The sequence below is a fragment of the Halichoerus grypus genome, chromosome 4, assembly GCF_964656455.1.
Source record: "Halichoerus grypus chromosome 4, mHalGry1.hap1.1, whole genome shotgun sequence".
In the NCBI taxonomy this organism is placed as follows: Eukaryota; Metazoa; Chordata; class Mammalia; order Carnivora; family Phocidae; genus Halichoerus; species Halichoerus grypus.
Genome location: NC_135715.1, coordinates 144925373 through 144997461, shown reverse-complemented (window position 1 = coordinate 144997461; position 72089 = coordinate 144925373).

Below are 72089 nucleotides of genomic sequence, written 5' to 3'. Positions count from 1 at the left end.
ACGATTTAGTGTATCAGCAAATAAAGAACCTTATATCTGTCCCAGTGACAGGAGTGGCTCCTGATGCTGAATGCAATCGTTAGGTAAACAGACTTGAATGGGCAGCTCTGGGTGAATTACTGGGACAAGGAGAGGAAGGGCAGGATTTATGCCTAGCATGCACAGCTGGAAGTCGAGTAGGCACAAGGACTAATACATAACTGAAAACTGACTGCCTTATTCTGTTTCACTGAGACTGCCAACTGAGATACATTATTTGACACTGCTATGCAGAGCCAAATCATTCATCAAGCTGTTTAAAGCTCAGCATACCACCTGTCCATGGACCAGATTTATTTTAAAAAATAAAAGTTTCCTCAGTCCCATAACAAAAGTGAAGATACTTCCTTTAGAAAGAACAAAAGTTATGACATCCTTTGCCAACAGAAATATGCCACAGTACCTGCAAGAATAGATGACAAAAAGAGAAATTAAAGCATGTCATTCAGCTTGTCTGGGTGGTGGTACAAGACAACTAAAAAGGGGTCATCTAATATATCACAAAGTGAGAAAGTGTATTTTTTAGCAGTTCCAAATTTTAGAATACATTGTAAGATCTACAATTTCAGCATAACACTTTATACCTTCATTATAAATCTCCAAATTCTTGTTTCATATGGTTATTAGATCACAATAGAAGTAAAATAGAATTCATCTTCAAAATATTTTGTACCTATATATCTAAAGCCTTTTTGTAGCAGCAGCAATATTATCTTTCAACATTTTTATTCTTTTGAACTTTCTTAACCATTATGGAGTTCGGGGGACAGGGTTATTTTTACTTCTAGTGACAGACTCCACCATCCAGCTGAATTCAGGGGGGAGAAAAATGTGAACAGTTTTGTGAAAGTCTGTCAAACAAGATTTAAAAAAAAAAAATGGGGCTAATTTGGTTCACTCGAGCCTATTTTTCTTTTCTTGAAGTACCTCAATAAATATCTTTCACAAAAGTCACGGAAAGCTGGAGTTCTTGTGATAGCTGACAACTGGTCAGGTAAGAGCATTACTGGGAATCCTCAGACCAATTTTGGGAGAAGGCTGGACTACATGTAGTCACCAAGGAAGGCGGCTTCGATTTTAGTATTACGGACTGAAGACAATTAAAAATATTCAAATTATATAGACCTAGAAGTTAACATAACATTTATTATGGAAGAGGCGTTAAAATAATTAAACCTAAATATATCAACCTGGATAAATATCAGAAGCATAATGTTTAGGGGGGAAAATCAAGATATAGACTGACATGTAAAAGCATGATTACATTTATGTAAATCTTTAAAGACACAGAGCCTATTTTTATAGATTCAGTGTATAGAGTAAAAGTACAAATACTCAGATGAAACAGAGCCAGAAAAGGGTTTCACTTGGTATGGCTAGGGAAATTAAAATGTTAATTAAAATTTCCATGGTGCTATGAAGGAAGGGAAAGGAAGAGAAAGAGGAAGAGGAAGGGAAAAAGTGAGAGAAATTCAGGGAGTGGGTCCTGAGGGCCAAAACAGAGATTAGCTAATAAACCACAACCAAATAGAAGATCTTGTTCCTCCCTCAATCTTATGAATGCAAAGTAGTTGGAAATACAATCACTGAACTCAAAGTAGTGATGAATATTCATACTCCTTATGTATACTTGACTAAGCAACATTAACCTTTCTTTGTTGTAAATTGTATTACTCCTTGTTCACGTTGACAGACATAGGTTTACAAGTACTCAGATTCCCTAAACTCTGTACTAGTAATATCCATTTCTCATTCCTTTTGAGAAAATATACGGCTGTACTTCAGCTCAGAAAAGGAGACACTCTACCAGAATGGTTATAGCTAGGCAAAGTGGTTGACAGTGTTCATCCTTATCATTGGGAATCCAGTAAGTGGTGAATTAACTATTACAAATATCTACTGTACACAAGGCAGGGTAGGTGGTGTAGGACCACGAGAACAAATTTTTTAAAAATTTCCTGCTCATAAATAATTTCACATCCAATGAAGATTCTTCTTGACCACAATGGGACAAGACAAAAACAAGGACATTCCAACATCATGCCTCAAGAGATAAAACCAAAGATATTATGCAACCAGAGAACATCAAGCATGCTCCTCTCCTTGCTTAAGTGTGACTATTCCTCTAGTAATAATTGCACCCCTGCTTCTTTCCTCCAGTCTCCTACTAAAGATTTTTTATGTAAAATATAATCAATATATAAATCAATAAAGCATTAAAATCAGTCACTGAATTGCCCCTTCTTCCTGACAATATTCAATCCTTCCTGCAATTTTCCTGAACTTTCCCCTTCAAATCACCATCAGTTGTTACCATGGTGTGCGGTCTCCCTTGTTCAAGTTAACAAACCTAATTTTATTGGAGATAAAAAAGGTTTCTTCTTTCCTGGAGCAAATAATCTAGCAATACACAAACACAAACAGATAGAGACAGATACATACAAAGAGAGAGAAAGAGAAAGCAAACATACAAAGCAGAATAAAGGACTATCTTTACATCATGAAAAATTGTGCCAAAGTACACATCATACACCTGTGTGCAGAAAAAAGTTAACATAGCAGGCCTGAGGCTGCCATCTTTAGAAAAGCCTGCTCCCAAGGTAGGCTCTTGACTGGTGTCTAGAAACTTAGATTTTCTAACAGTTCCTAATAAGATTGTTTTTTGGGGCCTAGACCATTTGTACACACTGTGATGGATGGTGAAACACTACTTTCCTTCTGGGATTCTAGAATTTTGGTATATTCTAGGATTTTATCACTCTCTAATAAAAATCTGTCCCTGAGTCTCAAATGGGCTCCCTTGGGAAGAAACATCTAACACAAATGGCAGTCCTTTTTGTTGCTAGAGAGAGGGTGTTCTCTGTGTGACTCCTGATAGGAAAGAGAGAACATAGACAGTCAGCACAAGGATTCACCCAGATGAACTGATTTCTCATACTGATCTGCTTGTATATTTTTAAGGTATCACTGTGATAAATCTTAATCATGAGTACAACAATATGCTAAGTCCTGTAAGTCCTTCTAGAGAATCACCAAATTTGGGAATGGGCTTAGGGCCCAAGAAACAACTTAGATGAAAACCTTGAGTAAAAAGCTACAGTGATAAACAATCCAATCCACTACTCTCATAAATAGTAATGCAACTTTAAGTCTACCAATAAAACAGAATCACAGACATTTTGAAGAATATAAAGGGCATTATAGTAGGCTAAAGCCTTGGTTTCTTCTGTGTCTTTCATTTGTTTATCTGAAGACAGGGAATTAAGTGATAATGCCTACTGTGTAGTTATTTGTGACAATAGTCAAACATGAAAAAGCCAGTGAAGTTAATTCTTTCCTATAAGTGGATGTAGCAAAACATGTTAAACAATAATCTATACCTTCTGTCAGTTTTTGGAAGGACAAGGAAAAAAAATGAAGACAAGTGAAAAATTGAAATGAGTCATGAGATATAAGAAAACAACTGTTTAAAAGAAAATACTGACTAAAATAGTCCTTTCTCTTTTCCAGGTAGTATGTGCTTGGAAAAAGATTTTTTAATTCAGGAAGAGTCATAGATGAATGGTTAGGGAAAAGGAAAGAGAATATTAAAGAATAAAGATTTTATTTATTTATTTGACAGAGACAGAGATAGTGAGAGCAGGAACACAAGCAGTGGGAGTGGGAGAGGGAGAGCAGGCTTCCCGCCGAGGAGGGAGCCCGATGGGGACTCGATCCCAGGACCCTGGGATCATGACCTGAGCCGAAAGCAGACGCTTAACAACTGAGCCACCCAGGCGCCCCAGAATATTAAAGAATAAATCATATCATTTAAGAAGTAATACAGGAAATCTAATAGACTTGGGGTAAAACTAAAAGCTGACATACATATACTTCCCAAACCCTGTTCAGAAACCCTATTTCGGGGGGCTTGGGTGGCTCAGTCAGTTGAGCATTCGACTCTTGATTTCAGCTCAGGTTGTGATCTCAGGGTCATGGGATCCAGCCCCACTTCTGGCTCCAGGCTCAGCAGGTAGTCCACTTGGGATTCTCTCCATCTCCCTCTGCCCCTCCCCCTGCTCATGCTCTCACTCCCTTCTCTCTCTCTCCCTCTCTCTCTATCTCAAATAAATCTTAAAAAAACAAACAAACAAACCTATTTCTACACTATTTAAAATACCTTCTTGAGTTTCTTGGCATACTGTTAGCAATCCCACTAACTTTCATTTCTAACCAACATCCTCTGTACATTATTAAATGCTTTGTCTTTGTTTAAGTTTTACAAAAAAAAAAAAAAAAGCTTTATTTGAATTAAAAATTTTAAAACCCTCTTTTGAAGACAGTAGTAATTATAAGATAACCAACAAGATTGATGATTGATTTGTTTGTAAATATATTTGGATGTTGCACACTGGTTTATGGTAATAAGAAATGCATAAGAAGCTAGATTTCAGCAGTAAGAAAGTCCTATCACAGTGTCTCCTTATGTCTCCTTACCAGAGAGAAGGATCTCTGCTGCTCTGATACATTTCCCAAGTATCTTCCACAAAAATGTTATGCAAGAAAATAAAATTATAACTAGTTTTGGTATTGTCTTCCTGGGCAGAGACATCATTCCACAGACTCCATCTTGATAAATGGGTATTTTCAGCAAAAATAACCATACTTTATGCAATGACTGGAAGAGCAGTGGTTTCTACTCAGTTGGTCAGAGAGAAAGTGGCTGTGAGTCTTTTACAATTTAAGTATTACATCTGCAAGCTGAGATAATACAGCCCACTTCACCATGGTGATACAGTCATCAACACATTAAGTGATGATTACCTCTCAGACATGTTTATCTGTGAATTGACATCTGCTTCTTCAAAGACTACTGTTGAACATTTAATACGGAATATTATAGCCAATAAGACACAAAAGTTCTTTTCTTCTACAAGAATGACAACTCATTTAAACTTGAGGGAAGAATTACGATTGAACAGCATGTTGACATTTTTCTCAGAACCCAGAATGAATTCATAGTAATAGTTTCAGTATTACAGCTCTTCTTTTGTTATTCCCCTGTAATCATGATGGATTTCTAGTTTCAATCATCAGCGTTAGAAGAAACAATTCTTTAGATACCACTTAACGTAACATAGACCCAGACTCAATAAATACAAATTGGAATAAAAACCCATAAACATTAGTGCTCGTAAGTGTGATGAAATGGGATAATACCTTTCTTAGGAGAGTCTTAAAAGCAGCTCAAATGACTCATACTGACACTCCTGATTTGTCAAACCCCTCAGAATATAGTAGTATCCTAATTCTTCTTGCATGCTAGTATTATGATAATAAAATGGTCTAAACAGAAACATAAAATTAAATCATAAAGATGCAATGTTTATCATCATCACTATTACTTATTTGGTTGCCAGTCTTATATGTCTGTCTATGTAGTGACTAAGATGGTAAAAAAGCAAACAGAACAATGTGGCTGAAGGCGAGGTCACTGCTCTTACTCCACTCTACCATAAAACTGATCCAATGCACATGGTGGTTTAACATCAAAGAGTTTTTGGAGCAAGGCAAGTTATAAGTTCATTAACAAGTTATAGCTATCAAGTTCTCAGAGATATGCCATATGATAAACGGATTCATTGTGACAAAAATTTACCTTTTAGAGTTCTAGTTTATTTTGAGAATTTCAACTGATGTGGTTAATAATGTTATATATTATAACCCTCAAAGTAATTCATTCTTTAGTCTCAACTTGTATAACTAGGTCTTTTAATATCAAAACGATCTGTCCCTATTCTTAAGCTCTCAGCATTATCAGGATCCTTCTTGACCATGACATATGGTCTCTCTCTCATTGACAGCTGTCAGGCAAAAACACACATCCATCAGTGGACATTTATTTCAGTAGGAGAATTAGGCATTATAAGAACATTTTATTAAATTTTTAAGTTACAGTTGGCTACTTCCTGAGAAAACCTTTCTTCGGTAAAATAGAAAAACCAGCTTATTTCCCCAAAATAGCTTTAAATAAATGCACATATAAAAACATGTAATTTCCTATATTATTTGTTAGTTTATGAGGAAACCCAGACATTCATTTCATGAATTTATTAATAAGTATTGTGCTATGTGCTATAAAAAAGATTAAGATAAATAAAATATACTAAGTGACCTAAAGGAACTTTTAATCTAAGGAATAAAATTGGTTCACCAATAGCAATACAAGGTAAAAAAAAAAATATAGAAAAGGCTTTTTTGCTTGAGGGGTTCAGGAAAAATATTAGGATGAAGTAATAAAACAGAACTTCAAAATGTACCAAGGGTGTCATCAGGTAGCAGCATCATCAGACAAAGGGAACAATGTGCAAACAATGTGAGAAAATATAGATCAACCTTAGGGAATAATTATTAACACTATTGGACTTTATTACAGGGTTTGTGGAAAAGATCACTAGGAGATGAACTTGGAAAAAAACCCTTGTTTTCCAGAAGAAAGGATTTGGACATGTTACTGTAGGTAATGGCTATCCATTAAGAGTAAGACATAATTTGGATATTTAGGGATATACAGAGTTTGAGGTAATAGTGGGATTTCCAGAGAAATATGCTCTGTGATACAGGAAAAGTCACCCAGAACAACAAATAGACTGAACTGAGGGTAAAGATAACTATTTGAGAATTGCCTATAAAAGTGGCATATGTGTTATTATTTTGGATTTATATTTTCAAAGAACTTCGGAAATGTATGTACTCATCCAAGAGTATAAATAAATTAAGAAATTAAGATATCAAATTGTTTAGAGAAGACACTTACTCAGCTAAGGAAGAGAGGTTAGAATTTAGTGTTTTCCCAGAGCTACATTCTGGACCATATGCTAACTCTTCAGGCACTTGTCTGCTATAAGATCTATGCTCCCAAATTAATTTACATGAAAATGCTTTATTGAATTTGATTTGGGGAAGAAATGTGTGTTTTACGATTTATGTCAAACATCTGGCTTAAATTTTCAGGAATTCCCTTAATTGTAGCACATTATAAGGTACTTTACCCTGAAATTAATAGCTATTTCATGCCCTTGGAGGTTTGCTAAATTTTTCCCAAAATAGTTTTTGCTAAACACTCCTTATTACTCAATTACTCTTGACTCTACAGGTTACTCTTCACATATGTCTTCTATTTTGTGCTCATTCCATGGGATGAGAATGTGGCTCTTGCCTTTTAGTGAGGCAGTGATGTTAGGAATATTTTTTTTTCCTAATGCTGTTCTTCTCACAATATTGGTTAAGCTTTATTCTCTTGCCAACATTGAACTATTGATCAGCACTTGTCTTTGTTGTTGTTATTGTTAATATTTTCATCTCCATAGGACCTGCAGAGAGAGTTTAAGTATCTAGGGTAACACTGCTTGGTAAGAAGGTAACCCTGTATTTTTCAAACAAACATTAATAACATAAGTTCTTAATCCAAGCCTCCTATCAAACAGAGCCAATCACAGAGAGTTGTGTGGCTTGGTTGAGCATCCAACTCTTGATTTTTGTTCAGATCATGATCTCATTGTTCCAGAGATGGAACCCCATGTGGGGCTCCACTCAGCAGGGAGTCTGCTTGGAGGTTCTCTCCCTTTGCCCCTCCCCCACTCATGCACGCACACGCACTAATATAAATAAATCTTTAAACACACACACACACACACACACACACAGTGAGTTGTCTGATCTCCTCTGAAGCCTCCAGAGAGGTACTATGGAATTCCTCTGTTGGTCATGTCTTCTATATACATATTTTTTGTCCTATTAATTATAAGGAAAGATGTGCTAAAATTTCCCATGATAAATATGTATTTGTACACTTTTTAGTTCTGTCAATTTTGCCTCTACTGTATTTGAAGCTGTATTACTAGTTGCATACACATTTAGAATTGTTAAACATTCCTGAAGAATTGAGCCTTTTCTCATTATGAAATATCTGCCCTAATCTAGTCATCCTTCTGGCCTGAAAGCAGCCTCAAGGGCTGATCTCTTCTTACTGGGCTGGTTTTCTTTCTCTCCTGAATCTTGGCCCTACAGTGGTAGCTGTCAATGCCTTTAAGGTTTGTTTTTTTTTAATTCTTGTCCAGAAGCTCTACCTGTCCTTAACAGGATCTTTGGTTTACAACAACTCAGTCTACCACTTCTAGAAATGGAAACTGTTAAATATACTCAATCCCTTATTCTACCAAAGTTAAGAGACCACATTTAAAAAATCAGTCAACTTCAGTGCTTTGAGGAGAAAAAACAAATTGAATAGGGCTTTTAGACATCTTAGAGCTATAGGTAAACAAACTGAAGATTCCAAAATATAGTTTAAAAAAAAAAATCTAAGCACTACAATGCAATAAATTTCTTGAAATTTTGAGTATTATATGCCTAAAACTATTTTTAAACTATCAAAGATCTCAATTTCTTAGATTTTGGTTTAATGATATATTTTTAAGTATACTAGCCCTCTGAAAGAGAAAATGAGTCCTGGAAAATCAGTATACATGGTTAAAACTTTCAATCAATGCTTTCTGATTTATTACACTTCCTTTGAGGAGGGGATAGTGAATCATTTCTTAAATGAAGGTTATCTCATTGCAAATATCTAGATTTTTATTTTATCAGACACCTAAGAAAATAAACATAACTTCCCTTAACACATGTATTAAATATTAAAGTGGAGAAAAGAAATAGACTGCTACATACACTTGAGAAAACAATTCTCAGCCATCTCAGGAGTTAGCCTATGTTCCTACAAATTTTATTAAGTACTTACATGAATGCACAAGGTCAGAGAGGTAAAATGTAAGTTTCTGGGCCATTAAACCCTATACCTCCTCACTAGATCACAATTAGAGAAACACCTGTGCTAAACAGTGAGGCTGTGCCACTGTGAAATGGTGTGTTCAAATGCTTTATCATTTTCTATGACTACAATCTAGCCATAGAAGTCGAGCTTTTGACACAAACACTTTTCATCAACCAGAATATTACAATTGTTGGCCTTCCATTAATTTGAACACCTTAGACTACAAATAGATTACAGTTATCAGCATGAAGAATTTAACTTGGAAGTTCCATTATAGAACACAGAAACAGATCTAAACTACTTTTTTTAATATTAAAAATATTTTGTAGTAATAGAGCATAAAATACAAAAAGATTGTGTTACCTAAGAAATGTGCACATCAATGATTATACTTTCATGAGTACACAGTGTCACAGACATGAAAGGCTAATAAAAGACGATCTAATAAAACCAATCTACAGTCTAATAAAAGACAACCATTTTCTCACCTTAGTTCTGCCATCAGGAAAAATTTATCAGTACTTCTCTATACTTATATTTCCTCAGTGATAAAATCTTTTTAAATGACTTAGTTAAAAAATAAAAATTGAGAAATATGTGAAGTCTAACACAAAGGTCTAAGTTAACCTCAACTATAATAGTAAATTAGAAAAAACAGCAAAGGGATCACTACTTCTAATAAGACACCAAACCTGGCAATTTTATGTGTTCTATCAATACTACTAGTAATAGGCAAACAGCTACAAATCCAGACTTTTAGTAGAACTCCACAAAGGAACAGTGAGGCACTGCAATTCAAACATAGATATTAGTGTGCACACACACAGACAAAACATTAAGAATATAACTTCTAATGTTGGGGGTTCAAAAATTAGTATAGTAGTAATATTGTCCTTCATGAATAAAAATAGAGAAATATTATACACACGATTTCTCAAACACAGGAATGGAGTGATAAACTATGTTTATAGACTTCAAGCATGTAGCTTACTTAAATAAGGCCCACATAATTTTGAAATTGAAAGCCTGAGTGTTAAATACACAAAGTTCATTAAACATTGATGGGGGAGTGCATCACTACAACGGCAACACAGGTCATTCATGACTTTGCTCCCCTCACAAGAAGAACAGCTATTCAAAAACAAGTCACCACTGAGAGAATTCTAGAACATAGGGTGAGACTGAAGCACCCCCTGCACCAAAGAGACCAAGAGACTGCATTAGGAAGCTAAGAGAAATGGTTCTACATTAACACATTCCCAACTCACCTGTGCCATGAGGCTAGGGCAGCACCACACAGAAAGGTCTCCCCTGAACTTCCATTCCTCCAGTGGGAAAAGAGAATCCAGAGCATCTACTCCCAGCATTATGGGTTGCTCTGCAGGAGCCCCCACTCTAATATTGCACCACAGGGACTGCAAAGGAATCTGTAAGGTCCAGCCACTGGAAATCTGTGACAGAGAAGGGGGGAGGGGCTTGCAACAACCAGCACATGGATCTTGGCAGACCCAGTTCAGACCTGCAGTTACCAAGTCATAATCCCAACCAATGGTTTTGCTCCTCTGCACAACTATGCAAGGGGCACACTCAGACCAGGGATCTTGGCAGAATGTGGATCTGCCCAATACAGATCCTCAGATGAGGAATTTTGAGGGCCCAAAAGCCCAGTTTGCTCATGCCCATGCAAGGAGTTGAGTCACAGCTGCACCTGCCATGTAGAGTGTCTTCTGGCCCTATCTGACCAGAATGACTGGTGATAACTCCTGGAAGCAGTGCAACTCAGTGGTGTTAGAGCCAAAAGGAGAACAGGCAGAGCTGAACACAACCACAGCAAAGACAATTCCTGGCATGGGGTATTCCCATGCTATGCACAGGCAGGGGGACTAATTCATAGCCAAGGCTGAGGTTAATTCCCGGTCCCTCCCAATTGGAAGTCATTTTGGGAAATAGGGTAGCCCAGAGCAGCCCCTCCCTCTTCCCACCCAGGCAAGGGAGCTAAGACATAACCCCACCTGCCGTGGAGAGTGTCTTCCAACCCCATCTGACCAAAAGGCTGGCAACAACTCCTGGAAGCAGTGTGGCCCAGTGCACTTAAGCCAAGGAAGGCAGGCAGGCAAAATTGAGAATTGGCAGAACAAAGCCAGTGGCCTTATTTATTCCAAGAACTTGGAGTGTAGGTCAACTTGCATTAAGATAACAAAGAGCTTGGGGCACCTGAGTGGCTCAGTCCTTTGGGTCTGGGATTGAGTCTCGCATCTGGCTCCTTGCTCAGCAGGGAGCCTGCCTCCCCCCGCGCTTGTTCACCCTCATCCTCTCTCTCTAATAAATAAAATCTAAAAAAAAAAAAAAAAAAGACAACAAGGAGCTTTACTATCTTTAGAGCGCCTTCTCTCTCTGTGCCCAGGCAGGAAATCTGATTCAAAGCCCCATTTATCACTAAGCACAGACTTCAGGCTGTCCTACCAGGGAACCTAACCATAGCACATGGGAAGATGCATAGCCCATTCAACAGCCTTATGTATAGTGACACTTAAACAGAGCCCAGGCCACAGTTAACCTCACCTACAGAGTAAAACTAGTGCCCTAACCTGACCAGGGACTTCAAGGTATACTCAAGCCTGAACTATAAGAAAAAGACAACTTAAAAAAATTAGGAAATCAATACTTAAACAAAATGAGTAGTTTGACAAAGAAATAGAAACATACAAATAAACAAAAACAGAAATCCTGAAGTTGAAAAACATAGTAACTGAAGAATTCAATAGAAAATTTCAAAAATAAACTTGATCATGAGTTTAAAAAAACCATCAGCAACCTGGAGGATAAGACATTAAATATTATGCAGTCAGAGGAGCAAAAAGAAGAATTAAAGAATGAAAAAAGCCTATAGGAATTATGGAACATAATAAAAAAGAAATAATATTCACATTATGGAAACTCCAGAAGAAAAAGTGACAGTATATTTAAAGCAGTGATGGCTAAAAACTTCCCAAAGTTGGGGATAGAAATGGACATCCAAACCTATGAGTCCCAGAGCACCCCAAACAGGGCTACACTGAGACACATTATAATTGTAAAAAGGCAAAGAATTTTAAGAGAAAAAAGCAAAGTTACATAAAAGGAACCATCACTATATGCAAATTTCTCCAAAGAAACTTTTTAGTCCAGGAGATAACTGGAGGACATATTCAAAATACTGAAATAAAATCACTGGCAATTAAGAATCCTATACCCAGCAAAGCTGTACTTCAGATACAAAGGAAAGATAAAAACTCTTCCAAACAAAACCTAAAGGAGTTCATTACCACCAAATCTGCCTTACAAGAAATTCTAAATGGAATATTTTTAATGGAGGTAAAGGAAACCTAATTAACACCATAAAAACATAAAAAGGTATTTTAATCTTACTATCAATAGTAAATACATAGCCATAGTAGTTAGATTCTACAACATGGTAATAGTGGTACATAACTCACTCGCAACTCCAGTTTGAAAGTTAAAAAACAAATTAGTAAAAATAACCATAGCTACAATAATCTGTTATTAGTTAGACAATACAAAAAACATTTAAATAGAAATAACCTAAAATGTGAGGGGGAAGAAATAAAAGTATTAAGCCTATTGATTCTATTTAAGTTTTTATCAGTTTAAAATAGGGTATTATACGTTTGATATTTTATGTAAGCCTCATGATAACCCCCAGAGAAAATCCTGTAGTGATTACACAAAAGAACATGATAAGGAAGTCAAAGCATACTCATAAAGATATCAAAAAGACAGAGTAACAAAGAACAATAGATCTAGGGACGCCTGGGTGGCTCAGTTGGTTGAGTGTCTGCCTTCAGTTCAGGTCATGATCCCAGGGTCCTGGGATCAAGTTCCGCATCAGGCTCCTTGCTCGGTGGGGAGCCTGCTTCTCCCTCTGCCTGCTTCTCACTCTCTCGCTCTTGTTCTCTCTCTCTGACAAATAAATAAAATCTTTAAAAAAAAAAAAAAAAAAAGAACAATAGATCTACAAAATAACCAAAAAACAATTAATAGTAAGCCCTTACCTATCAATAATTACTTTAAATGTTAACAGATAAATTCTCCAATTAAAACATAGAATGGGTGAATGAGAAAAAAGATACAACAACAAGCTGCTTACAGGAGACTCACTTTAGCCTTAAAGACACACACTAAAAGTGAAGGGATGAAAAAAGACATGCCAAGCAAATGGTACCCCAAAAAACCAGGGGTAGTTATACTTAGACAAAATAGACTTTAAACTTAAAAAATGGTAAAAGGAGAGAAAGAAGGTTATTATCTAATAATAAAAAGGTCAAAACATCAATAAGATATAACAGTTGTAAATATTTATTCACTCAACTTTGGAACACTTAAATACATAAAGTAAAAACAGAGCTAAAAGGACAAATATAGAGTAATACAGTAATAGTTGAGGACTTTAATATCCCATTCTCTACACTGGATAGCTTACCCAGATAGAGAATCAATAAACAGCAGATTTGAACAATGCTATAGACCAAATGAACTTAACAGACATATACAGAACATGCTATTAAACAGCAGCAGAATATACATTCTTCTCAAGCACAAATGGAAAATTTCCTATGATACACTATATGTTAGGCCATAACACAAGTCTTAGTAAATTCAAGATGACTGAAATCACACCAAGTATCTTCTGTGACCACAATGGCATGAAACTAATAAGAAGAGGAAAACTGGAAAATTCATAAACACATGGAAATTAAACAACACTCTCTTGAACAACTAGTGTATGAAGAAGGAAATAAAGTTTCTTGAGACCCCCACCAAAAAAGAGAGCGAGAGCATACCAGAATTTATGGGACACAGGAAAAGCAGTTCCAAGAGGGAAATTCATAGCAATAAACACTTACATTAAGAAGCAAGATCCCAAACAACATAATTCTAGGCCTTAAGGAACTAGAAAAAGAACAAACTGAGCCCCAAGTTAGAAGGAAATAATAAATATTGGAGCAGAGATAAATGAAACAGAAAACAGAAAAATAGAAAAGGTTAACCAAACTAAGAGGTGGCTCTTTGAAAAGAAAAAATTAACAAACCCTTAGTTAGACTAACCAAAGAAAAAAACAGAAAAGACCCAAATCAACAAAATTATAATTAAAGACAGAGACATTATAGCTCATACCACAGATATTCAGATGATGATAGAAAACTACTATAAACAATATTCCAAAACACTGAAAAACTTAGAAGAATTGGAAAAATTCTTAGAACATGAGAGTTACCATGACTGAATCAGGAAAGAAGAGAAATTCTGAATAGACCAATTACTAGTAAGGAGATCGAATCACTAACCAAAAATCTCCCACATGACTTCTCTAGTGATTTTTACCAAACACTGAAATAAGAATTAACATCAATTGTTCTCAAACATTTCAAGGAAAAAAAACAAAAAAACAAAAACAAATTAAAGAGGAATTAATACTGCCAAACTCATTTTATGAGGTCAGCATTATCCTGATACCAAAACCAGGAAAGGAAACAAACAACAACAACAAAAAAACAAAAACTACAGGCCAATAACCCTGGTGAATACAGATGCAAAAATTCTCAATAAAATACTAGCAAACAGAATTCAGCAGCACATTCAAAGGATCATTCAATTTACCCCTGGGCTGCAGTGATGGCTTAACACATGCAAAATCAACATGATACATCACATTAACAAAATAAAAGAATTATAATTACCTCCATAGATGCAGAAAAACATTTGACAAAATTGAACCTCCATTCATGATAAATCATAGAAAATCCTTAAGACTCAATCAAAAAAATAACTGCTGTATCTAATAAATTCAGTAAAGTTACAGCACACAAAATGAACATACAAAAATCAATAGCATTTCCATACACTAACAAGAAATTTTCTGAAAAAGAAATCCCATTTACAATAAAATCAAAAACAAAATACTTAGGAATAAATTTAAGCAAATAAAAAAATCTCTACTCTGAAAACTATAAGATATTAATCAAAGAAATCAAGGAAGACACAAATAAATGGAAAGGTGTCCTGTGTTTATGGACTGGAAGAAATAATATTGTTAAAATGTCAACACTACCAAAAGACATTTATAGATTCAATGCAATTCCTATTAAGATTCCAATGGTATTTTTTTTTTTACAGAAGTAGAAAAAACCCTCCTAAGATGTATGTGGAACAATAAAAAACACCCAATAACTAGAGAAATCCAGAGAAAGAACAAAGTAGGATGCATCACACCTTCTAATTTTAAGCTATACTAATCAAAACAGTATGGTAGTGGCATAAACACAAATAGATCAATGGAAGGGAATTAAGAGCCTAGAAATAAGGCCAAGCATATATAGTCAACTACTACCTAACAAGGGAACCATGAACACTCAACAAAGAAAAGAGACTCTTCATAAATGGTGCTGGAGTAATTTGATATTCACATGTAAATGAATGAAGCTCAACACCTATCATATACCACTCACACAAATTAACTCAAAAATTGATCAAAGACTTAAATGTAAGACCTGAAATCATGAACTCCTAGAAGAAAACATAGGAATAAAGTTCCTTGACAATGGTCTTGGTAATGATTTTTTTGATATAACACCAAAAGCATAAGCAAAATAAATAAACAAATGGGATTACAATAAACTGAAAAGTTTTACACAGGAAAAGAAACCATCAGCAAAGTCAAGACAACCTAAGGAATAAGAAAACATATTCTCAAGTCATGTATTTGATAAGGGATTAATATCTAAAATATATAAAGAACTCATACCACTCAATAGCAAATAAATAAATAAATAAATAAATAAATAAATAACTAGCTAGCTAGCTAGCAAAGGACCTGAATAGGTATTTGTCCAAAGCAGACCTACAAAAGCCAAAGATGCTCAACATCACTAGTTATTAGGAAAATGCAAATTAAATCCACAATGAGTTATCACTTCACACCTGTTAAAAGAACAAGGGAACAAATGCTGGTGTAGATGTGAAGAAGAGGGAACCCTTTTGCACTGTTGATGGGACTGTAAATTGGTACAACCACTATGGAAAACAGTATAGAAGATATTCAAAATAAATATTATAATTTTTATATGATATAAATATATACAAATTTTTATAAAAAATTTTTATAATATAAATATATATGTATATAAAATAAAAAACACAAATATTCAAAATAAAACTACTTTATGAACCACCAATTCCACTTCTGGAAATGCATCTGAAATGAAAACACTAACTCAAAAAAGTATCTGCACACTCATGTTCATAGCAACATTATTTACAATAGCCAAGACAGGAAAACAACTTAAATGTCCATCAATGGATGCATGAATAAAGTTGTGATACACACACACACAAAAAAAAACAGGGAAATCATACCATTTGTGACAACATGGATGAAACCAGAACAGATTATGCTAAGTAAAATAAGTCAGACAAGGAAGGACAAATACTCTATGATTTCACTTATCTATGGAAACTTTAAAAAAAAAAAAAAAAAAAACTCTTGGAAAAGATCAGACTGGTGGTCACCAAAGGTAGAGGGTGGGGGTGGGGAAATGAAGGAAGCTGGTCAAAAGGTACAAACTTCCTGTTATTAAATAAGTACTGAAGATGTAATATAAAACATGATGACTATAGCACACACTGCTGTATGATACATAGGAAAATTGTTAAGAGATTTTATCTTGTGAGTTCTCACTGCAGAATTTTTTTTTTCTCTGTATGTGAAAATGGATGTTAGCTGATTATAGTAATCACTTCACAACATATGTAAATCAAACCATAATCCTGTATACCCTAAACTTATACAGTGATATATATTAATTATGTACCAGTAAAACTGGGGAAAAAAAAAAACACAAAGAGGAAGAGGCATCAGGGATATGTATGCACAGAGAAAAAGCCATATGAGGACATAGTGAGAAGGTGGCTGTTTGGAAGCCAAAGAAAGAGGCCTAAGATGAAACCAACCCTGCCGGCACACTGATCTTGGACTTCAGCCTCAAGGAACTATAAGAAAGTAAGTTTCTATTGCTTAAGTCAACATAAACAACAATAACAACAACAACAAAGTAAATAGTAACTATTGGCTGTCTTTAACTATTGTCAGAGGCAAGGGTGGGGTTTGGGGAGTGCCAAAGAAGCAGTTCAGAATAGGGCAAGAGACAGTAAGCATGAAAAAACAATGAGGCATCTGGTCAAATTTCCAAACAGTAACATTAAAAGCAAATCAATTATGTAGAGGAAGATTAATATTCTGCATCAATATTTTTCCCCACATAGTAAGACTGAGTAGACCAAAACAGCCAGAAATTAGTCTTTACCTTACTACTCACCTTTCCTTGACTCTTCCTCCTGTCTTACAGCATCATTTCCAAGATATCCAATGTCCATCATGAATGGATTTAATAAGAAATTCCAATGGTATACAAAGACAGGGTATAATTTTCCTCATTGATGCAAACCCACATTGTACCTTTTTACCCTATGCAACATGACATTCCTTTTCAACCAATTATTCTTTTGCATTTTCCTACTAAGTCATCAGTGTGGAAAAGCTAGTTCTAAAAAGGATATATGGAGACGCCTGGGTGGCTCAGTCAGTTAAGCATCTGCCTTCCGCTCAGGTCATGATCCCAGAGTCCTGGGATGGAGTCTCGCATAGGCTCCCTGCTCAGCAGGGAGTCTGCTTCTCCCTCTCCCTCTACCCCTCCCCCCTGCTCATTCTCTTTGTTTCTCTCTCTCAAATAAATTTAAAAAAATAAAATAAAAAGGATATGTTGCCACTCCCAGAGAAATGTACATTTACACAGTAAAATACAAATATTTGCACTTTAATCCAAGTGATTAATCTATTATGAGGTAATTTCAGATACAGAAACATGTTATTAAACCATCTTTGTGGTTTTTGCCTGGTCCATCAATGCATATTATTGGGGCCAACACACCTCCTGCAGCTTATAGATGGATCTGCATCTTTTCCTCATCTTTTTTTTATGTTTTAAAAGTCACATATATTTGTGAAATATCTTGCTGAATTCTTGAAAAATTGGTGATAAAATCCTTTTACTTTCTGCAAGATGCTATTTCTCTCTCTCATTACTCTTCCAAGAATGAAACATCTGTTGTTGCTTATTATCATTTTCTCCTCATTTCCTTATAGCCTTTATGTATTTTGAAAGTATCCTGGATTATGTTACACATTTTTCTAATATTCCTCACAGAAGTGAATAAAACTTGCTCAAAAACCATTCAGAATCAAACCACTGAGTGTTCAGAGACAAAGAACAATGAGCTTACCCCCAATATTTTCCCCTCATCTCATTATTTATAATTTTGCTGAATTTTTAAATCCACTTTAAAGATATTAAACCTTATTTTGGGAAACTAAAAATTAAGCTTCTTCTCTTACATAGAGCTTTGGTCACTTTTTATTCAGTTTTATCACAAGTTCTGTGATTTTCATTCCTGAGAGAAGCAATAGGATTAATTCCTATTAGTAAAGATAACATTATTAAATTTTTAACATGCCTTTGTTAGGAAGAATATATACTAGAGAGCTAAAATTACTTTTTACAAAAGTAAAATAGAGAGCCAATTCCAGAAAATATAACATTAAAAGATACTTCAACTAACTTCTGGGGAAAACAGCAGAGTAGGAGAATAGTAAACTCACCGTGTCCCATGGATACAACTAGGTAATAACCACATAAGTGTAAATAACCAAGAAATAAAACCAAAGATAGGCAGGATAGACTTTCCACAGCTAAATGTAGAGAAGAGGCCACATCCAAGAAGGTAGGAATGGTAGAGGTCAGGAACCAAACAAACATGTGGAATAATCCATGGGTGGCAGGGACACCACAGGGGTGGAGTAGCAAGAGGAGTAGGCACCCATACAAGGCACCCCAGGCATGAGGAAACTAAATTCCCTTAACATTTGGCTATGAAAACCAGAGGGGCCTAATAATCACAGGAGTTTAACACCCATAACTTAAAAATCAGTGAGTTTGGGGGCACCTGGGTGGCTCAGATGGTTAAGCGTCTGCCTTTGGCTCGGGTCATGATCCCAGGGTCCTGGGATCGAGCCCCACATCGGGCTCCTGGATCGGCGGGGAGCCTGCTTCGCCCTCTCCCTCTGCCTCTCTCCCTGCTCATGCTCTCTCTCTCTATCTCTCTCAAATGAATAAATAAAAAAAAAAATCTTAAAAAAAAAAATCAGTGAGTTTGACTCTGTGAGAAGGGAGAGGGTAAAGTCCCCACTGTTAAAAAGAGCACAACAAACAACCCCACTGAGATATGGCACAGAAGCAGCAATTTGAAAAATGCATGGGATATACAGGAAGGAGATTTATTTACTAATCTCAGAGCTTGTACTGGAAGGGCAGGGATCTTTGGAAGACCTCTCAAATAACAAAAGAGCTGGTAGGCACCATTTTCCCTGCCCCACCCCCCAGCCTATATACATGGACACCTGTGGGAACTAGCTCAGCACCAACACTCCACCTAGCTTGCTAAGTGTGCCTTGCCTACCCCACGCACTTCTCCCCTCTCTCCAACCTGGCAGGACTGAGCAGGAGTTTTCTCAAGTGGTTGCAGATCTCCTCCTGCAGGAGACCAGCATGGACCTTGCTAGAACCAAATGCACTGGAACTGCATGCACCACTCCTGCATTCTCCTGTGGACCTGCTCCCTCTGATAATGCCCTTGGCCGGAGCCTATCCAAAATGGTGCCACAAACCTGACAGTGTGAAAACAGCCCCAACAGGTGCCCCCATCACTTCTGAGTGACTCTTGCCCTGGGAAGAAGGGAAACAATAGCCCCACTGCACCCTCAGCAGTGGGCTGGGACAGACATCTGGTCTAACTGCAGGCCCCACCCGCCAACTAAACACTCCTAAGCGGACAACACAGGGAAAGCACACTGCAGTTCAGTGCTACTACATCTCTGGCAAATGCGTCATCTGACTCAATGCAAGCCCAGGGCAACCTCACTGGCTCACTAACACAGGGACCAAACATTGCACACAGCAAAGAGAGCCACTGCAGATGAATGGACTGAAAGCAAGTAGGGCTCAGCAACAACAGCAAGGTGTACACACACACACACACACACACACACACACACACAGAAGACACCCCTAAAGTGTGAGGTTCTGGTGAACAGGGGGAATGGCACTGCAAGGCACTATAGCACCTCTTCTTCATAGGGCTACTACTTTCAAGAGCAGGAGACATAGATGACTTTCCTAACACACACAAACAGATAGAGAGTTAAACATGAGACAGAATATTTCCAAATGAAAAAAACAAGAACAAAATCACAGCAAGAGAGCTAAGGAAATGGAGTTAAGAAATATGTCTGATAGAGAATTTAAAGTAATAGTCATAAAGATACTCACTGGACTTGATAACAGTGGAGGACCTCAGTGAGACCCCAACAAAGAGATAGAAAATATAAATAAGAACCAGAGATGAAGAACTCAATAACAAAAGTCACTAGGTAAAATAAGTAGTAGACTAAAGTAAACAGAAGAACAAATCCATGACCTAGCGGACAGAGTAATGGAAAGCAATCAAGCTGAACAGGAGAAAGAAAGAGTAATAATAAATGAAAACTGACTAAGCAAACACAGCAACACCATCAAGCATAATAACACTTGCATCATAGGGATTCCAGATGGCAAAGATTGAGAAAAGGGAGGAAGAAAACTGATTTGAAGAAATAATAGCTGAAAACTTCCCTAATCTGGGGAAGGAAACAGATGTCCAGATCCAGGAGGCACAAAGAGGCCCCAATATTTTCAATCTAAGAAGGTCCACACCAAGACACATGCTAATTAAAAGGGCAAAAAGAAGTGACAAAGAGAATTTTTAAAACAGCAAGAGAAAAAATAGTCAAACCCCATAAGGCTATCAGCTGCTTTTCATGAGAAACTTTGCAGGCCAGAAGAGAGTGGCATGATACATTTGAAGCACTAAAAGAAAAAAACCTGCAGCCAAAAACACTCTCAGCAAGGCTGTCATTCAGAATGGAAGGAGAGATAAAAAATTTCCCAAACAAAAATGAAAGGAATTCATTACCACAAAACCAACCCTATAAAAAATGTTAAAGGGGACTCTGAGTGGAAAGGAAAGACCATAAGGAGGAGTAAGAAAAGTAGGAAACACAAAAGCAGTAAAAATAAGTATATCTATAAAAATCAGACAACAGATTCCCAAAATAAAAGGATCTAAAGTAGAACATCATATACCTAAAACTGGGGGGAGAAAAGTAAAAAATGGGTTTAAACTTAAGTGACTATTAGCCTAATACAGACTTCTATGTGCATAAGATGTTATGTATAAACCTAAAAATAACCACAAATCAAAAACCAGTGATAAACAAAAAATAAAGGAATCCAAGTATAACACTAAAGAAAGCCAGCAAACTATGAGAGAAGAGAGCAAAAAGAAAGGAACAGAGAAAAACTACAAAAAAAAATTAAAAGAAGTAACAAAATGGATGTACATACCTATCAATAATACTTTGAATGTAAATGGACTAACCACTCCAATCAAAAGACATAGGGTGATGGGATGAATAAAAAAACAAGACCCATCTACATGTTGCCTACAAGAGACTATTTCAAAACTAAAGACACATGCAGATTCAAAGTTAGGAGAAATATTTATCATACAAATTGATATGAAAAGAAAGCAAAAGTAGCAATACTTACATCAGACAAAATAGACTAAAACCAACACTGTAACAAGAGAGAAAGGACACTACATAATCATAAAAGGAACAATCCAACAAAAAGCTACAATTGTAAATATTTATGCACCCAACATAGGACCACCCAAATACATAAAAGCAGCTAATAACAAACATAGAGGAAGTAATTAATAGAAATACAATAATAGTGGGGGACTTTAAAACCCCACTACATCAATGGATAGATCATCCAAACAGAAAATCAACAATGAAACAGTGGCTTTGAATAACACATTGAACCAAATGGACCTAACAAATATATTTAAAACACGCAACCTTAAAACAAAATACACTTTCTTTTCAAATATACTGGGAATACTGTCCAGAATAGATCACCTATCAGGCCACAAACAAGTCTCAACAAATACAGTAAAATTGAAGTAATACCATGCATCTTTTCCAATCACAGTGCTAAGAAACCAGAAATCAACCTCAAGAAAAAATCTGGAAAGAATACAAACACATGGAGATTAAATAACATGCTACTAAGCAATGAATGGGTCAACCAAGATATCAAAGAGGAAATTAAAAAAATATATGGAGACAAATGAAAACATAATGGTACAAAATCTTTGGGATGCAGCAAAGGATGTTCTAAGACAGAAGTTTATAGCAATACAGACCTATCTCAGGAAGCAAGAAAAATCTCAAATAAACAACCTAACCCTACACCTAAGGGAGCAAGAAAAAGAACAGACAAAACCCAAAACCAGTAGAAGAAAGGAAATAATAAAGATTAGAGCAGAAATAAAATAGAAACAAAAAAACGAATAGATTAAAGAAACCAGAAGCTGGTTCTTTAAAAATATCAAAATAAAATTGATAAGCCATTAGCCAGACAAGGAAGGAAGGAAGGAAGGAAGGAAGGAAGGAAGGACAAATGAACAAAAGAAATTCTTTTGAAAGAATAGCTATTCTTCTCAAACTACTCCAAAAAATAAAAGAGGAAGGAAAGTTTCCAAATTAATTCTATGAGGACAGCATTACCCTGATACCAAAACCAGACAAAGACACTACAAAAAATAAAAAAAGAATCATAGGCCAGTATCTCTAATGAATATGGTTGCAAATATCCTCAACAAAATATTAGCAAAGCTAATCCAACAACACATTGAAAAGATCATTCACTTTGATCAAGCAAGATTTATTCCTGGGATGCAAGGGTGGATCAATATTCACAAATCACTCAACATGGTACATCATATCAACAAGAGAAAGGATAAAAACCATATGATCATTTCAGTAGATGCAGAAAAGGCATTTGACAAGGAGCAACATCTATTTATGATAAAAAAAAAACCTCAACAAAACAGGTTTAGACGGAACATACAACATTATTAAGGCCATATGTGAAAAAAACACAATTAATGTCATGTTTAATGGTGAGAAACAGAGCTTTACCCCTAAAATCAGGAACAGATAAGGATTTCCACTCTTGCCACTTTTATTCAACATCATATTGGAAGTCCTAGCCACAGCACTCAGACAAGAGAAATAAAAGGCATCCAAACTGCTAAAGAAGAAGTAAAAATTTCTTTACTTCTATACTTGCAAATGACATGATAGTATATATAGAAAACCCTATAGACTTCACCCAAAAAATACTAAAACTGATAAATGAATTCAGTAAGTTCACAGGATATAAAACATAAAGAAATCTGTTGCATTTCTATACACTAATAATGAAGCAGCAGAGATATCAATAGAACAATCCCATTTACAATTGCACCAAAAAGAATAAAATATCTAGGAATAAACTTTCCAAAAAGGTAAAAGACTTGTCCTCCAAAAATTATAAAACACTGATGAAGAAAATAGAGGACAACACAAATGAATGGAAAGATAGTTCAAACTCATGGACCGGAAGACTCGATATTGTTAAAATGCTCATACTCTCTGAAGCAATCTACAGATTTAATGCAATCCCTATCAAAATACAAAAAGCATTTTTCACAGAACTAGAACAAATAATCCTAAATGGAACCACAAAAGACCCCGAATAACCAAAGCAAACTTGAAAAAGAAAACAAAACTGAAGGTATCACAATTTCAGATTTCAAGATATATTATAAAGCAGTAGTAATCAAATCAGCATGGTACTGGCACAAAAACAGATACATAGGTCAATAGAACAGAATGGAGAGCCTAGAAGTAAACCCACAATTATATGGTCAATTAATCTTCAACAAAAGAGGCAAGAATATGGAATGGGAAAAGACTGTCTCTTCAACAAATGATGTTGGGAAAACTGGACAGCTACACTCAAAAAGAATGAAACTGGACCAATTTCTTATACCATACACAAAAATAAAATGGATTAAACACCTAAATGTGAGACCTGAAACCATAACAATCCTAGAAAAGAACACAGCCAATAATTTCTCTCACATCGGCTATAGTAACATTTTTCTATGTAAGTCTCCTGAAGCAAGGGAAACAAAAGCAAAAATAAACTATTAAATCAAAATAAAAAGCTTCTGCACAGCAAAGGAAACAATCAAAACTGATGTTTTTGATTTCTTTAATAAAATATAAATATGATTAAACAAATGATCAGTATTGTCTAAATAAAATCTGAAAACTTTCAATTTTGAATAATGACTAGTGAGTATGAAAAACAAAAAAATCTTTAACAATCTTTAATTCCAAAAAAATCTGTGTAACTCATTTGAATTTAAAAAATCAGTATCCAATCCAAAAACTAAAAGTAATGAGCATTGGCTTAAAAAATATTCCTAACAAAACACTGCTTACTATATAGAAATTAAAATTTCATAAACATTCCATTATTTTGTTTTAACATCAAATTATATCAGTATACAAGCTACATTTTATTATACTGGTTACAGACATTATGAAAAAAATCACTGTGTCACACCACATAAAACCAAGAGAGGGATTCTAAAACACCATGCTGGGCCACTTCCTTGTAATAAAATAGTCCTGATAAATAGTGTCAGTTTTATACAGCCAAACAAATTTTGGTCTCTAATTTACCGAATGTCCTCGTACCTAAAGTTAACTTCAAGAGTGCAGTTTCCCTTCACACCATGTAGAGTTTTATCCATTTCATCATATGAGTACAGGAGAACTTTAATACTTACGACAAAACATTTTGGCTACCTTTGCTCTACAATTTAGGGCCTAAAAGTTACAAAGCAGAGAGCTAAAGACTAAACTGTCAACATGTTTTATTTGTGATTTTTTTTAAGTTGAATACATTGCTTACATTTTAAAATGAGCAAACTTTTTTTTAAACATAAAAAAATCTTCATTTTTACTTTTCTTGGTGGGGGGAAAAGAAAGAAGATCTCTAGGAATGAACCACATTCCTACCAGGCCGCTTTTCATAGGAACTCCATTTCTCCACTTCCCCCAGCACACCTAGGCATCCTCCACATGGTGCCCCTATCTGCCCAGCCTCAGGAGGAATCTGAGTTTGTGATTCCTGGCCTGGAACCCAAGGCTGAAGTTTCTTCTTCTGTACCCAGCAACTCCCACGGACCATCTCTCCCAGACTCTCACTACCTCCTCTTGGCTGCCCTTCTCCTGGGTGTACAGGGAAGCTAAGAGAAGGAGGATCGGACACTGCAAAGCCAGAAAGAGTGACCAAGAAGGACACAAGCCAAGTAAATGAAGTCAACTGCCTGCCCAGACACCACACCCTCTCATCACCAGCTTCCTTCTTGCTGCCAAACCTAAAATAACTGGAGCACATTTACACAAATGTTTTAAGTGCTTATTGTAGAACAGCCACAGGTGCAGGTCCTTCAGGAATAATCTTATGAATAGCATGGCTTCAAGTGTAAGGCAATATTTGCTTTTCTGCTTGCTTCACATTGCCAAAAACTCCTGGCACAGGAGACAAGGTCTTTCTTTTGATGATTACAGACTGATGTTTTTAATTGTCAGGACTGGGAAAGATAACACCATGCCTTGAATAAGTTTTATTCAAAGTATAATGATGAATGGTATCTAATCTTTTACTTTCCTATTTCAATACGATCAAAATCAGAAAGCATAGAGCACAAGAAAGAGGTAAATATATTTCATGATTGAGGTAAAATGCAATCAAGAAAAACTAATCTGCTGCCCTCTACCACTTCTCCTTTTAGCTAAGCTCAGATACTGCTTTTACTCCTTCCTCTTCCTCCTCAATAGTAATCATAGTGAGGATATTTACATTAATAACAATACTCGCAGTAACAACAGGAACTACCCATATTTGGGTACTTACTCCATTCCAGACAATGTGTTAAATATATGATATGCATTAGCTCAATGTACCCTTAAAAGATAAGTACTATTATCATCATTTTAGAGATAAAGAAACTGAACTTTGGAGAGTTTCAGTATTTTGCCCAGGGTCACAGTACTAGTAAGTGTTGGAGGTAGCCTTCTAATACAGGCCTGACTCCAAAGTCCACACTTTCAACCAGTGTAGGATAACCAGGGTATTTTGCCTGTAAGATGCATATTCCCTCTTTGCTTCTAGGGCTTGTAACTTTAACTCTATGATTCTCACCCAAAGGTATACCTCACAGCTCTCCATATTGACTCCTAAATATGACAGTCAGCCTTTTCCTCATTTCCATACTATTACGGAATTTCAGTTCCAAGTTAACAATGAGTGGAAAAGTACATGTAAGAATTCTAGCTAAGATGTAGCAAACCTACCCACGAATATGTGCCTTACAAATACATCCCTCTGCACATACTGAACCTCGAAAGGACCTTAAGATTTTGTTCCTAGAAGGGGAGGTCTTTTTGGGGGTCTCAATTGAGATTAATGACCTGTCAGTCTTTTTCTAATGCAGGAAGGCATTTTTAAAATGTTAAACAGAAGAGTCCAATTGCTTAATTTACCAAGTATATTTTCTCTTTGCACCATTTTTGTTCCTACACAGTTGGGGATTCTTGACTGTCTAAAAAAAAATTCTTTACCAGTGAGATAAAAGATATTCCTATTATTCATACAGACCTAAGGCAATAGAAAGAGTAAAGTGTAATGACAGAATACATAGTGATACATTGTTGTGCCTTATCAAAAGAAAAAGAGGGAATTTAATATCATTTTCTTTGTCTGATCTCTAAACCCAGAAATATTTGCTGGTGGGAGGAAAAAAGTTATATCCCATGGTTCTACTCAAAGAAATCCACTATGTCAATGCAGGCTGAAAATAAAGTCTGGTAGACCTGCTGTTACAGCTGACCTCTGACTTTCCAGATCTTGTGGGCCACTTTCTTCATTCTTTCACCTCTTTATGGCCATTTAAATAAGACCTGATTGATTGTAATATTTCTAGTTTTTATAACTACAGAAAGCAGTAAAAGCGACAAAGTTTTATTAACAGCTCATCAGCTGGAATACCTGCCCTAAATCTAGCTTGCAGGAAAAAAAAAAAAAACTAGATTTCTGTAACTCTGAGTATTCTGTGTCTTTTCCATACGTTACATGCACCTAAAAAATGCCAACATTGCTCAAGAAGCCCCTTTGTCTCTGGAGGCATGATGAGCTGAAGAGGAGACCCCCTCCCTGTCGGACATATAACTTGAAATTGACATGAAAAGAGGACCTAGATTTTATACTTTCATGACTGGTTTAATTTGTTGAATAGATTTTCAGGAAACGTAAACACTCTATTGCTCTCCTATGAACTGTACAGCAGCCCTAGCTTTTCCCAAGCCTTTCTGTGTCTTTGGATATTAATGAGATCGAAGTTCCTGACTCACTGACTGTACCTGACCTAAGCAACCAGACAGCCACCAAGGGCTTTCTCTAATACTCTGAGGACATCCAGAGGGCATCTTACAGATGCACGCCATCCATCCCATTTCTAACCTTCCCAGGAAATTCTGAGTGCCAGGTCCCCTGGACTCCTACCAGCGTTCCTCTATGTACCATTTTTGAAGGTCTTGCACCCTCACAATCTCAAATAATTCCAATTTCCATACAAAAGTAAACAGAATGCCCTTTTCTCCCTCTCAGAAATAGTTTGTCATCCCAGTACCTGCACTGCTGATTTCCCTAATTCTGCTACATTCTCTCATGAAATCTGTCTTGTCAGCTTGTGCTGGAAAGGAGGGGCTCAGAAATCAGAGCTGGGAAAACATAAACCAGACTATCCTTCCCACTGTTCTTTGCCATCCTTCTCTTATCCTTCTTCCTCATGAATTGAGGATAATTTTCCTAGAAAAGTCATCCCTGGAAAGACAATCTACTCCTACACCAAAAGACATCCAGGATCCACTTAACTAGCACATTATTAGACATGTTAATAGGTCTGAATGAACCTCATTTACAACTCAACTGCGGCCTCTATTATTTAATACCAGTTCAAATAGTGAGGTATGATTGTATTAACTGATGAAGCATGCATCATCAATACACTCATCTCACCATGCCACGCTACTTACAAAATTATGTCTATTTTTAAGTTCTTACTCAAGGCACACCTTTCTTTAACCTTTACCGAAGTCTGATTTTTACACTGATTATAGGACCTCTATTGTATTACTTAGTCTTACTTGGAGGACTTGTGTAGAAATAGGTTTTTGTCATTAGAATGTGAGTCCCTGATTGCAACATTCCTTTATTACTCATTTCTGCATTCCCCACAACGTCTAACACAATACCCTGCATTTAGTAAGCACTCAAGTTAATATTATTGTCACACAAGTAGTTACCAAGGGTTTACTTTACAAGCCAAGTATCTTCCTAATGGTAATACCACTTTCTTACTTCTGGTTTCCAACAAGGCTATTAACAACTTTAATGTGACCAGAATTTATTCAGATATTATAATGACCTAACACTAGATCTGCCTAGGTCTCTCTGTTATTGGTACATACCAATTTGAATGCAGGATTAAGTGATTTCTCAAAAGCAGGGCAAAAATTCAAGATACTATCCTTGCTATAAAACACTGAAATGTTTAAACCATATTTTCACCTCACAGCATGCTCTTACTTTTAATGTACTTAAATTCTTTGTTCTTTATACATTGATAATATTCCTAGGTTAACCATAACCCTATTTTATTATCCTCTTTATTCTACATTCTGTTATTATGACTAGTTTCTTTACAATAAGTCCTTGGCTCTTAGTTCACCTCTAGCTTGATTTTTCTTGTACTTTTGTTCATCATATACAACTAAACAAACCTATATAAACTCATTCTGTAGCAGAATGATTTAATGAAAATCTTGTGTGGCACAACAATCTCATTGAGCAACTAATGGTAGCTACTTTTCTTGGTAGTAAATTAATTGTTGACAGTTGAGAATATTCCCCCCCTCCCTCCTGAGAAAGGAAAGAGTTTTGGATCAGAATATCTAAATGATCATTACGAGAGTTGAGTGAATTGGCCACTGATTATGGAAAATTAGGCTTAAGACAGAGTTAGGCAGGATTGTCTAGATTGGGCATGGCTCTAGGAATTGGGGACTGGTGGCCAGACATGACCAATATAATTGGATCTCCCCAAAATAGGAAAAGAAATGGGAAGGTATTGTTTCCTCATGTGCCAGAGTCTTATACTCCTCAAATGTGGGGCCCTGAGCTTGCAGGACTTCAAGTGGGAGGCTATATGAAATCCTATGGAGTATTGATGCCAGGCATAGCATACTCAGAGGTAGTGAGGGCCTATACTGAGGTCATGTACATAAGGAAGAAAGCCATTTATCAACCAAGCCACCGGTCTTGAACCAGGAGCACCTTTGCAGTCTCCCTGATGGACCAATGACCATATGCCTCTCCCCAATTTTTCTGGACTACAATCCCTGAGTTCTTGGCATAATCTAAAAAAGGAAGATGGTTGTTCTATAAACTTGACCTCAACTCAATAAAAGCCCAAAACTACATCTGTTGTGATTTTCAAAACTAAAGAAATGTAACTTCATAACTTCCTTGCACTTCAACTCTTGTAGAACTGTATGTGTTATGTTGTATTAGTTCAACAATTCTGACTGGTTAATAAGCACCTAGGTCTCTCCGTGTAAAGCCACTTGATACTTTAGTAGTCATTCAAAATTTTCATTCCAGGCCTAAAATCCAACCGAGATAACAGAAGGCAAGCATTAGTAGCCCAGACTGTTTGCTGCTAAGCTTCAGGGGTCTGATGATGAATTGAGATCAACTGGATCAGCATGCAATGGGATGCAATATCATTAACAAGAGGTATAGATCAAGTTGAAGATTCCCAGACTTTTATAGGATGGCTAATAATAGTCCATGCTACACCAGGAGATGTCTAATCACAGGTGGAAAAAAAACTAGTAACATCATGGAACTAAGTTTGTGGAAAACCAATAGGCATCAATGAAGCACAAGTAATCACAAACTTGATTTAATGCACTATTATAAACTATTAAATTGGAGATTCTTTACATTTGCCTGAGACAGCACAGATGATGGATTACAGAATGATGCTGAATTACATAGCGAACACTTTATGTATCCAGCTCTAAGGATAAGGGCTTAGTGAAATTCCTGACTGTACATTATCATTACTTAGGGAGCCTTTAAAAATTACAAAAGCTTAGGCCCTTTTTCAATTGTCTTGGATAGGTCAAAGGCACAATTGTCTTGGATAGGCCAAAGGCACAAATCCCCCAATTCCTTTAAATTCCTTTAAAAGCTGCCCAGATGATTCTAACATGTAGCTGTGGTAAGAAATGGCAAAAAAAAAAAAAAAAAAAAAAAACTGGAAGAGTAGAGAGAGTCAATATGATGCCTCTCCAATGCCAAAAAATGTAAAGTATCTGAGGTTTAACCTACTTGCAAGCTAACAAATTAGCCTGCCAGTTTCATAGATGCTGGCAGAAGACACAACTCCTTGGTCAGAAACAAAGCAATAGCAGAGTATCAGAAGTTTTTAGAGATTGCACCAATTCCACAATTTCCAGAAAGCAATGCAAAAGAGCCAGGTATGTTGCCTTATTGGGAAGCATGCCTGACCTTAGCAAATTTGGATTTTTTTTTTAAAGGACAAAGTATGTCTGCCTTTTGCTCTGTAGGATAACATTGTCTTTATTTTACTGGACAGTTCAGGATGATTGTACTAACTGTGCCCTCTACTCCAGAGGAATATGAGGAAATACCATCACTTATCTTCCAAGGCTATCATAATGTAACTGTCCTTGAAAAGATGTATGGCAATGTGAGAAACCCATGGAGCATTGTGTCCCCAAAATATCCACCCCAAGTTTCTACACGGTCTTGGCTTCCAGTGAATTTTCCAATAAGTACACTACTCTGTCGGCCACTCTAATTAATCCCATTGAAAGATACTGACACAAAAATTCATTAAGTTTGTCTCATACAGCATTTATTTAAGACTCACAACATGAGCCAGGAAGCAGGGTGAGACCTACACTACCACAGCTGAAGATATTCCCTAAACCATCAAGTGATATTATGGACAGCCAGGTGGCTTTCTCCTTAAGTTTCCATATTGGCCTTTTCACCTCACCTTAGGTATAAATTACAGGCTTAGTAGGTTGTACCAACAATTACACAAATTCTTTCTTGGTCCACAAGTACATCTAGAATAATTCTATCATCCTTAACAACTCTGTCTAATGAGTTGAGGCTAACCTGAACATCTTTCAGGGCCAAGGTAATGTCATTAATTACTTAGCTAAAGGCAGGAATAAATTTTCCTCCACCGTTTTAAGTGGTTTACTCCTATTGCAGAAATACCCACTAAATGAGTCCATTATTCCTCTAAGAAGCTCCTTCTAACTCCACAAAACCAGTGTGTCACATGTCAATAGCTACAATTTACCTTTCCTTCCTATAATCTCCTATGTGCACCCAGACCATTCATCTAGAAGGATCAGCCCAAAAGAGTTATAAGCATTTTTAACCAAACTTACAGAGACCCATTTTCGTCTGTATGTGTCACTGTAGAGGGACTTAGTGAGCTATTGGTCTACCAAGTGCTCATCCATCCTTAACATCTAGGACCATGTCAATGCAACAAGAGAATCCAGGTAACTGAGTCAGAATTAAGCCTAAATCCCTTAGACCTTACTTTTAGCAAGAGTACCATCCAGGGAGTATACCAGCCAGGGTTACAGTAAATAAAATTTATCTTACACAGATACAGTCAGAGCCAAAACTCTGAATTTTCAAAGTAAGTCTTAACAAATGACCACCTTTTTTTTGCTCTGATCTTACTTAACCCAGGAAGCAGTCAAGAGGAGAAAATCTGCTTCTGGGGACAGCCAACATTTAGTCAATGAAGTTCATTACTAAGATGTGTAGACCAGGAAAAAGTGAGACAGTGAGAAATCTTTTTGAGTTTAATTTTGAGGGGGCCATTTTATACTATCAAATGCATGTAGATGATAGGGAGCATGGAAGAAATACCTTAACTATTAACCCACTGCTGAGGGGCAGTTGCAATGAAAGGAGTACTGCTTGCTGCAAATGGCCTGCAAAGCTAAAAAGATGACATGGATAATTTTCAAGTCCCCCAATAATAATGGTCATAGTCAGCTGATGAGACTGAAGTGCTACACCATAACCTAAAGTAGTATTAAAAGCAGTGAGGCTTCAGTGAAAGTCCAAAGAGTGGTCAAAGGTCTGATAGTCAATATGCCAAAGCAAAAGGAGCTGTATGCAAGAAGAGCTCCATCGCTGTGAGACAAATGAGTCAGCTTCTGGCAGGAGTCACAAATCTGACTACAGTGTATCAGAAACATACAGTCTTTACCCGGAGCCCAATCTGTGATGATGGATGTGTGGTCCTGTCCAGAATGATGGGTCTAGATAACAACAGTGGCAATCTGGATGGTGCAGACTTGATCATCAGCGTAATTCTAGTGAATCTCATCAAATTAACAGTCCCTTACAATGAATATCTACATAAATGAGCCAGCCAATTCAATCGTCAGCTACTATCCGCTTCTACAGTTTGTGGCCCCAAAGAGAACTGCCTTTTATTTGCCAGTCTTTCAAGTGGCAGACCAGATAGCAAGGACTGCAGCATTCTTAAATATACTCTTTCTATTTGACAAGGTTTGTTGGGCCCCTCCCACCTTACTAGTCACTGAGTCTAAGTCAACCTATCCTGAAAGAAAATATCAGGCTAGAGAATCACAAAGTGCCCTGAGGCAGGTGTTAAGCTTCAACAGGAGCCCAGTAAAAAGCTCATAGCTGCTTTTCCAAAGAGGTTTGCCTGGTAGCCCTGTCAGAGAGGCTAGAGTCCAAAACCCTAATTGGTACCACTGGTAAAGGCTGCCTCCTTTTACCAAAGACTACACCAGGCAAAATCATTAGTCAGACACTTATGGACCCTCAACCCCAAAGATGCTAACACCTCTCCCCAAATATGACTCTCCCACATTGGGAGAATCCCCTCTAGGATGTGATAGAAAAATACAAATATAATACCTATTCTTCTGAAACTGTTCCAAACAATAGAAATGGAAGGAAAACTTCCAAACTCGTTTTATGAGGCCACCATTACCTTGATCCCAAAACCAGACAAAGACCCCAACAAAAAGGAGAATTACAGACCAATATCCTTGACGAACATGGATGCAAAAATTCTCACCAAAATACTAGCCAATAGGATCCAACAGTACATTAAAAGGATTATTCACCACGACCAAGTGGGATTTATCCCTGGGCTGCAAGGTTGGTTCAACATCCTCAAATCAATCAATGTGATACAATACATTAATAAAAGAAAGAACAAGAACCATATGATCCTCTCAATAGATGCAGAAAAAGCATTTGACAAAGTACAGCATCCTTTCTTGATCAAAACTCTTCAGAGCATAGAGATAGAGAGTACCTACCTCAATACCATAAAAGCCATCTATGAAAAACCCACAGCGAATATCATTCTCAATGGGGAAAAACTGAGAGCTTTCCCCCTAAGGTCAGGAACATGGCAGGGATGTCCACTTTCACCACTGCTATCCAACATAGTACTAGAAGTCCTAGCCACAGCAATCAGACAACAAAAAGAAATAAAAGGCATCCGAATCAGCAAAGAAGAAATCAAACTCTCACTCTTTGCAGATGATATGATACTTTATGCGGAAAACCCAAAAGACTCCACCCCAAAACTGCTAGAACTCATACAGGAATTCAGTAACATGGCAGGATATAAAATCAATGCACAGAAATCAGTGGCATTCCTATACACTAACAACAAGACAGAAGAAAGAGAAATTAAGGAGTCGATCCCATTTACAATTGCACCCAAAACCGTAAGATACCTAGGAATAAATCTAACCAAAGAGGCCAAGAATCTGTACTCAGAAAACTATAAAATACTCATGAAAGAAACTGAGGAAGACACAAAGAAATGGAAAAACGTTCCATGCTCATGGTTTGGAAGAACAAATACTGTGAAGATGTCAATGTTACCTAGAGCAATCTACACATTTAATGCAATCCCTACCAAAATACCATCAACTTTTTTCAAAGAAATGGAACAAATAATCCTAAAATTTGTATGGAACCAGAAAAGGTCCCAAATAGCCAGAGGAATATTGAAAAAGAAAAGCAAAGCTGGTGGCATCACAATTCCGGACTCCAAGCTCTATTACAAAGCTGTCATCATCAAGACAGTATAGTACTGGCACAAAAACAGACACATAGATCAATGGAACAGAATAGAGAACCCAGAAATGGACCCTCAACTCTATAGTCAACTAATCTTCGACAAAGCAGGAAAGAATGTCCAATGGAAAAAAGACAGTCTCTTCAATAAATGGTGTTGGGAAAATTGGACAGCCACATGCAGAAGAATGAAACTGGACCATTTCCTTACACCACACACAAAAATAGACTCCAAATGATGAAAGACCTAAATGTGAGACAGGAGTCCATCAAAATCCTAGAGGAGAACACAGGCAGCAACCTCTTCGACCTCAGCCACAGCAACTTCTTCCTAGAAACATCACCAAAGGCAAGGGAAGCAAGGGCAAAAATGAACTACTGGGACTTCATCAAGATAAAAAGCTTTTGCTCAGCAAAGGAAACAGTCAACAAAACCAAAGACAACCAACAGAATGGGAGAAGATATTTGCAAATGACATATCAGATAAAGGGCTAGTATCCAAAATCTATAAAGAACTTATCCAACTCAACACCCAAAGAACAAATAATCCAATCAAGAAATGGGCAGAAGACATGAACAGACATTTTTCCAAAGAAGACATCCAAATGGCCAACAGACACATGAAAAAGTGCTCAACATCGCTCGGCATCAGGGAACTCCAAATCAAAACCTCAATGTGATACCATCTCACACCAGTCAGAATGGCTAAAATTAACAAGTCAAGAAACGACAGATGTTGGCGGGGATGGGGAGAAAGGGGAACCCTCCTACACTGTTGGTGGGAAAGCAAGCTGGGGCAGCCACTCTGGAAAACAGTATGGAGACTCCTCAAAAAATTGAAAATAGAGCTACCCTATGACCCAGCAATTGCACTACTGGGTATTTACCCCAAAGATACAAATGTAGGGATCCGAAGGGGTACATGCACCCCAATGTTTATAACAGCAATGTCCACAATAGCCAAACTATGGAAAGAGCCAAGATGTCCATCGACAGATGAATGGATAAAGAAGAGGTGGTATATATATACAATGGAATATTATTCAGCGATCAAAAGGAATGGAACTCTTGCCATTTGCAATGACGTGGATGGAACTGGAGGGTATTATGCTGAGCGAAATAAGTCAATCAGAGAAAGACATGTATCATATGATCTCACTGATATAAGGAATTCTTAATCTCAGGAAACAAACTGAGGGTTGCTAGAGTGGCGGGGGGTGGGTGGGATGGGGTGGCTGGGTGATAGACACTGGGGAGGGTATGTGCTATGGTGAGCCCTGTGAATTGTGTAAGACTCTTGAATCACAGACCTGTACCTCTGAAACAAATAATACATTATATGTTTAAAAAAAAAAAAAAAAGAAGAGGAAGAAGAAGATAGCAGGAAGGGAAAAATGAAGGGGGAGAATCAGAGGGGGAGACAAACCATGAGAGACCATGGACTCTGAGAAACAAACTGAGGGTTCAAGAGTGGAGGGAGGTGGGGGATGGGTTAGCCTGGTGATGGGTGTTAAAGAGGGCACGTACTGCATGGAGCACTGGGTGTTATACGCAAACAATGAATCATGGAACACTACATCAAAAACTAATGATGTAATGTATGGTGATTAACAAAACATAATAAAATTCTTAAAAAAAAGAATGAGAGATGAACCATGAGAGACTACGGACTCTGAGAAACAAACAGGGTTTTAGAGGGGAGGGGGGGAGGGGGATGGGTTAGCCCGGTGATGAGTATTAAGGAGGGCACATACTGCATGGAGCACTGGGTGTTATACGAAAACAATGGATCGTGGATCACCACATCAAAAATTAATGATGTATTGTATGGTGACTAACATAAAAAAAAAAAGTCAAAAAAAAAAAAAAACCCACATCAATTCCTACTAATAATTCAGATGTAAAAGACCTGACAACAGTACACTGAATTATACCAAACGGCCTACAGGGTAATGTTAGTAACCTCCCTGACTATGAACACTATGCAAACCACATAATTTGAGTTCAGAAACCCCTCTCCCCCAAGAGTAAAATGCTAACTTGGGTGCTTGTATCTAACATAATTATACAAGTCCCTCTCCTGCCCAAAGTTTCCCAGCATACTTGGATGGTTGCATGTGGCCTCCATTCCCCCTTTAGACAGCAAGACATTGGCCTCACACCTGATCACCTCTATTTAAGTCTTAAAAATGCTAAGGTCAGAGCAGAGGAAAAGTAAGTTTTTGCCTGATTTTAACAAAAAGGCTAGGTTTCTAGATTGATGGGGCCAACTTCAAAAATGTATTTATGATTCTTTGGGTGACTTTCATTTTCCAATTGTTCACCTTAGCATAAATCTAGCTCCAGGGCAGTAAAAGCCCAAATACAAGTCAATTATTCATCTATGGTTTCCCATGGGAGTTTCTCTTTTTTCAGGGACATCTCTCCAAGAGTACTAAAACTTCCTTGTAGCAGTTGGTACCCAGTGGGGTTGGGGGTGAACAGAGCTTTTACTGCAGTCTCTAAATGGATAATAGAGTAGCATATTTGGTAGCAGGAGGAGTTGAACGATAAGACAGCCAGCTGCTGCCATTATTCCTTAACAAGTATTGCATGCCAAAACAAGGTTTAACCCCAGCTGAATTTCTAACCATTTGTCTGGTTTCTGCCCCCAGTGGTCACAGATGACCCTCTTTGCACACTCCGTGCATGAATGCATTTCTGTAAATACTGTCTGAAAGGGAGTGGGATTTCTGCCCACCCAGAGAAAATCTTGCTACTAGTTGGTATAATGAAGCACACCAAAAACAAAGACTTTCATATTGACAAGGAAGTTCTCCCACCTGGAGAAAATATAGCAACAACCAGGACACCTTTTAAAAGAGCAACAGATTGGAAGCCTACATGAGGTTTCTATGGGTAGGGTTAAAATAAATTGGATGTAATTGAACTGTTTAAACAAATGTTATATGAAGTAACTGCACCTCCATTACCTGAATGTATCCTTAAAATGGATATTATGTCTGACTAGGGAACACTTACTCTACCTGATATTTTAAATAGAAGATAGATAAAATTGCCCTTAAGCTAGTATTAATTGGCCATGCTAAATGGGAGCCTTTGGAATTGCCTGAGCCTATATATTGTTAATTTGAAGCAACACGGGATACCTGGTAAGAAAAACTACTACACCTTTATCCACTGACATGTTAAAAACAAGAATATTGATACGAACTAATTCTGTATTACCACCCTATGAGGGCTGTGAAAAAGGCAGATGGCTTATGGATACTTACCATAGATTATCACAGTTTGAACAAAGTAGTAGCATCTATAGCCTCAGCAGTTCTGGACATGATATTAGAAATGCAAAAGATATAACAGGCCAAAGGGCATTGGTTTTCAGTGACTGATGTTGCTAATGCATTCTTTCAACCCCGATTTTAAAAGAGTCAACTGCACTACGCATTCACATGGGAAGGGTCTCAATTTACATTTACTGGTTTGTCACAGGGCTATTTGAACTCTCCCATTTACTATCATAATTTGGTTTAAAAAGAGCTGGATTTAACGCAGGTTTCAAGTGTCATCATACACTTAATTGAAGACATAATATCACCACCATTTAAGGAGCTGTCTTTAAACCTATTTTCTGGCATTTGGCCTATAACCACACCCTCGATTTCTCCTTATTATAAGGCAATCAACTAGTGGATCATTTATTGCCTACTTGACCATAAGTTGCTTAATATGCTCACAACCAACACGTATGGATTTTCCTCAGGTCTCATTAACTGGCCTATAAGACCCTCATCCTTTCTCTTCCAGAAAATATGGTCTCTATCAGCATCTGATCCTTGACAACTAAAACTGTCAAAGATCTGAGCGGTTATCTTACTTGAATGCTAACATGTCTGCCTGACTCCATGGATGCTAGAAGACATGAAACTCCTGGGTCAGGGGCAAAGGACATTATTAAAACTCACAGCAACAGCAGCCGCCAGAGTATGAGCATGTTCTTTTCCCAGTTCCCTAAGCCCCAACTCCCATATGGTCACAGAAAGAATGCCAGGTGACACCTGCACACTGTGGACTGCATTATAGGAAAACAACTATGAACTTAAGGAACGCAAGACTTTTATAATGAACAGTAAAACCATGCCTATTCATTTGCTCCAGAAGTCAAAATTATCTTCATTTTATTGAAAAGTACAGCTGACCTTAGCTATGCAGGAAGATTCTATCTCTACTTCCAAGGCTGTAAACAACCCTTTTCTTTGCTCCAGTGCGAGACACTATCTGCCTACTCACTCTACAAACAACCTTGAAAAGATACTCTGGAACAAATATAGTCAGTGCCTCTGCTAGCAAGACATGCTGAGATGCACAGATACTTATCTTACAATAACACTAAGTTTTGCCAAGCCAATGCCCCATCAAATTGGCTAATACAGGAAGCTAATCCCAACTCCATGAATTATGTTCCCCATCCTTTTTGTGAACAAAAGCCTTCTTTTGAAGAAAGTAAATTTTGACAATTATAACTCATTTTTTTTTGCAATAGAGAAACATGTATTCCACACGCACAAAAACATCTATTCAAAATACTTCACATGTGTTAGGACATTGACTTCTCCTATTTCTCTCTGGAAAAGTGATTCCTTGTGTTTAACAACACTGGTGAGTTCTAAATGGTCGCTCTAAAAAATGAGGTCCAGATACCCATTCACTAATGTTCTTTTTCTAAATTACTGGTCGTCTCTCTGTTTTAGCCTCCCTTCCATACATAATATTTTTGTAAAAAAATGTCTGGGGGTGCCTGGGTGGCTCAGTCAGTTAAGCGTCTGCCTTTGGCTCAGGTCACGATCCCAGGGTCCTGGGATCAAGCCCTGCACTGGGCTCCCTGCTCAGCGGAGCCTGCTTCTACCTCTCTCTCTGCCTGCCACTCTCCTACTTGTGCTCTCTCTCTCTGTCAAATAAATAAATAAAATCTTTTTAAAAAATGTCTGAATATTGCTAGAATATTGATACCATAATTTCGTAAATAGAACATCTAAACATGAACAACTGCATGTGATGAGATCAAGTATTTGGGGTTTTTGAGAAAATGAAATGCTGGATTTATTCTGTAAACTTTGTGTCATTAATACTCTAACATTGAATTCTTACAGTAAAAAATTTATGTATCAGTTCAAATAATGTTTCATTTTTTCATGTATTAGAATATTTTTGACATATCCTAGGCAATTTATCCCCTTACATCTCAAGAAGAGAGACAGGTGATCCAAAGCCAGGCATGAAGGTTAGGAAACAAGAGCTCTGCCTTGGCTTTCTCATCCTGTCAAATCCAGGATCTCGCTACAGTCACTAGGCATGTGACTGAGAAAACAACTCTGATACAAAGCTTTGTGGAACATGAGAAAAGACAGATCGACAATGATGGAGCTACCAAAACCATAAGATAAGTCTAAGTTTTGGGGAAGATGGTAGAGTAAGAGGATCCTAAACTCACTTTGCCCAATGGATACAACTAGATGACACCCACAGCAGTGTAAGTAATGCAGAAAAAGACTGAAGACTGGCAGAACAGGCTCTTTACAACTAAATGTAGAGAAGAGGCCACATCCATGAGGATAGGAAGGGTGGAGAGGTGTTCAGGAGCCAAACAAACCTGTAGGACCATCCATGAATAGTAAGAAATGTCACAGGTACAAAGAGAGAAGAAGAGCAGACACTTTTTCCAGGCACCCCAGGCATGAGGAAGATGAATCCTAACATGTGACTTTGAAAACCAGAGGGGCTTAACAATTAGTGGGGCATAACATCCATAACTAAAAATCAGCAGGCTCAGGTCTGCCCATAAAGAGACAGCACAATAAACAGCTCCACTAAGATACAACATAGAAACAATAGTTTCAAAAATGCATGGGGTATACAAGGAGATTTATTACTAATCTCAGAGATTGGGCTGGAGCGGCAGGGATCTTTGGGAGACTTCAAGAACAAAAGAGCTAACAGGAATCATTTTTCCCTCCCCTACCCCTTAGCCTAGATACAGGGACTCTTGCAGAAACCAGAGCAGTGCTGACATTCTCAACCTAGCTTGCTAACAGGGCGCCCTGCCCCCACATGCTTCTGCAGATCTGCCCACTCCAACCCAGCAGGCCTGGGTAGCAGTTTTCCCAGGTTGCTGCAAGCCCCCTCCTACAGCAAAGGCCAAGGACCGTGCTGGAACTATGCACCCCACCCCCATGTTCTCCTGTACACCTCACCCCTCTAATACATTTTTGCCAGAGCCCATCCAAAGCAGTGCCACAAACCTGACAGTGTGCAAGCAGCAGCCCTGACAGGAACCAGATCCACTCAAAAGTAACTCCTGCCCAAGGGAGAGGATAAGATAACACATACTAGTCCAACTGCAGCCCTGCAGTAGGGGCAGACAGGTGTCTCAATACAGGCCCCAATCACCAATGAAAGCTACTCAGGGGACAACACAGGAAAAGCATTCTGCAAATCAATGCTACTGCATCTCTGGAAAATGCCTGGTCTCATTCAATTGAAGCCCAAGGCAGCCCCAGACTGGCCCACTAACAACACAGAGACCAAATCATGCCCACAACAGCAAAGGACAGCCATTGCAGATGAAAACTGACTAAGGGAGCTCATCAACACCATCAAGCATAATAACATGAATTATAGAAATTCAGAAGGAGAAGGGAGAGAAAGAGGGTCAGAAAATTGATATGAAGAAATAGTAGCTATTTCCCAAATCTGGGGAAGGGAACAGACATTCAGATCCAGGAGGCACAGAAAGACCCCAACAAAGGCAACCCAAGGAGGATGACACCAAGACACATAGTAATCAAAATGGCAAAAAGTAGTGACAAAGAAAAATTTTAAAGCAGAAAGGGAAAAGAAACATACAAGGGAAACCCTATAAGGCTATCAGCTGATTTCTCAGAAGAAACTTTGCAGGCCAGAAGAGAATGGCATATTTTCAAAATGCTGAGAGAAAAAACCTATAGCCAAGAATACTCTATCCAGCAAGGTATCATTAGAATAGAAGGAGAAATAAAGAGTTTCCCAGACAAAAGTTAAAGGAATTCATGACCACTAAACCAGTCCTACAGGAAATGTTGCAGGGGATGTTTTGAGTGGAAAGACAAGACCATAAGCATGAGTAGAAAAGTAGGAAGCACAAAAGCAGTAAATTAAGTGCGCTTATAAAAACCAGTCAGAAGAGTCACAAAATAAAAGGATCTAAAGTATGACACCATATATCTAAAACCTGAAGGGAGAGAAGCAACCATCAACTAAATATAGACTGCTATTGCATAAAATGTTATATATAAACCTATGGTAACCAGAAATCAAAAACCAGTACTAGATAGGCAAAGAATAAAAAGAAAGGAATCCAAGTACATCACTAAAGAAAGCCAGCAAACTATGAAAGAAAAGAGCAAGAGAAGAAAGGAACAGAGAAGAACTACAAAAACAACTATAAAACAAATAACAAAATGGCAATAACTACATACCTATCAACAATCACTTTAAATTTCAATGGACTTAATGTTCCAATCAAAAGACATAGGGTAATGGAATGGATAAAAAAGCAAGACCCATCTGTATGTTGCCTACAAGAGACTCATTTCTAACCTAAAGACACATGCAAATTAAAAGTGAAAAGATGCAAAAGCATTTATCATGCAAATGGAAGTGAAAAGAAAGTTGGGGTAGCAATATTTGTATCAGACAAAATAGACCTTAAAACAAAGACTGTAACAACAATCAAGAAAGGACAATGTATAATCCTAAAAGAAAAAATGCATTCAAGAAGATATAACAATTATAAATATTTATGCACCCAACATGTGAGCACCCAAATACATGAAGAAGCTAATAACAAATATAAAGGAAATAATCAATATTAATATAATAATCGAGAGGACTTTAACACCCAACTGACATCAATGGATAGATCATCCAAACAGAAAATCAATAAGGAAACAGTGACTTTGAATGATACACTGGGCCAGATGGATCTAACAGACATATTCAGAACATTTTATCCTATAACAGCAGAATATGCATTCTTTTCAAGTGCACATTGAACATTTTCTAGAAAAGATCATGTATTAGGCCACAAAACAAGTCTCAACAATTCAAAAAGACTGAAGTCATACCGTGCATCTTTTCCAACCACAGTGCTATGAAACTAGAAATCAACCACAAGAAAAAAATCTGGAAAGAACATAAATACATGGAGGTTAAATAACATGCTACTAAACAATAAATGTGTCAACCAAGAAATCAAATACGAACTGAAAAAATACATGGAGACAAATGAAAATGAAAACACAACTGTCCAAAATCTGTGGGAGGCAGCAAAAGCTGTTCTAAGTGGAATGTTTACAGCAATAGAGGCCTACCTCAAGAAGCAAGAAAAATCTCAAACAACCTAACCTTACACCTAAAGAAGCTAAAAGAACAACAAAAACCAAAACCAGTAGAAGGGAGGAGATAATAAAGATTAGAGCAGAAATAAAATAGAAACTAAAAATAATAATAATAATAGAACAGATCATGAAAGCAGGAGTGGTTTCTTTGAAAACATCAAAATTAATAAACCTTTAGCCAGACTCAAAGAGAGAGAGAGAAAGAGAGAGAGAAAACACACAAAATCAGAAATGAAATAGAAATAATAAACACCAGGGAAATTTAAAAAAAATTGTAAGACAATATTATGAAGAAACATTATGTATCAACAAATTGGACAACCTAGAAGAAACGGATAAATTCCTACAAACATAAACTACCAAAACTGAAACAGGAAGGAATAGAAAATCCGAACAGACCAATTACCAGCAATAAAATTGAATCAGTAATCAAAAAATTCCCAACAATCAAGTCCAGGACCAGAGGGCTTCATGGGTGAATTCTGCCAAACTTTCAGCTAATACTATTCTTATCAAACTATTCCAAAAACTAAAAGAGGAAAGAAAGTCTCCAAATTCATTATATGAGGCCAACGTTACCCTGATACCAAAACCAGATAAAGACTCCACAAAAAAAAGAGAACCACAGGCCAATATCTTTGATGAACATGGACACAAAAATCATCAACAAAATCCTGGCAAACTGATTCCAACACCACATTCAAAAAATCATTCACCACGATCAAGGAGGATTTACTCCTGTGTTGCAAGGGTGGTGCAACAGTCACAAATCAATCAACGTGATACGTCACATCAGCAAGAGATAGGATAAAAACCATATGATCATTTCAGTTAGATGCCAAAAAGGCATTTGACAAAGTACAACATCCATTCATGACAAAAACCCACAAAAAAGTAGGGTTAGAGGGAACATACCTCAACATAATAAAGGTCATATATGAAAAAAACACAGCTAACATTACACTCAATGGTGAAAAACTGAGAGCTTTTCCCCTAAAGTCAGGAACAAAATAAGAATGTCCACCCCTCACCACTTTTATTCAACATCATACTGGATTGCCACAGCAATCAGATAAAAAAATAAAGTCACCCAAATGCTAAGGAAAAATAAAACTTACACTATTCACAGATGACCTGATACTACATACAGCAAACCCTAAAGACTATCAAAGAATTACTAAGCTGATAAATGAATTGAGTAGGGTACAGAATCATATACAGAAATCCATTGCATTTCCACACACTGTAAGTAACAAAAAGAGAAACTAAGAAAACAATCCCATTTACAACTGTATCAAAAAAAATAAGATTCCTAGGAATAAACTTAATGAAGTCGGTGAAAGACCTACCCTCCAAAAAATATAAAATATTGATGAAAGAAATACAAGGTGACACAAACAAATGGAAAGATAGTCCATGCTCAGGATTGGAAGATCCAATATTGTTAAATGTGCACACTACCCAAGGCAATCTATAGATTTAATGCAATCCCTATCAAAATACAAACAGCATCTTTCAGAGATCTAGAACAAATAATCTTAAAATTTCTAGGTAACCACAAAAAAAAAAAAATAGATGATGCAATCTTGAAAACAAAGAACAAAGCTGTAGGTATCACAATCTCAAATGTCAAGATATACTACAAAGCTGGCACAAAAAGAGATACATAGATCAATGGAACAGAATAGAGAGCCCAGAAATAAACCCACAATTATATAGTAAATTAATCTTTGACAAAGGAGGCAAGAATATGCAATGGGAAAAAGTCTCTTCAACAAATGGTGTTGGGAAAACTGGACAGCTACATACAAAAGAATGAAACTGGACCACTTTCTTACACCATACACAAAAATAAACTCAAAATGGACTAAACATCTGAATGTGAGACCTGAAACCATAACAATCCTAGAAGAGAACACAGTCAGTAATTTCTCTGACATTGGCTATTGCAACATTTTTCTATGTCTCCTGAGGCAAGGGAAACAAAGCAAAAATAAACTATTGGGAGTACCTCAAAATAAAAAGTTTCTGCACAGCAAAGGAAATCATCAACAAAACAAAAAGGCAACCCATAGAATGGGGGACGATATTTGCAAATGACCTATCTGATAAAGGGTTAGTATTCAAAATATATAAAGAATTTATACAATCAACACCGCGCAAAATAATCCAATTAAAAAGTGAGCAGAGGACCTGAAGAGACATTTTCCAAAAAAGACATCCATATGGCCAACAGACACATGAAAAGATGTTTTTTTTTAAGATTTTATTTATGTATTCATGAGAGAGAGAGAGAGAGGCAGAGGGTCAACATCACTCATCATGAGCAAAATGCAAATCAAAACCACAATGAGATGTCACCTCACACCTGTCAGAATGGCTAAAACCAACAACACAAGAAACAACAGGCAATGGTGAGGATGTGGAGAAAGGGGAATCCTCTTACACAGTTGGTGGGAATGCAAATTGGTGCAGCTACTGTAGGAAACAGTATGGAGGTTCCTCAAAAAGTTAAAAATAAGGGTGCCTGGGTGGCTCAATCGTTAAGCGTCTGCCTTCGGCTCAGGTCATGATCCCGGAGTCCTGGGATCGAGCCCCGCATCGGGCTCCCTGCTCTGCGGGAAGCCTGCTTCTCCCTCTCCCGCTCCCCCTGCTTGTGTTCCCTCTCTCGCTGTGTCTCTCTCTGTCAAATATATAAATAAAATCTTTAAAAAAAAAAAAAGTTAAAAATATAATTACCATATTATTTATTAATTCCACTACTGGGTATTTACCCAAAGAATACACAAACACGGGGCGCCTGGGTGGCTCAGTTGGTTAAGGGTCTGCTTTCAGCTCAGATCATGGTCCTGGAGTCCTGGGATGGAGCCCCACATTGGATTCCCTGCTCAGTGGGGAGCCTGCTTCTCCCTCTCCCTCTGACACTCTGCCTGCTTTGTGCTCACTTGCGCTTGCTCACTCTCTCTCTCTCCCTGTGTCAAATCAAAAAAATACAAAAACACTAATTCAAAAAGATATATACACCCCTATATTTATTGTAGCATTATTTATAATAGCCAAAGTATGGAAGCAGCCCAAGTGATGATGGCTGGATAAAGAAGATGTGGTGTGTATATAAAATGGAATATTATTCAGCCATAAGAAAGAACAAAATCTTGGCATTTGCAACAACATGGATGGACCTGGAGAATGCTAAGCAAAATAAGTCAGTCAGAGAAAGGCACATACCACATGATTTCACTTGTATGTGGAATTTAAGAAACAAATGAACAAAGAGGAAAAAAGACAAACCAAAAAACAGACTTAATGAAAGAACAAATTGATGGTTACCTAAGGGGAGGTTGGTGGGGAGTGGGTGAAATAGGTGAAGGGAATTAAGAGTACACTTATGATGAGCACTGGGTAATGTATAGAATTGCTGAATCACTATATTGTATACCTGAAACTAATATAACACTGTAATAATTCTACTGGAATTAAAATTTAAATTACATATATGTGTGTGTGTGTATATACATATATACATATATATATATATATATACAAATTCTATAAGCTTTTAAAAAAAAGATGTAACTCACTATTCCATTTGAATTGAACAAATGCCATTCAGTCAATATATGATACAAGAAGTTTAAAAATGGTTTTTAAAAAATGTGGTTGCCTTATAATGAAGTGTTTGGAAATTAGATGTAGTATTTTTATAAGCTGGCTAACCATCAATCTACTTTCTGATACCTAGATTTTAGTCATCTTCCACATATATCAAATTAAGTGGTGTCACATCACTCAACAGAAACTTTTCTTTACAAGACTGAAACTGCAATATGACAAAATGCCTGAGGATTTCTCACATTACTATTCTCTTCAAATGACTAGAGCTGCTCTGATTATAAAATTTAATAGATTATAAAAGTTTAGATCTGAATAAATAAAATAAAATTGGCTTCCTTTAGTAAAACTTTGCTTCATGGCAGAGTTTGGCAATTAGAATCCAATGCAAGTCCCAAATTGGTCAGTCTTCCACTAATGACATAAAGCATAATAGATTCTATTTTGGGATCTTTCTTAAGCCTCATAGGAATTATGTAGGTCTCCTCAATACCTAAGTTATTCAAATACTCTTACAGTCTTAGTAATTTCTCCTTTTGGAATGTAGCTAAGATGATTTTAAAAATTAGTAAACTTACATTAATTTTAGTTTTCAGCTAATTTTATTTAATGGGCATGGATGTATTTTTATTCAAATATAACATAATATTGTGTGAGTCTGAGGTGTACAACAGGTTGACTGGACACATATATATTGCAATATGATTACCACTGTTCAACACCCCAAAAACCTCACATAATTATCTTTTCTTTTGTGTGTGGTGAGAACTTTTAAGACCTAATCTCCTAGAAATCTTGAAGTATATAATACAGTGCTGTTGACTATAATCACGATGCCATACATTAGATCTCCAGCACTTATTCATCTTCTAGTTGTCAAGTGGATACCCTTTAACAATATATCCCTAATACCCCTGGTCTCCCAGTCCCTGGTAACCACCATTCTACTATTTCTATGAGTTCAGCTTCAGGCGAACAGAGAACGAAACAAAGATGCCAGTCCTAAACTTACATTCTATTGAGGAATGGGGGTGAAAGGATATGAATAACAGATAATAAATGTAAAAAATTAAATTATGTAGTATGTTAGAAAGCAATGATAGTCATGAGAAAAAGAAATAGCAGAGAAAGCAGAATAAGGAGAATAAGAAATAATAGGATAGAGTAAAGCAAGGTGGGGGTGAGGTTGGCAGAGCATAATAATCAACCAATCAAGGCTTAGGCCTCACTGAGAAGAACTTTATCAGTATTTCAAAATCAGTCTTAATCTCTATGAACAGGTATCAAAATAATGAATCTATTTTATCCTTTTTAAAACTGTTTTTCTAGGTTTTCTTTTCTTTTCTTTTTTTTTTAAGATTTTACTTATTTATTTGACAGATAGAGACACAGTGAGAGAGGGAACACAAGCAGGGGGGAAATGGGAGAGGGAGAAGCAGGCTTCCCGCCAAGCAGGGATCCCAATGTGGGCTCAATCCCAGTTCCCTGGGACCATGACCTGAGCCAAAGGCAGATGCTTAACAACTGAGCCACCCACGGGCCCCATGTTTTTCTAAGTTTTCTACAAGTTTAATTCTAAATTTTATATAAGACTTTAAAGAAATACAGATAATTTGTCTATGGAATTAAAAGACTATATTTTATAATAGTTACAATCCTATGTAATCATATATAAAAATAATTGTTATATAATAAAAATTCCACCCAGGCAAACAAAATTAGAAAGTAACATGTAAAAAGGATTTGCATCTTTAAAAAAGAGATTATCAAAAATAGATTAAAAATACTTTAACCCTGATATAAAATGAACAGAGGGCATATTCTCAAATTATTATACATGAGATATAAACAAAACATAGTATATAATTATACATAATGAAAATTACAAGTTAAAAATAATGAGACATTATTTTACTTAGAAAATTTGCCATTTTTAAAAGACAATAGTAAATGGTAGAAAATATTTAGTAATAAACTAACACACATTGCTAGTAAAAATGCAAATCAGGTAAGCCCTTTTGGAAAGCAATCTATGTATAAAGAATCCATATATACCCTTCTTAGCACATATCCTAAGTATATGTTAAGAAAAAATTAATTATCACAAAAGAAAATTCCAAACCTTAATATTCAACTATTGCAGAGAGGATAGAAAAATATATAACTCAAAAAATGTTTTCAAAAGTACTTAAGGTAGAACATACAGAAAACGTAAAATGAAAAATCCAAGATGTATTTTATCTCACTTTTGTACCATACATGTAAACATCATTATGTGAAAACAGATGAAATACAGATGATTCTAGAATTCCATTTCATCTACTTAGGCCAAGTAATAAATTTTGTTTCAGGCCTACCTAATCAGAATCATGCATTAAGAGTTATCAGAATAACATAGTGGCCAGTCATGCCCACATCCAAATTATAACACAACTTTTCCCTGTTCTTCATTTCAGGTTATATATGTAGTACTTCTTGTCAGTTTAGGAAATTTTCTCATTAGTTCTCCAGAAGAATTGGCCTATCTTGTATCAGTAATCAAACTCAGGAACTGAAATAAAGCCACCAATTCTACTCTTAAACTTCATGCACAAATTAAGAAAGGAAGTGTCTAACTTAGCAGAAATTCAACTCTATTACCAGCATGACTCTACTACCTGAATGATTATTTCTTTCTATACACAAGAAAAGGAGATTTAAAAAGTATTTCAATAAGGAACCTAGATAGTGTTACAAAACATTAGGCTGAAGGAAAAATTTTAGTGAAAATTCAAAAGGATATTAATTTGTGATGTAATGATAGATCTAGAAAATATGCAACTTAAAAACATGATTCAAAGAAACACCACAAGCCTACCTAGAGTGAAGTCACCAGAGCAAATAAGAGTTAAGAAGTTTACAAAGCATTTCTATTTTTATTCAGTTTACAGGGACTTGTTTTGAGCTGGTAAGTAAATACAAAAAAAAAGTTTATTTCTGAGCTAAAGAGGCTCAAAGAGTGAATTGGAGGCTGGGACAAGGAGTCAGTAGGAAGAAAACATATCCATTAACATAAAGTACATGATCTGTACTTCAACAATCAATTACCATTATTAATTACCAGAGCTTTGGTTTTATGTGTCTGGGGTATTCACAGAAGATGTTACTATACTAATGATACAGAGTTTATTTTGGTGTCACACTAATTTTAATACCAATATAGTGAAGTATATTTGCCCTCTGTTGGTAGATTCATAAAAGGTCTGAAGATATCAATTAAATTACTGCATTATGCCAGAGAAGTTATATGCTCAGACTGCAACTTTTTGAAATCACATTAGTACAAGAAAATGCTAATACTACTTTTTTAATATTGTAATAAACTCCACTCAACTTTAGATGATTCTCCCTCAGAAAACTTTTCTATTTTTAATTTGCACACTTTTCCAAAAATTTTCATAAATCTTTTTACAAAATACTATCTCTTGGATTGTTTTTCTCTTTGTACAACTTGGTAAAATAAAAGGATAGACCTGTAAAATTTTCAACAGACGGTGGTTAAACAGTGAAAACAAACAATTATCTGAAAGAAAGGAGGAAATGTTCTAGAGACATAGCCAATTTCACTAAAGTCAAAGATTCATGGAGTTCCAATATCCAAACACAAATATTGGTCATCCTGAATAAGGTGAAAGAGAAGCAATAAGGGCACTGGGAGGAGAAATGAATTTAATGTCTGCTATCCAACCAACACTTGTTACACAATGCATACCCATTCTGTCATCCAATCCTTACATAAGAAAAGTATCATTTCCAAAATACAAATGCAGATCTAAATCTCACATTTTACAAAATGTGGTCAAGATCACATAGCTAATACAGAGGTTTTTATTAAACCAGACTTTCAAATCCAAATCTAATCCTAAAGAGATTAAAATATGGGTCAGACAAAAGATTAAGAAAAAATATACCTATAAGGAAAGAGACACACATTTTACACTGTCCAGTTTTGATAATGTATAGACACATGCACATACATATATGTATATATGCTACATGTTTAACTAATTTGGATTTACAAATAGATTTAAATGTTACAGGCATTTTTTAGAGAAAAATTTTAATACTCCAAATTTTCAGACAAGTTTGGACAAATGGATTACCTTTTTAGATTCCTTGTAACATAATCCATTTCATCTGAATGGACTATATATAATGAGACTTTCTAAATTAAATATTCCAAAACATGGTCCAAAAAACTACTTCTCAAAAAACTGTCTAAGGAAGCAGTGAATTTATTCTATAATACTTTTCCACTATTGAAAATACTTTTTAATTTCTTTAGAATAATAGAATACAGTCTTGAATACCTTGTATAAAACATTTTATTATATCAGAATTATCTAGGTTAGGTTACTTTCCAACTGTTTTTATTACACTCCTATAATTTCAAACATCAGAGAATCAAGTTTTTTAACCTTAAACTGATTTATTGAAGTACAATTAACATGGTGTTATATTACTTTCAGGTGGACAATTAAAAAACTCTATACATTTCTCACTGCTCATCAAGATAAGTAAACTGCTGACCCCTTTATTTTACCCCACCCCCAGAAGCCAGTTCCCCTGTGGCAACCACCAGTTTGTTCTATTTTAGAGTCTGTTTGTTCATTTTATTTTTTAAATCCCACAAATGAGTGAAATCATATGGTATTTTTCTTTGACTATTCTCCTTAGCATTATATCATCTGGGTCCATCCATGTTGTTGCAAATGACAGTATCTCATTTCTATGACTAATAGTCCACTGTGTATACCACTTCCTTATGCATTCATCAAGGTACACAGGTGCTTCCCCAACTTGGCTATTTTATTCTTTTTGGTGCAATTATAAATGGATTGTTTTCTTAATTACTCTTTCTGCTACTTCATTGTTAGTATAAAGAAACGCAATAGATTATATATAAAGTTTGTATCCTGAAACCTTGCTAAATTCGTCTGTTGGTTCTAGTAGTTTTTTGGTAGAGTCTTTAGGGTTTGCTATAGATAGTAGGTCATTCACAAATAGTGAAAATTTACTTTTTCCTTAACAATTTGGATGCTTTTTTTCCCTTTTTCTTGTTTGATTGCTGTAGCTAGGACTTCCAGTACTAGGTTGAATAAAAGTGGTGAGAGTGGACAACCTTGTCTTGTTCCTGATCTTAGGGGAAAAGCTCTCAGCTTTTTACCATTGAGTATGATGTTAGCTGTGGATTTTTCCACATATGGCCTTTATTATGTTGAAGTATGTTCCCTCTAAACCTACTCTGTTGAGGGTTTTTATCATCAATGGATGTTGTACTTTGTCAAATGCTTTTTCCTGCATCTATTGAAATGATTATATGGGTTTTTTTAATCCTTTCTCTTTTTACTGTGATGTGCTGCATTGATTTGTGAATACTGAACCACGCTTGCATTCCTGTAATAAATTCCACTTGATCATGGTGAATGATAGTTTTAATGTGGTGGATTTGGTTTGCTAATATTTTGTTGAGTTTTGCATCTATATTCATCAGAGATATTGACCTGTAGTTTAAGTATCTATCTAGTTTTAGTAATTAGGGTAATGCTGGCCTTGTAGAATAAATTTGGAAGCTTTCCCTCTTCTATTTTTTGAAATAGTTCAATAGGTATTAATTCTTCTTTTAAATGTTTAGTAGAATTTACCTGTGAAGCCATCTGGTCCTTGAGTTTTTTTGTTGGGAGTTTTTTGAGTACTGATTCAACTTCATTGCTAATGAATGGGTTCAAATTTTCTGTTTCTCCCCAGGTCTGTTTTGGAAGGTTATATTCCCAGGAATCCATCCCTTTCTTCTAGGTTGTCCAACTGGCTGCAATAGAATTTGTCATAGCATTCTCTTACAATCCTACAATCCTTTAGATTTCTATGGTGTCACTGGTTATTGCTCCTCCTTTGTTTATGACTTTATTCAAGTTTTATTCTTGAAGAGTCTGGCTAAAGGTTTATCAATTTTGTTCATCTTTTCAAAGAACCATCTCCTGGTTTCATTGATCTGTTCAATTGTTTTCTACTATTTCTGCTCTAATCTTTATTATTCCCTTCCTTCTACTGGTTCTGGTCTTTGTTCTTTTTCTAGCTTCGTTAGGTTTACGGTTAGGTGGTTTGAGATTTTTGTTTCTTGAGGTAGACCTGTACTGCTGTCAACTTCCCTCTTAAAACAGCTTTGGCTGCATCCCAAAGATTTTGGACCATTGTGTTTTCATTTTGCTCCAAGTATTTTTTTTTTATTTCTTCTTTGATTTCTTGGTTGACCCATTTATTATTACTTCATAGCATGTTAGCCTCCATGTATTTGTGTTCTTTCTCAATTTTTACTTGTGATTGATTTCTAGTTTCATACTGTTGTGGTCAGAAAAGATGCATGATGTGATTTCAATCTTTTTGAATTTCCTGAGACTTACTTTGTGGTCTAATATGTGATCTATTCTGGATAATGTTCCATGCACACTCGAAAAGAATGTATTCTGTTTCTAGATGAAATGTTCTGAATATATCTGTTAAGCCAAACTGGTCTAATGTGCCATTGAAAGCCCCTGTTTCCTTGTTGATTTTCTGTCTGAACGATCTATCCCCATTGCTGTAAATGAAGTGTTACAGTCCCATGGTAGCTGTACTTCTGGTGAACCTAAGTTTGTCCAATGATTAAGTTGTACACCTGAAACTACTGTAACATTGTGTGTCAACTATACTCAAAGAAAAAATCCCCTATTATTACATTAATGTCAATTTCTTCAATATCTGTTAATAGTTGCTTTATGAATTTAGGTGCTTCCAACACGGGTGCATAGATATTTACAATTATTATATCCTCTTACAAAATTGTTCCTTTAGGTGTTGTTTGTCTTTAAAGAACCATTGCCTTTGCAGGTAATTTTAAAACAGGAATTTGAAACTATTTGGAATAATGTCAACAGTATTGGAATAAGTGCAAAGCTTTCAAGTTATTAGTTTTAAAGAACATTAATTTGAATAAGTATTTTAGTTTTAAAAAACCAAAATACTGTTTTAGTCAAACATCATAGGATGCTCACAAAATATTCATTGACATGAAAAAATAATTCAAAATGAGGTAAATAAACTTATCTACAGAGTCCAGATATGTATACGAGTAACTTCAAAAGAAAAAAAAAATGTACCTAAGAGTGCAATGAATTATTGAAGAAGTTCAAGTTGTAAAGATCATATATAGATGGGAGGGCAGAATAAATTCAGGGGGGAAATTTTAGATAATACTATACTCTAATGCTTATTTTGGAATGAAAACTTTCCATAATGAAAAGTAGGTCTTAAAATTGGAATTCAAGTCATCTGAGAACTAATGGAACTGCAGGGATCACACAGAGCTATAGGGTAATGATTTAAGTATCAGATCCAGATGAAAGAAAAAGATTCTAAGAATTGGATTTAAGTATACATCCATATTCTTTATTAACTTAAAACGTTATTTTATAGGTGAAAATTTTTTGCTAAAATTATAGAGTATAAAAGGGTTATCAATACCTCAATCATATATGCATTTAAGTTGTTTAGTGTCCATTAAGATTAAATTATTTGAGGAACAAATAATAAAACCATTTAGGATAAAAATAAGTAAATATCAGCATATCACTCCTTAGAATTCATTTTAATTTCTTTTTCTCTAATTCTTCTAAAGAACTTAATGATAAAAACTAATTTATAATAAAATATAAAAATGAATTCCACTAAAAGCTGATTTAAGCATATTTTAAAAAACTAACAGTACTTCTTTCAAATAATTCATTAAACATTATAAATATGTATGAAAAAGTGATTGAGATGTAAATACTCAACAGATTTTCATGGTATATAGCACATAAGCATATTCAAAAACTTGGCATTGGGGATGGCAGACATAAATCACAAATTCTAATCAGGGAATCCAATTTATCTGATAATCCCAAGATTTTCCAGTTTAAGAGATTAAAATTATGAATGGTATTTTTTATTTAAACAGCATTGAGATAAAATATATACAGCTTAAATTATATCCATTGTAAGTTTTTGCTTTTGTACATGTTCCCAATTTTTGGGTATCAACATTATTAGAGTCTTTGGGTATTTTGTTGTTGTGGTGGGTTTTTTTTTGTTTAAGATTCATTTATTTGAGAAAGAGAAAAAGAGAGTGAGCAAGAGCGCACACAGAGAGAGGGACAAGAGGGAGAGAATCCAAGCAGACTCCCCACTGAGCTCAGAGCTTTTCTATTGTTACATTTTTTTAGTTTATATTTTGTACCAAATTTTAATACTAAATTTATAAATAACTAATATTCATTCAGCATTATTGAATGATATTATACCTTTGAAAGTCTGTTCTATTTTTGACATTCTAAATATGAATGTTCTAACCAGGTAATACCGGAGGGTTTTAACTATTTTGAACTTCAGACTTAGAAAGTTGCAGAAAGGATACAAAAAATATCCTTATATCTCTGCCCCAGTCTTAACATCCTACATAACTTAGTGCAATTATCAAGAACAAGAAATTAACTCTGGCACAATACAGTAATTAAGATCTCATTTGAATTTCACCAGTTTTTTCATTGATAACCTTTCCTATTTTAAGAGCTTATATAAAATTCCATATTACATTTAGTTGTCATTTCTTCTTAGATCTCATTTGGGTTTCTTTTAAAGTTTTCTCATGATTGGAATAGATTATACAGGGCAATATTACCATAAAATGTGGTGTATCTTTTTATGACAAGAAACTGCAAATCTGTTTTCTAAAGTGTTTGTACCATTTTACATCCCCATAATCAGTGGCATAAGCAGTCTTCTTAGTTTTAACTAATTTAGTAGTATATAGTACTATCTGTGATGGTATGTTGAGCATCTTTTCACGTGCTAGGTCTTCTTTGGTGAAGTGTGTTCAAATCCATTTTTAACTAATTTTCCTCTAAAAAGAGGTGAGAGTTCTTTGTATGTTTTAGACACAAATCCTTTGTTGGATATACATTTTGCAAGTAATTTCTCCTAAGCTGTGGCTTACTTTTTTTCATTTTCATAATGTCTTTCAAATTGCAAGAGATTTTAGTCCAATTTATTGTGTTTTTTTTTATAATTTGTGTTCATTGTTAAGAAATCTTTACTAAGCCCAAGATTTCCTATATTGTCTTCTAGAAGTTTTATCGTTTTAGCTCTTAAATTTCAGTCTATTTTGAGTTAATTTTAATTTTTGTATATTAGGAAAATTTAAGGTAAGATTGAAGTTTATTTTTTGCATATGGCATCAACTGTGCAGCACCATTTGTAACTATTTAGATCAGGATAGAATCACGTACTTGAGAAAAGCAGGTATTCAGTTTAAAAGCATTTTGAAATTCTTATTCTTCTAATTACATAGTATTTAATGGCTATATAGTTTACTGAGCATATTCTCCATTGTTAGAGTATTTTAGAACCTTTCCCATTCAAAGTAATTTTTGTGAATAACATATTTGTAATATCTACGTACACATCTCTATTACACTAAGGCAAATTTTTTCAAATGTAATTTCTGAATAAAATGATCCTCAAATCTGTAAGGCTCTTGATGTGCAGACAACTTACCTTCTACGAAGCTTATTCCACTTTAATTCCCAACCACTTTACTTCCCAACCAATATTGTATTTGTTATTTTGTTTGCAAATTTGAGTATAAAAATCAATTTCTGTTTAAATTTGTATTTGTTAAGTTACCAATATGTTTAAACACGTTCATATATAATAAATGTGTGGATTTGTATGTTAATTATTTTCTTAGGATCTTACAATTTTTCTACTGCTAAAAGAGCCATTTATAAACTCATATTACCCTCCATGCTTGTTACATTGCTGCAAATCCTTCCCCCCCAATTAGTTCTTCATAATATGTAAGGTGCTGTTATACAGAATCCTTAATATTACTTAGAGCCTTCACTGGTTTGCCCTTTTTATATGCAGAATACAAGCTATGAAACCAGTTAAAGCACCACAAGGTAATAATATAACCTGGAACACTTTTCCTAACATAGTAAGTCAAAAAAGCTTACAAAAAGAGTATCTTCAATATGAAAGCAGTTCTATTTTAAGGACATGGGGATGGGGGGACTAAAAATCCTTAAAAGCTGTTAATGACCACTGCTTTGTTATGTTAGTAACAAAGTGACTTTATCAGGAAGTGGTTAAAAAGGCAGAACCACCTTCCCCAGAATTTTGGGGGGGTAATCACTTATGTAAAAAAAAACAAACAAAAAAAACCTATAAAACTATGGCTTTTCAATAATTATGCTATTAACTTGGATGAATAAACTTTCCAAGTTTCCTGACATTCTATCAGGGTAACTGAACCAGTATGCATTTCCAACCGTGTTAGATAAGAAATTGGCACTTTTTTCTTCACATTACTTCAGCTATGTTCATATGTTTGTGCCTTAAACACTTCAGATGTAATGCAATTCTATCCACATTATAGGCCTAGTTAGTGACCTTGAGTCTATTTGAACCATAATGTTTTAAGTCAATTAAGCATGTATGAGATCTGGAATGAGAGAAAATACACAGACTAGCCAAGCTGCTGTTTTATACTGTTGCTATCATGCTGTTCCCTCCTGGGTGATTATTATCTCATTAACTTTTAAACCAGTTTGGAAATAATTTTCTCAGAATTTAAGCTTAATTAAACATTATTTAGGGTCACTAATATTGGGAACAAGTCTTATTTAAATTTCAACTTTTAGAACTCTACCAGAATAAGAAGGAAATCATTTACATTGTAAAGGAAAAACATGGCCTATTACTGTGATAACTAAGATGGATATGAACAAACTCCTGAGATTTTTTTATGGCATTCATTACAAGCCATCACTTACTTGACCCAACAGCCTAATTTTTCGTTAATTAAACAATGTGTTTGCTATTAGAATGGAAGGCATTGTTTCCTATTATGTTCCTGGGATATTCCTAGTGACAAGCCATCACTAGTCAGATTTAAAGCCCAGGACTAGCCAAGTCAGTAGTCTGTCAGAATCGAAGAATGAATACAGGTGACTATACTAGTACTCAGGAACAGTGGATGTAGAAAGACAAAACTGGACTTAAGGTCAAAGGATGCAATTTGTAAGGGTATCAGGAGAGATCAGTAGTAGAGCAGTGCTAACATGAATTATTTAAGTTTAGATGGAAAGATAGAGTTTAATACACAGTTTGAAATATTAGTATCCAGTAAGAAGGTCATTTTAATCCAAAGTCACTGCATAAGGATGAAAAAGTCTGTATAGTTAGTGGGCACCTGGGTGGCTCAGTTGGTTAAGCGACTGCCTTCGGCTCAGGTCATGGTCCTGTAGTCCCAGGATCGAGTCCCGCATCAGGCTCCCTGCTCAGCGGGGGGTCTGCTTCTCCCTCTGACCCTCCCCCCTCTCATGCTATCTCTCATTCTCTCTCTCAAATAAATAAAATCTTTAAAAAGAAAAAAGAAAAAGTCTGTATAGTAACCCAAAACACAAGGCTTGGTGATACAAACTGCAGAGGGGCAAGGATAAGGAATCTGGTTCAACATACTTCACTAGTTTTATGTCACTGAGAAAGTTATTTCACCTGCCTATTGCCTCAGTTACACATTTTGGATTAAAAACAAAAATATCTTAATTTAATAAAAACAAAAGTTTAAAGCAGGTAATCTATTGATATTTCCTCCAGATATTTCCTTTAATCCTAGAACAGCAATGAATGGAAACTCATACAGCCATGTACAGTAATTCTGATTAACAGTTTAATTTTAAATGTATAATTTTAAAAAAGAAAATTTTAACAACAGTACCACTAATCCCCTCTCTCTCTCTAAGCAATGGTATCATAGGTGCCCTTCATTTAAATCTTTTACTTTTCTCCATTGCTATCTCTTTAGGGAAATAAGACAAAAGAAAAAAGTACTTTAAAAAGGGAAAAAAGAGGAGCACCTGGGTGGCTCAGTCGAGCGGCTGACTCTTGATTTCAGCTGAGGTCATGATCTCATGGGTCATGAAACCAAGCTCTGCCTTGGGCTCTGTGCTCAGCAGGAGTCTGCTTGAGATTTGCTCCCCCTCACTCCCCCTCAAATCTTGAAATAAAAAGGGAAAAAATAAAACTCAGTATCAGAACATTCTGGGGCATTAATAAATTTGGAATTAAAAGTTGGGCAAGTGGTTGGTGACTTTTAGCTAGATATAGACCCTAAGGTACTGGTATTCACTCTTGGCTTCACTTTATCATCAGTTGAGGGAGCTTCTAAGAAATATCCCTACCTCAGTCTCACCCTGCGGGACTGCAATTTAAATGGTCTGGTATATGGCCTCAACACTTGCCTTTTTTTTTTTTTTTTTTTGAATGAGAGAGAGCGAGTACATGAGAGGGGGGAGGGTCAGAGAGAGAAGCAGACTCCCCGCCGAGCAGGGAGCCCGATGCTGGACTCGATCCAGGGACTCCAGGATCATGACCCGAGCCGAAGGCAGTCGCTTAACCAACCAAGCCACCCAGGCGTCAACACTTGCCTTTTTTAAGGAAAAACAAAGCTCTCCAATGATTCTAATGTATAGCCAAGACTGAACAACAGGTCTCTGAAATAGAGCTAAGAATTAGTATTATCTGAGATACGATACTTTTGGACAAAAGAGCTAGAAGAATTTTCTGGTAATAAAGGTAACATTTTAGAAAATTTAGCATCTCAGAATTATCTAATTTCCATGGACCAAAAATTTTGTTAAAAGAAAAATAATTTTTATTACATCCTGGGAAATTGAGTATTGTATTACAGTCCCATCTTTGAGAAAAGAAATCATGATATCAGAAATAGGAGACTTCCTATTAGAGGGGAATCATCTGTAACTAAAGGAATAGGCACTATGCACATCACCAGGATCTACAGAAGTATCATTTATTGAGGTACTGAATTATAATTTCCTTCTCTCAGTGACTAATTCAAGACACCAGTAAGCTGGAAAAAAAAATAAAAAACAAAACAAAACAAACAAAAGAAAAACCATCACCTAATCAACAAAAGGAAACATGCCAAACAAGATTAAATTGGATCTTCTGGGAGCTTACTTCAGAAATGACCAATTACCCTATTGTAGTTTGCTGCCCTTCAAAGTAAACTTCTGTGATTCTCTTGCTATCAGATTGTTTTACTTACAAGACACTATCTTTACCCACCTGAAATCAAATTTTAATATTGGTACAAATTTTGTGGAATATGTTTTATGTAATTAAAAACAATAGTAAAAATTTAGTTTAAGAAATTATAGTTAATAAATTTAACTTATAGTAATCATGTTAGATATCATTGAAGGTAGAATATACTCACTTTTATTTTTTTTTTTTGCCTTTAAATATTTTTCAATAACTCATGAGCTACAAAAAAACTCAAGATAACCTCAGTATTTGGAAAAAAAAAAAAGTCTCTATTTCCCTTCTGTAGAGATTATTATAAAAGTGCTTCTAGTAGTTTATAAACCTAAAATTAAAATGCAACTTTATCCTTGACACCTATTTTTTTTTAAGATTTTATTTATTTGAAAGAAAGCACAAGCGATGGGGGGAAAGCAGAGGGAGAAGGACAAGCAGACTCCACGCTGAGTGCGGAGCCCGATTCAGGGCTCAATCCCATGACCTTGATATCACAACTTGAGCTGAAATCGAGTAGGACGCTCAACCAACTGAGCCACCCAGGCACCCCTCCTTGACACCTGTTATACACCAGTAATAATACCCTGATTTTTACAAGTGTCATCTTTTTTTTCATTTATTAAGTAATTATTCATCACATACCAAGGATCAGGGATTACACTAGGTATATAAGCATACATTAGAGTTGGTGAGGTAGGTGGAGATACAAATAAGAAACATGAATGCCCCATGTTCAATGCTGGTATCAGATGAAGCTCAGAGTGCCAGAAGGCCTACATAGGACAAACACCCAGCCCAGTAATAAGGGGTTCCTAAATTTTCCCAGTGGCATTTAAATTAAAAAAAGAGAAAGAAAGAAAGGGAAAGGGAAAAGAGAAGGAAACGGAAAAGGGAAGAGGGAAAAGGGAAAGGAAAATCAACCTGAAAGATAATTAATCAAATGAGTCAGAGAGAAAAGAAGTAGGTGAGGAAAAAGAACAGATTTCAGGGCGGCAGGGGGGTACCTGGGTGGCTCAGTCAGTTAAGCATCTGACTCTTAATTTCAGCTCAGGTGATGATCTCAGGGTCCTGGGATAAGGCTCCACGCTCAGCCGGCTCCATGCTCAGCCCACAGTCTGCTTGTCCTTCTGCCCCTCCCCTGCTAATGCTCACTCTCTCTCCTCTCAAATAAATAAAATCTTTGAAGAAAGAACACATCTGGAAGGGTGACTATTCCAGGGCAGATACACTGTGGCATATACTCTGCAAAAAAGAGCATGGAGAGTTCTCTTCCTGTGGAGAGAACTGTTTAGTAAGATAGGAATATGGATTCTTAGTTGTGTTGGTCAGGGTTCTCCAGAGAAACAAAACTCACAGGAGGTAGCTTTCACCTCTCCCTATACATAGGATTTGGATTTGGACCACCCACAATAGGAAGGCCGTCTGCTTTCTTCAGTCCACCGATTCAAATGCTAACTTCATCTGGAAACACTCACAGACACAACCAGAAATCATGTTTAATCTGGTCATCCCTTGTCTCAGTCAAGTTATTACATTAAATTAACCATCACATCTGGTGAAGATAAAGACCTAGACTGTGGAGGATCTTAATTAGTTCCAAGATTTCTGGGCTTTATTCTTCAGCCATAGGGAAAAACCAGAGGACTTGGGGTAGCACAGGATTTTCATTGGCTTTTTAGTGCTTGTGCCAGCTCCTGCGTTGAGAATGGACCGGAGGAGAGCATGATTAATTTAAGCAGATGACTTATAAAGCAGCTGTTTTCACCTAGGTAAAATATATTAACGGCCAATAATAAAGTAGCAGTTTTATTTCTCATTCTTACTTTGTACTTTCTTATCCAGATATAATTATTACCTCTTAATAGATAAAATATTTCAAGCCTCAGTTTCCTTAACTTACAAATATCATAGTGAATATTTTAATAACTTTGGTATATATAAGATCATTGATAATAAAAGTAGCTAAAAATGAACACCATATTTATCTAACACCATAATTCAATTATTTTTCTTCAATCAAAATATTTCATCAACATATATTGAACACACAATTCACAGTTCTCCATGCCAGGAACTTGGAAAAATAAAAATGAATGAGAACCTTGCTCTCAACTGCTAAGTAATTCTAGTCTTTTTGTCATAGGAATTCTTACCTTACAGGTTGCCTAATTTGAGTTACTTTTGTAAGGTAACATATGCTTCCTGTTTATCGAGTAACAAAGGTTTTACTTAGAAGCTCTGCAGAGTGTATTAAGGCAGTATTCTACACATATTTTGTGCCAGGTGTTCTACATTACTAAACACTCTCCATATGCTCTTTGAGGTTACTCCAGACTGAACAGATCCTAGAATGTTACAGTTAAATAATTTATAGATAGAATGGCTATTGACTTTGGATGCAATATAATTTAAAGGAGTTGTGTTTTTAAGCATAAAATAGCAAATTTAGCATGTCAGAATGTAGAATTGATAAATCTTTTACTGATATGTAACTACAATGTAGTTAAAAGATCAAGTAATTTCCTCGAAGTTTTCAATGTGTTAATTCTTCTCTAAGAAAACATTTCCCGTACCTCTGAAACAAATAATACATTACATGTTAAAAAAAAAAAAGAAGAAGAAGAAGAAGATAGCAGGAAGGGAAAAATGAAAGGGGGGAAATCAGAGGGGGAGACGAACCATGAGAGACTATGGACTCTGAGAAACAAACTGAGGGTTCTAGAGGGGAGGGGGATGGGGGGATGGGTTAGCCTGGTGATGGGTATTAAAGAGGGCAGGTACTGCATGGAGCACTGGGCGTTATATGCAAACAATCATGGAACGCTACATCAAAAACTAATGTAATGTATGGTGATTAACATAACATAATAAAAAAAGAAAAAAATAGATGTGGTAGCTAAATAAAAAAAAAGAAAGAAAACATTTCCTCCTTACCATTTTTATAATTTCCCTATGATCTTATTCCCAGCATGTAGTCTTCCTTCCATCTCTGAATAAGCAGAGCCTCTACCTTCAACAGTAATCCAACCTTCTTACCTTTTACTTGCTATTTGCCTTTTTCCTGAATATGAACCTAAATGTAGAAGACAGACTTAAAGGAATTTACATAATGAGAATTTCTTCTTTTAGAAAAACTATTGATTTGTGTCCCCCAAATTTCATATATTGAGGTCCTTAACTGCAGTATCCCAGAACAAGGCTTATCTGGATATAGGGCTGCTATAGGTGTAATTAGTTAAAATGGGGTCATTAGAGTGGGTCCTAATCCAGGTTGATTAGGACCCACTCTATCATGTGGCTTAAAAAAAATCTATCATGTGGCTTAAAAAGTTATGATTATCATGTGACTGGTACCCTTATAAAAAAGGAAAATTTGGACACAGACACAGGCACACAGGGAGAATGCCATGTGAAGATGAAGGCAGAAATCAGATGATTCTTCTGCAAGCCAAGGAATGCCAAAGCTTGCCAGAAACCACCCAAAGTTGAAAGAGTTATGGAACAGATTTTTCCTGATAGCCCTCAGAAGAAATCATTCCTTCTGACACCTGGATCCTGACTTCCAGCTTCTGAAACCATGACACAATAAATTTGTTGTTTAAGCCACTCAGTTTATGGTACTTTGTTATGGCAGCCCAAGCAAACTAATATACGAATGAACTATAAATAAAGTATCAGCCATTCTGCTTATATTTTACTTGCTAACTCTCCTAGGCAGTAAATCTCATATGAATTTAACTATTCCATTTAATAGTAATGTTAACAGGTTACATATGAAAATCAAAATTTAAAAAAATAATAATCAGCATTTAACAAAGACTATTCCATAGAATACTAATTCCATAGAATACTGCAGGTATTAGGTGAAAAAAAACTTTGGACAGTAAATTACTTGGAGAAGCACTGGGTTACACTAAACCAGATTTTTGTTACAGGATTCAAACCTATAAATTCTTTTAAAATCAAGAAAAATATTTTAAAACTCTTCAGAATTATGTGTTCTGTCCATTAAAATCTTCAATACTTCAATATAAAGGAGTTTATTATAAAATATATGTATGGATATATGTACATATGTATACATATGCATATATATTTTATCAAATAAGGATAGAAAAAGTGTTATATAAAGAGCATATATCTCTTTTAAATCTTCAAGTGAAGAACCAATATTATGTAGATGCACTAATCTAAAGTACAAGCAGGATTTCCACTTTTAGTAATGGGTCACTATGTCATTTGAACCAACCCTCCACTGAAGGCAAGTACGTAAGAAAGATAAGCATAAAAATATATATTCTCTAAACATCAAAGAGCTAAGAGCTAAAGCATCAAAGTGGAGACCTACTGGATAAAGATCTAAAATAAGACAGGAAGGAATGCAAGGAGGTAAACCTGAATTTTCAGGTTACATTTCCCTCGGAGGTTTCCATTCAGATACGTGACTACAAATAAGAGCAGCAGTTCTGAGACTCTTGATATCCTGGGAGATAACAGTTGTCAGTGTCCACCAAGGGTGGTATCTCTGCTACCATGCATATTAAGATGGCACTCAAAGGACTTCACCCTAGAAAAAAGGGCAACTTCACACAAGTAGAACCAGATAAAAAAATGACACTGTTTTACATACATGGGAACAACATGCAAATGATAACCAACATTCATTAGAAACACAGGAGGCCACAGACTACAGAACATCTTTAAAGTCTTGAAGAGAAAAAACGGTCAACCCAAAATTCTATATCAAATTATCAAAAATAAGACATTCATAATCATCAAAAGCTAAAAGAATGTATTGTGTAAATGTGTGAGCTACAATAAATGATAATAAATTCATTATATAATAGGTAAGAGGGTATTATAAACAACTGTATGCTATTAGGTAACTTATAGAGAATGGACAAACTTCTTGAAAAATACAACTTACTAAAACTTGCACATGATTAAATTATTTTAAATCTTAATGGCTGTACATGGGGCACCTGGCTGGCTCTACAGTGGAGCATGCAACTCTTGATCTCAGGGTTGAGTATGAGGCCCAAGTTGCATGTAGAGATTACTTTTATTTTTTTTTCTTTTTCTGAGTATTTTTTTTATTATGTTATGTTAATTGCCATACATTACATCATTAGTTTTTGATGTAGTGTTCCATGATTCATTGTTTGCATATAACACCCAGTGCTCCATGCAATACGTGCCCTCCTTAATACCCATCACCAGGCTAACCCATCCCCCCACCCCCCTCCCCTCTAGAACCCTCAGTTTGTTTCTCAGAATCCATAGAAAAAAATCTTAATGGCTGTACAAATAAAACTGATTCATAAATATATTTATTTATTTATATATATTTAAAAATCTTCCTTTAGGAAGGCTTTGGGGCCTGAAGCCTTCTTTCTGAATTCTTTAAATGAAAGTAAAGAAATAATACAATTTTATACAAACTCCTTCAGAAAATAGGGAAAGCATTTAACAGCCTGTTTTACTAGGCTAGCATAATGCTGATAAAAACTAAGATATAGCCAAGGAAAAAAAATTACAGACCAACATTCCTCATAAACATGGACAAAAAAATAACATAAATGACATCAAACAATATAGACAAGGATGGTAGGTTGTGACTGCATGGAGTTCATCCCAAGAATAGAAGGTTGTTAAACTAAAGCATTTGAAAAATCTAGTTTACCACATTAACAGAATAAAGAAGAAAAAAAATGCTTTTCACATACAAAAAAGCACTTGAAGTTCAATTCCTATTCATGATAAAAAAAAAAAAAACTCTCAGTGCATAATAAAAGGAACTTCCTCAATCTGATGAAAAGCATCTACAAAAAGCTTATAACTAATATACTTCATGGAGAAATGAATGCTTTTGCTCTAAAATTGAGACAAGGCAAGATGGCTTCCCCTAAGTTCACAACGGCTCTCATCACTTCCATTTAATATTATATTCAAAGCTGTAGCAAGTTCATTAGGGCAAAAGAAATAAATAGGAAAGAAAAATTAAAACTGTTCTTATTCAGAAACATGACAGTCTCTGTAAAAAAAAAAAATCCCAATGAATCTATTAGAAGAAAATACTAGATGTAATAAATGAATTTACTAAGTATCAAAGATACAAAGTAAATATTTTAAATCCATTTTAATTCTATGTATCTGCAATAAACAATTAGAAATTGAATTTTTAATAAACTTTTGCAATTAGAAGTATTTAGGAATGAACTTAAGAGGTACAAGAGTTGTATGTTGAAAACTATAAAACACAGCTGAGAGAAATTAAAGGCCTAAAAAAAAATGGAGATGTGTATCACATTCATGGATTGGAAGACTGAATATTATGATAAAAATTCTGCTGAAAGTGATTTTTAAAAAACCTTCTCTGACTTATTTCACTTAGCATTACACTCTCTAGGTCACCGATGTTGTTGCAAATTGCAAGATTTCATTCTTTATGCCTGAGTATTATTTCATTGTATGTATATACCACACCTTCACAATCAATATTCCAATTGGCATTTTTGGAGGAAACTGGTAATTGGTATCAATATTTATATGGAAATGAAAAAAACTAGAATAGCCAAACTATTCTTTAAAAAGAACAGAGCTGAGGCACCGAGGTGGCTCAGTCATTTAGTGCCTGCCTTTGGCTCAGGTCATGATCTTGGGGTCCTGGGATTGAGCCCCGCATTGGGCTCCCTGCTCAGTGGGAAGCCTCTTCTCCCTATCCCACTCCCCCTGCTTGTGTTTCCTCTCTCACTGTCTCTCTTCTCTGTCAAATAAATAAGATCTTTAAAAAAAATGATAAAATAAAATAAAAAGAACAGAGTTGTAGCCCTCACATTTTGATTTCAAGACTTTAAAGCTAAAAAAATCAACAAAGTGTGGTATTAACATAAGAATGGACTTAGAAAGCATTAAAACAGAAAAGTTCAGAGACAGACCCCACATAAATGGTTAGTTCATATTTGACAAAGGTACCAAGGCATTTTGGTGGGGAAAAGAATATTATTCAAAATAAATAGTTCTGGAATAACTTCATATCTGAATAAAAAGAAAATCAACCCCTATCTTATTCCATGTAAGAATAATCCAAAATGGATCACAGAACTAAATACAAAAGCTACAACTGTTATATAGGGGGAAAAAGTATCTCCACAATTTCATATAGTCAAGATTTCTTGGAATCATAGAAGAAAAATAGTAATAAATAGTACTTCATCAAAGCCATCTTTGCTTTAAAAGACATTATTTGAGATGCAGTTTTCCCAGTTCGAGATGGTGATGTAGGAAGCCTGTGAACTCACCTCCTCCACAGAACACATCAAATTACACCTATTAATAGAACAATTCCTCCTGAAGAACTGAGGGCTGACTAAACAGCTACTGAACAAGCAAAGATAGAGATATCAGCAAAGAAACAGAGATGCATCATGGTTTTAAAGAGTAACAAGCAGGGGCACCTGGGTGGCTCAGTTGGGTTAAGCATCTGCCGTTGGTTCAGGTCATGATCTCAGGGTCCTGGGATTGAGCCCCACCATCAGGCTCCCTGTTCAGAGGGGAGTCTGCTTCTCCCTCTTCATCTGCCCCTCCCTCCCTGCTCGTGCTCTCTAATAAATAAATCTAAAAAAAAAAAAAAAAAAAAATTAAAAAAAAGAGTAACTAGCATATACAGCTACAGCTCCAACTAGCCAGCAAAAGTCACCAAGCACACACAATCTGCATAGAGAACACCATACACAAGATCACTCCCCTTCAAGTTTAGAAGTAGCCATTTCTCCTAATCCATCAAAAGAAACAAAGGAAGTAAAATGGGGAGACAGAAGAATATACTCCAAAAGAAAGAACAAGGAAAAAACCTCAGAAAAAGAACTAAATGAAACAGAGATAAGCAATATATGCCTAATGAAGAATTTAAAGGCTACTAAAAAGAGTGGAAGAACTCCATGAGAGCTTCAATAAAGAGACAGAAAATATTAAAAAGAACCAGAGTTGAATATAATAACCAAATTCAAAAGCACACTAGAGGGAATCAACAATAGATTAGAGGATGCAGAAGAACATACTGACAACACGTGAAAGGGGGTAATGGAAAGCATACAAGCTGAAGAGCAAAAGGAGAAAAAAAATTTTAAGTGAGGAAAGATTAAGAGAGCTCTTGGATAACATCAAGTTAAGAAACATTTACATTACAGAGATCACAGAAGAGAGAAAGGTGTACAGAACTTATTTGAAGAAATAAATGAAAACTTCCCTAACCTAGATAAGGAAATAGACCTCTAAATCCAAAAAGCACAGAAAGTTCCAAATAAGATGAAACCAAGGATCCACACCACAGCACATAATTAAAATGTCAAAGGTTAAAGGTTAAAGATAAGTAGAATCTTAAAAGCAGAGAAAGAAGAGAATCTTAAAAGAGAAATTAAATGTTACCTACAAGGGAAAAACTATAAGGCTATCAGCTGATTTTTCAGCATAAACTTTGCAAGCCAGAATGGAGTAGCATAATATATATTCAAAGTGCTGAAAGGAAAAAACCTACAACTGAGAATACTCTACCTGGCAAGGTTATCATTCAGACTTGAAGGAATGATAAAGAATTTCCTAAACAAAAAAATAAAGGAGTTTATCACCACCAAACTGGCCTTACAAGAAATGATAAAGGGACTTTAAATAGAAAAGAAATGGCCGTAGTTAGACATAAGAAAAATATGAATAAGAAGAGGTGAAATATGATAATACATACACAAAATGTAGAGATGGGAGTAAAAATGAAAGAAAGGGAATAGAAGAAAAATAAAGATTAAATTTTTATTTAAAATGTGTTTGAACTTATATGATGATCAAATTAATATGGACTGCTATTTACTTAGTATGTTACATATGACCTTCATGGTAATCAAACTCAAAACCTATGATACACACACAAAAAAAAATAAAAATAAACACTATAGATATTCATGGGTCACAAAGAGCAAGAGAAGAAAATAAGAGGAACTACAAAAACAACCAGAAAACAAACTTTTTTAAATGGCAATAAGTATATACCTATCAAACTGCTAACTACTCCAATTAAAAGACAAAGTGGTAGAATGGATAAAAAAAAAAAAAAAAGACCCATCTATATGCTGCCTAAAGAGACTCTCTCAGACCTAAAGATGCATACAGACTGAAAATGAAGGGATAGAAAAACCATGCAAAAGGAGGCAAAAAAAAAAAAAAAAAAAAGGAAGAGCTAGGGTAACAACACCTATAACAAGCAAAGTAGACTTTTATAACAAGATAACAAGAGACAAAGAAGGACATTACATAATGATAAAGGGATCAACCCAACAAGAGCAAGTAACTATTGTAAATATCTATGTTCCCAACACTGGAGCACCTAAATACATAAAGCAAATATTAATGGACATAAAGAGAGAAATTGGTGGTAAATCAAACAATAGGAGGGGTCTTTAACACTACATTTACATCAATGGATAGATCATGCAATCAGAAAAATCAATAAGGAGGGCGCCTGGGTGGCTCAGTTGGTTAGGCGACTGCCTTCGGCTCAGGTCATGATCCTGGAGTCCCTGGATCGAGTCCCGCATCGGGCTCCCTGGTCAGCAGGGAGCCTGCTTCTCCCTCTGACCCTCCCCCCTCTCATGTGCTCTCTCTCTCTCATTCTCTCTGTCTCAAATAAATAAATAAAAATCTTTAAAAAAAAAAAAAAAAGAAAAATCAATAAGGAAACAATGCCTTTGAATGACACATTGGACCAGATTGGACATAAAAGATATATACAAAAACAACAAAATATATCCATCCAAAAACAGAATACATATTCTTTTTAAGTACACATGGAACATTCTCCAGAATAGGTCATATTAGGCCATACAACAAGCCTCAATAAATTTAAGATGAATCATACCATACATCTTTTCTGACCACAATGATATAAAACTAGAAACAGATCACAAGAAAAAAACTGGGGAAAAAAAAATCTGGAGACTAAGCAACATAACAGTAATACAATATGTCAATGAAGCAATCAAATAAGAAATTTTTAAAAATACATGGAGACAAAGGAAAATGAAAACACAACAGCCCAAAACCTCTAGAACACAGCAAAAGCAGTTGTTTTTTTTTTTAAAGATTTTATTTATTTATTTGAGACAGAGAGAATGAGAGAGAGAGAGCACATGAGAGAGGGGAGGGTCAGAGGGAGAAGCAGGCTCCCCGCCGAGCAGGGAGCCCAATGCGGGACTCGATCCAGGGACTCCAGGATCATGACCTGAGCCGAAGGCAGTCGCTTAACCAACTGAGCCACCCAGGCGCCCACAGCAAAAGCAGTTCTAAGAGTGAAGTATATAGCAATGCATGCCTACCTCAAGAATAAAAAAAAAAAATATATCAATCTAACCTTACACCTAAAGGAACTAGAAAAAGAACAAAGCCCAAGGTGAATAGAATAAAGGAAATAAGATTTGAGCAGACATAAATGATAGAGACTAAAAAAGGGGGAAAAAAAATCAATGAAACTAAATGCTAGTTCTTTGAAACGATAAACAAAATTGATGGGGGAGGAGGGGGGAAAGCTTCCAAATTCATTCTATGAGGCCAGCATTACCCTGATTCCAAAACCAGATAAAGACACTACAAAGAGAAATACAGGCCAATATCTATGATGAACATAGATGCAAAAATCCTCAACAAAATACTAGCAAACCAAATCCAACAATACATCTTAAAAAACCATTCGTCATGATCAAGTGGGATTTATTCCCAGGATGCAAGGATGGTTCAATATTCACAAATCAATGTCATATACCACATCAACTAAATGAAGCATTAAAAAACCATATGATCATCTAAATAGAGGCAGAAAAAGCATTTCAAAAGACTCAGCATCCATTCATGATAAAAACTCTCATCAAAGCAGGTTTAGAGGAAATATACTTCAACATAATAAAGGCCATATATGAAAAATCCACAGCTAACATCATACTCAAAGGTGAAAAACTGAGAGCTTTTCCCCTAAGATCAGGAATAAGACAAGAATGTCCACTCTCACCAATTTACTCAACATATTTCTGGAAGTCCTAGACACAGCAGACAACAACAAAAATAGAAGGCATTCAGGGGTGCCTGGGTGACAGTCTGTTAAGTGTCGGACTCTTGATTTCAGCTCCGGAGATGATCTCAGGGTTGTGAGATCGAGCCCCGAGTTGGGCTCCATGCTCAGCAGGGAATCTGCTTGAGATTCTCTCTCCATCTGCCTCTCATGCTCTTTCTCTCTAATAAACAAATCTTTAAGAAAAAAAAAAAAAAGGCATCCAAATCAGTAAGAAACAACTAAAACTTTCACTATTTGCAGATCACGTGATGCTGTATATAGAAAACCCTCAAGACACCACCAAAAAGCTACTAGAACTGATAAATGAATTCAGTAAGGTCACAGGATACAAAAATCAATATGCAGAAATCCACTGCATTTCTATACACTAATAATTAAGTAGCATAAAGGAAAATTAAGAAAACAATCCCATTTACAATTGCACCAAAAAGAATAAAATACCTAGGAATAAACTTAACCAAGGAGGTGAAAGACCATCCTCCAAAAACTGTAAAACACTGATGAAAGAAATTGAAGATTACACAAATGGAAAGATATTCCCTGCTCATGGGTTGGAAAATGTTAAAATGTCTGTATTACCCAAAGCAACCTACAGATACAATGCAGTCCCTATCAAAATACTAACTTTTTCACAAAACTAGAATAATTAAACTTGTATAGAATGACAGAAGACCCCAAATAACCGAAGCAATCCTGAGAAAGAAGAACAAAGTTGGAGGTATCACAATTCCAGTTTTCAAGATATACTACAAAGCTGCAGTAAGCAAAAGAGCCTGGTACTGGCACAAACATAAACACATAGATCAGTGGAACCAAATAAAGACCCCAGAAATTACCCCACAATTATATAGTAAGTTAATCTATGACAAAGGAGGCAAGAAAATACAATGGGGAAAATCCAGTCTTTTCAATAAATGGTATTGGGAAAACTGGAAAGCGACACGTAAAAGAATGAAACTGGACCACTTTCTTATACCACACACAAAAATAAACTCAGAATGGATGAAAGACCTAAATGTGAAACTTGAAACTATAAAAATCCTGGAAGAGAACATAGACAGTAACTTCTCTGACATCGGCCATAGCAACATTTTCCAAGATATGTCTCCTGAGGCAAGGGAAACAAAAGCAAAAATAAACCATTGCGAGTACACCAAAATGAAAAGCTTCTTCACAGGAAAGGAAACAATCAACAAAACAAAAAGGCAACCTTTGGAATGGGAAAAGATATTGGCAAATGATATATCCAAAAAGGAGTTAATATTCAAAATATATAAAGAACTCATACAACTCAACACCAAAGAAACAAACAGTCCAACTAAAAAATGAGCAGAGGACCTGAAGAGACATTTCTCCAAAGAAGCTATACAGATGGCCAGACACAAGAAAAGATGCTCAACATCACTCATCAACAGGGAAATGCAAATCAAAACTACAATGAGATACCACTTCACACCTGTTTTGGCTAAAACCAAAAACACAAGAAACAAATACTGGCAAGGATGTGGAGAAAAAGGAACCCTC